The 72089-nt window shown below is 35.0% G+C and overlaps 1 non-coding gene across 1 annotated transcript; it reads left to right on the forward strand.

The window, feature by feature from the left end:
• On the forward strand, positions 28560 to 28631 carry TRNAA-UGC. Its single transcript has one exon. It is a non-coding gene; the product is annotated as a tRNA-Ala (tRNA).

The raw sequence follows: 72089 nt of genomic DNA on the forward strand, positions 1-72089 counted from the left end.
TTGAATATACTTTATTACTTAGCTAAAGATTTTCAAATTTTGAACTTTGTATCAATAGAGCACTGAAGATTAAAAAAAAAATGAAGCCCAACCAATTATATGTTCTGTTTTGATCAGTTTTATGCCCTCATAACATCATGCATGATATATATTTACTCAGAAAGTACTTCATTATAATAACCATATTCTCTCCAAAACCAAGAGAAAATTTAATTAAATCATTTGGATTATTCTACTTGATAATTTTTTTTTAATGGAATAAATATGAACTAGCTACAACAAAGTGTATTTAGTTAACAAGATTATGTTCTAATTAACAACTTTGTTTTACTTTTATTTATATTTTTGCCATAAGATTTTTTTTTACATACTTTCCCTACCTTACATATAATTTTAGAATGACCACAGAAACATGTGCCAGGATATCTGTTTTATCTGTATAATAATCTCTCCAGTTCAGTAGTTTAGATGTAGAGGATTTAAGGTCTATGAGGTAGCTCCATAAAGAGCACTGTTCCTGGGTGGTCTTTAAGAGCAGAAATACAGAACGCACATAAGGAAAAATAAAGGACATATATTTTCCTGACCATTTGGACTGTGAACATACAAGTAACACTGCATCCTTAAAAGAGCTGAGAGGTACCACTGGTTTTCAGTCTGATGCCAGGACCTGTAATAGCACACTAAGTGACATTCTGCACCTCAAAGGTTTTAGTAGATGGCTTAGATATAAGACTCAAGAGCTGAAAATTCAATGGCAAATTGTTTTTCTGATTTCTTAGTTCCAGTGTCTTAATTCCTGCATCACGTTGCATAGACTCAATACCACAACACTGAGTTTTATTTGTTGAGTTTGTATTGTTATTCCAGTTTGTATTGTATTCACCTGATTTCACATATTGATTTTCACATACATTTAGTGTAGTACTAAATGAGACTTTCTTTAATGTAATATGTTGTTTGCCATTCTGGAGCTTAGCAGCAGCCATGCAGCGTATCTATAAAGTATAAACATCCTCTATGTGTAGTTACACTCCCACCCCTGCAGTGCAGTTGAGTTCTCTAGTTGTTACTAATTATTTATATCATTTCTATATCAAGCTATTATCCTATATTAAAATGCTATGAAAGGATGTTGTATGTGCTGTGGTTTATTTATCATTGTGTTCACTCGGTATTTTAACAATCTTTGACAACTTACTTGCATTCTTAGGATTAGTTTATATATTGCTTTGTCTTATGTTAATATTTGCCATCCTTTACGTTGTGTCAATTAACTGCTAGGACATCTATCTAGACACGGTATACTCAAGCATAATAAAGAAAAGAAAAATACTTCAAGATGCTAACAAATTATAACCATGCCCAGATACAAACCAGATGTATGAGTGATAAACACAGAGATACTGTACTGTCACCACTTTTCAAAATCAGAATTTAAAATGTCTCCACCTTTGACCTGTGATAATAAGGTTTGCTAGGGCATACAGAGATGGCAAGCTAGCTCTGCATTTTCTGTCTGAGTTTTGTAAATATTTATTTTTTTCTTTTTTTTTTCCCCATTTTGCTTTCTATAGCAGCAGCATCTCCCGCACTATCCTTGAAAACACTAGCAAGAGTGGGTTAAAAGAAGTGGCTATTGTTTTGGTTGCCAGTTAGCAGAGCTCAATTGCAAACACATACTTCAGGTTACGAAATGGAGAAATGCTCACACTAGAGCATAGTTTTCTTCCTACCCTCACTGTTCAGCAGCTGTGTTTAGTGCTGGAAAATATATGTGCTGATATCAACCAAAAGTAAATAATGGCCAAATACATTTTATACATGCTATTTAGTAGCAGAAAATTTCCTGAACAATCCTCAAAATCTGAAGGGCTCACTATTTTCTAAGGAAAATGTTGTTACCTTAGATTTCACAGTGGTGGAAGCACATTGATCATTCTTTGGCAATGGTAAGAAAATACATACTTAGCGAATTAAAAAGAAACACCATTTTTCTTTTTCATCTCCATGAAACTTCTTATGAAATGTGATGTCAAGAATTTTCATCTGTATTTCAGCTTTCATAACTAAAACAAAAGCAGATTCTCTACCTCACAATGGCTTCATGTTTTGTTGTGTTCTTTCCACTTAGTATGGCCACTTAGTATTGCAGTTTTCAACCTGTAACCTCTGTGTCCCTATTAGTGCAAGGAAAAATTACAAGGAGTTAGCAATGTCAGCTAAAGAGAGTAGAGCCAACTCCCAGAGGGCTTTGCTTCATTTTACTTCTGGTGTAGTTATTGGGATCTTAATCAAAAAAGATGTCAAAGCTTTGGTTCAGGCAGGAATGATAACCAGAAGTCCCGAGGCCTCTGTTGAGCAGGCTGCATTCACTTGCCTTCCTTACGACCTTTCAGGCTGTGAGACTTGGCTGTGCTTCACGCGACCTTGGACCAAATTTCGAACACAGCAGTTCTTACTGCAGCAAGGAAATCAGGACAGATTGACTTTTGTAATATAGTTTTTCTCAAAACTAAAAAATATTTTTTAATTTTTCTTTTTATTATCGTTATATTTTTTTTAATCAGAGCTTAGCAGTGTCTGGTTTTACTTTTGAATACATCTGTGAAGAATCTGCATTATTATGAAGCATGGGAAGAAAAAATAAAAACAAAAACAACTGCACGGCAAGGACACTGGTTAATGTCATTTATCCAGTTGGTGCTATAAATAAATATAGGACAAAATAGTTCTATGAAGGTGTCTATATAGGACTTTTTCATACTATATTTATTTATATAGCTGAGAACAATTTTACTTGACAAAATTAATGTTGGATCTATTTGTTCAATGAGCCTCAATACAGAGAGCCTCAGTTCAGCTCAATACAGTCAAACTAAATCCCAAATTCTGCTTTGAATTTCGAAAGAACTGAGTGAATTCCAGTCTCAGTGGTTGAGTTTTATGTGAAAAACAGAGGAAAAAAAATGATAATTTCAAGGAAAGATCGTATGTACTAGCCAAATGTGAGAGATATTAAGCAGTCACATGTTGAGGAGGTAACTCCCTCAGGCAGCAAGGTAACAAAGGGCCAGAGTCAATTCCAGTCTCCCAGTACTTGGATCATATCGGTGCATTAGTACTTAAATGTAGAAGAGACTAAGAGAAGATTTCAGATTCATGACTCGCTCTAACGTTTCTTATTTAAATATCCCGTTGCTACACAGGCAGGCCTTTGTACTCTGTTTTATTTACTAACACAGAAATCACCATAGTGTCTGGTGCCTATAAGTCTGGCTGGAGTGGCAAATTTAAGCTGGAACTCCTGAGCTGAATCTAGATGCTGTCAGCATGGAGAGGCTGCCAACACAGGCATTGCATATCAAAGACAGGATTAGCTACAATTTAAAAAATCAACAAAAACGCTACAACTTCTAATCCTTTACAGGATGGCTGTATCATTTCACCCAGAGCAGACTGCACAAATCTATTGTTCTGAGGTTATTATGTAAACTGCCAAAGTCCCTGTAATGCTGGGGATAGTTAAATGTGTAAACAGAAATCATTCTATATTTAAACATTATAGTTCTTCTGGTTGTTAAACTATCATTAGAACAGGATGGAAGCTGGTTTACAAGCTTCACTGCAGTATTTCTACACTGTGGGTGGTAGAAGCAAAGCCATTTTAAGACAATAAAATTTCTTTGTCAAATATGCTGTAGATAACTGTTTATACATAGCAAAGGTTGCCTCTCACCTCCTGAACCTTCAGGAAAAAGCATGAATGAAATGGATATATTGGTTTAAGCTGTTGTAGCAGCCTGGAAAGTCAGGACTTGAATCTGCTGACGTGGCTGTGGTTATTTGCCAATTCTTTCTGTTGAAGAATTAGTCCTACTTTCTTCCTGACTATAGAAGACATGCTGAAAGATGTCTCCTTTAGTATACAGAATGAGAAAATAAGAAGTTGGAGCCCTATATGGACACGCAGGTGCTCTTCTGTTTAAAAATAATTGTTGGATACTGAGAAAACAATTTCTGACTATATAAAAACAGTTAAAAACTGCTGAAAATACCATTAGCACAATGACAGTATTTAGCACATTTCTGTGTTCCCGCAATAGATGTGATATTTGCCACAGAATTTGCACTTCAATTAAAAGCACAATTGATTAATATACTTTCTAAGTGAATCTGATTAGTAAGATAGAATTTTGGTCTAAAATCTAAAATATTTCAGCTGTCATGTTTCAGTGCTTAGACTGAGACCTACTAAAGTGCTGGGGTCCCAGATCCATGCAGGGATTCAAGCATCCCATTGTCCTTTCAAACAGATGATTTTTAATATGAATCAAACAGGGGCCCCTGTGGATCTGGGACAAAGTACCCTCAGGGTTACTTTCAGCTGTGCCCGGTTAGCAGGATTGGAATCTCAGACTCACAGAGATGTGCCAGCTTGCTTGAAATGCTCACTTGAGAGAAGAGAACTGCAATGCAATTTTGAAAGAGTAGGCCAAGATGTTTGTATTAAAACACGTTATCAGCCCACCACTTTTTTCCATAGTTCCCTGGTGTTTAGTGCTCTTATCCAGCAAGTAGCACAACAAATTGATACCCTCCTGACAAAGCCCGCAGAAAGTGTGCTGACATTTAAGAGCTGATCTGAACAGGGATGTTCTACTTTGCTGGGTGGGGTACTCTGCAGGGACTACAGGATTTGCAGTGCCAGAACAGCCAGTGGTCACTTATGTGGGAAAAAGCAATCTTGGACACCTGCCTCTGCTCACAGATTTCTCTCTGCTCTTTCCTTCATTCCCCACTCGTCAATAGCTGTGCAGTGTAAAATAACAACAATAATTAACGATAAATGTTTTGGGAAGGTTATAGAATTTCTGCGTCTAGTTGCTGAATCCAATGGAAAAATATGGAAATTCTGAGTTTTTCTTCACAAAAAAAAAAAAATGAAGAATGAGGTTTTATTCTAAGGAATGTTTTAGGAAAAAAATAGCATAATATATCACACATTCTTCTATGAAAGAAATAGCATTTACTGAAAGGTTGACTCATTTCAATACTTCTTTATTTTTGATCGCTTTAAATATACAATTTAGACCCTAGACTAGCAGATTCAATACTTGGGATTGTTCTGTGATGTAGCCAAGTCTGTTTATAAAAGGCAAATATTCATCCTACTGTTATATCTAAGGTAATGCAACAACAACAGCAACAACAAATGTAATAGGATTTGAAGAAAGTAAGTTGGATTACTTCTTATTACAAACACAAGAAGACACACATAATCATGAAATCAAGAAACACTGTTCTTCTTACAAATAATCCTCATCTATTTTTGTGAAGTTTCAGTCTTGATAACATTGATTTTTTTTTCTCAAAAAATCAACTTTTTTTTTGTATGCAGTATACAATCAGGACAAAGTAAGTTTGCATAATGAAATTAAAAACTAATTCAACTATTTATGAACTGATGTAAAAATTAAATGAAGATTTTTATTTGCATTCAGCTTTGTCATGACAAATTTTTAGTTGTCAACAATTTTGTTAACAAGCCATTATTGCAACTTGCATTTATTGAATTCATTATCTCATAAAGTTCAGCATATGTAAGATCAGACTGCTCTCATTTTAGACTGCATTGTTAAAATTTCTAAAAGCATTTGAAGAAAACTAAATGGTATTAAATCATTGAAACATCCTCTTTATCATTTCCATCCTAGCTTCCTATAAGAACTTATAAATTGCATCTAGTCAGACTTCATCTAATGTGCAACAGCAACACTGAGCTACTGAAAACTTTATCAGCAAGTTTTCAGTTACTGAGTATGGAGATGTCATTTTAAGCCTACAGAATGATTTAATTTTTTGGAGGGGGACAAGGGGATGGGGGCAGGTTTGGATTCTGAATGCTTTTATCAAATGAATAACAAGAATGAAAACTGACATCAAATGTTGTCCGATCAACCTGAGTGATATGAATACAACTGATTGATTATACAGCATACAAATTGGACAATTATCTGGATGAAAATATTTATTTCTGTTGTGCCATTAATTTGTACTACATTTGGTACATTCTGAAGTTAACAATGTTATTGGATCAGAATTAGCCTGGGCTAAAAATTTCATATTGAAGGCCACGTAAGACCAGTTATTATTGGAAAAGATCTTCCAGATCAAGTCCTACTATCAACTATTATGTCCTGTCATTAAATCATGTCCCTTAAAGCCACATGACTCTTAAATACCTCCAGCGATCAGGACTCCAGCCTTCCATGGGCAGCCTTTTCCAATACTTGGCCACCCTCTGTATAAGAAATTCTTCCTAATATCTAGTCTAAACCACTCCGAGTCTAAAATGCCCCTGGTGCAACTTGAGTCTGTTTCCTCAAGTCCTATCATTTGTCACCTGAGAAAGGACTAACATCAGAAGTGCTTATGGACCTTTCATAGTTAGCAACGAGAAGTTACTTTTGTGATTTGTTTTCTTTGAGATGAATTGGCAGCTGAACTGGCTTCTTGGAGCAACATGGATTCTGGATTGCTTGTATTTAGGTGCCCACATTCAGTTTTGAGCACAGGTAATGATCATCACACATCCAGCTGAAGTGTTTTTGCCCATCTGGAACAGTGTTACTGGGTATTCATGCTCAGACATTGGCAGTGAGAGTCTAAAAGGGCTGCCGTGAGGAGATACAAAGGCTGTCCATTGCAGTACATAGCCAGTTCCAACCCATTCCAATAGATACCATTACAGTCCCACTGCCTGCAAATGACCCCATTAGCCAAACTTAAACCATTTGTTTTAGGATCATAGAATGCTTGGGGTTGGAAGGAACCTTTAAAGGTCATCTAGTCCAACTTCCCTGCAATGAATAAGGACACCTACAGCTAGATGAGGTTGATCAGAGTCTGGTCCAGCCTGTCCTTGAATGTCTTCAGGGACAGGGGGCTTCCACCACATCACTGAGCAACTTGTTCCAATGCCTCAACCCCCCTCACTGTAAAAGACTTTTTCCTTGTGACAATCCAGATGGAGTAGTAGGTTTCTAACTGCTTCTACCTGAATTGTGAAGGGTTTATTCTGCTCACTCTCCCAGACTTCCAGGTCAGGGAGTGAAATATCCCAAGGATAATTGGTCTGACTTTTAACGACAGATGTAAAGGAGGTGTTGAGAACCTCAGCATTTTCCATATCCTCAGTGGTCACATTCCCCGCCGCATCCAGTAAAGGATGGAGATTCTCCTTAACCCTCCTCTTACTGTTAATATATTTGTTAAAAAGTTTTTTGTTTTCTTTTACCCCAGTGGAGAAGCTGAGTTCAAGCTGGGTTTTTGCCTCTCTAATTTTCTTCCTACACATCATAACAACTTCTTTGTATTCTCCCTGAGTTATCTGTCCCTTCTTCCACAGGAGGGAAAAAGGGGCCTGGGGAAGGGAGGTGGAAAAGTGTTATTTTCACGCTTGACTTTTCAGTGCCCAGGTTTATTTTAATTGTCAATGAAGTTAATTGTCTCCAAGTCAAGTCTGTTTTGCCTGTAATAGTAACTTGTAAGTGAGCCCACCATTATATCTCAACATGTGAGATTCCTCACCTCTTTCCATTCTATTTCCACCTCCATCCCATAACCACATTCCACTGAGGGAGAAAGTGTGTGAGCAGCTGAGATGGAGCTTGGGTCTTTGTCAAGGCTAACCCACCACATACAGAAGCAGAGAAGGCTCATTTTTATGGGCATTCAGCAACTGAGAGAAGAAAATGACACTGATGTAACAGAAAGATGCCTTGAACTGGGAGGGTCTCTGTTAAGATGAGTATCGAGAGTAGAATATCTCACATTAAAAAAAAAGACTTTGCTCCTACAAACATGCATTTGCTTAAGGTTTCAGTGCTTATAACTAAAATACAAATTTGTCAGAGCTTGAAGGAAGCTACTGAATAGAGGTTGAGAGACTTCAGTCCCATTCCCATCTGAGCCAGGCAGCTGCACTAACAACATGGGCAAGTCTCTTGATTCTTCTTTCAAACAAAGTTTGCTGACAGTAGTCAGACTGCTTTAGACCTACACTTAAAAATGCATTAAAAAAACAAGTCACGGTTTCATATATAGAAGTGTAGCAACGTTCTAAGTCAAGTATAGGTTGCTCTGCTGCTTTCTCCGCAAGACATTGTCTGTTTAGTCTATTTAGCTTATATGCCCTTGAGGAGGAGTTGTCTGTATATAGCGTTTAGAACCATGATATTTAATCCAACTACATTACCATGCATAGTTTTAACTATAGGAATGGTCTCAGTGAGGCCATTTGCAAATTCATTTGCAGAATGTTAAGCATGAGTACAAACATTTATGGGATTTGATTCTCCAAATGCCAGAAAAGGCAATGTAAAATGAGCAAAATTTGGAATGAGCTGAGAGTTGGTTCTATGTTGAAACAAAAATGAAAATACTTTTTACCTTGAATCAAAAATCAGATGTATCTTGAATTGCTAGTGATACGAACATTTATCAAGTGATAAATTCATGGTAGTTCAGAATCATATCATAGTTTATAAAAGCATTTGCTTTTCATGCTGCTCAAGCATATAATGGGGCTGTTGAGCACCACTCTTGATATTCAGCTTAAGATAGAACCTGTTAGGATCCAGGCACAAGACTTTTAATTAACATGTCAGTACAGGCTAAGACATCTTTGTTCATATAAGGTATATAACCTTTTTTTTACTTTTCTTTCATGTGCAGTCAGTAATTAGTTGTTGAGAACCTAGCTCAGTTTTATTTTCCTGTCTAACTCAGCTACTATTCTATAATGTTTTGCTGCTGAGGCAAAGGTGATTCTGAAACACAGCATTTACAGGAAAATTGATTTCTGACGCTTGGCTATATACAGATGTATAACAGGAATTGTCCATTGTAGGAAAGTGCTGCTTATAATTTTGGGAATATAAGCCTCCATTTTAGTTAGAATTATGATCTTGCACATTTTCTCATTTCCTAGAATAAAATCCCTTGATATGGCTTTATCAGGAGGGGTGTTTCTGATTTGGCTGTGAGCTGGGCACAAGGCCCTGCAGGCCATAAGTGATTAGAGCACGAAGTGAGAAGTGTGGCACTGCCAGTAACATGGTGCTGGCTTGCACAGATTGTTCAGTGCATGTCAGAGGTGAAAACAAATGCTGTGCTGGGAAATATAAACCAGATTTCCTTTTGTTGGCCTGAGGATGGGAAGTGGAGAGAAGAAGAGAGAGAGGGAACGCTGTAAATTGAGGTGGAGGTGAATTTTCCACAATAAGATCACTATATGAGGTAGCATAAGCTCCCAGAGGGTGAAATTCAGCCTTCTGTACAGGGATAATACATGGCTTAGGCTGAATTTGAAATCTCTTTTGAAGACTTTAGGACATCTACAGCTTGGTTCATAAAATCCACTGGCTAGAAGGTCTCACTTCCCTATCTTTGCTTGATTTAAAGTGTTGAATCCCCATGGATTTGACGGCCACCAGACAAGGTAAGAAGGTCAGTGCATTGAGAAGTAGAAAAAATGTGCTGTGTAGCTTGAGCCAAATACTGAATCTTTATTTGCTGAGCTGTTATAAATCTATATATCCTCTGTGCATCATGGTGGGAGTGGTGCAGAACTTGATTTCTCAGTGAGCTATTGTTAGAGTTTTGAAAGATCAAAAAATTAATGGGAAATGTGCAACTAGAAAACCTAGTAATATGGAAGCAGAGAAAGAGGGAAAAGTGAAATAAACTGTTATCATTCATTAATGCAATGTATTAAACTGTCTCTTGCAGCAGAAAACCCCCTGGAACCAGCTGTGTGGGCTCAGTGTGAAACAGAGAAGAATTTGGTCAAATATTTTTTTGATGTCTATTTTTTTAAATGTAATGAGCCATTAGAGATGTATTTTTTTCTTTTAAAGGAAAAAAATACATTAAAAATATTGCTCAAATAGTGACATTTATGAATACTTTCCCAATGTAGCTGTTTTCTGTGTTTTTTTTTTTTTAACTGCATATTATAGACATTTCCTGTGGCCATGTCTTGAGTGAACATAGCAACTTTATTTAGCATTTGTAACATCTCCATGGTCCTGATTCTGAAAGCATAAATGACAATTCTAAATAGCAGCATAGATTTCAGTGAGGAAATATTACTCAGTCTGAATAAGAAGGACCAAAATCTACATTCTTACTTTCATTTCGGTAAGAATTTACTGAGTGATAAATCTTTAAATTAGCTCAAAAAATGTGCCACACTTGATTTTCCTTCAGTAGCTTCCCTAGCAGTTATAATTCATGACCTAGTCTCCTTATAAAAGGCTAATGGATTCTTTAAATTCCTTTAACACCGAACCTGCAATTTGAGGAATAAATGCTAGTGGATGGATTGATTCTTAATGCTTCCTTCCTCCTCCCAATGTGTTAACATACTTCTACCCAGACAGTCACCTAATGTCTTTATTTCTGTTTTTTTTCTTTTATCTCTTCCTCCTCAGCTGTGCAGCCTGCCATCCACTTGGCATCTCCCTTAATTTATTACATAATTGAAACTAAGTTCTCTTGCTTTATAGCTGCTGTCTGCCCTCCCCCCCTTTTTTTTTTCCGATGATTGCTCAATTCCAGAATGCAGGTGTGTGGTTTTTATTTGCCTTATTTCAATTTTCACAGTAAGATTAATGAAAGAGCCACTTAGTAAGGTTTTCTAGGTAGGAAACTAAAAGGGAATGACAAATATTTTAAATTAATTGCCTTATTATTTAATGTCACAATACCATTCAGCAGCATCGGCTGACATCAAGACATCATTGTTCTAGAAGATCTATGTGTGCTTCAGTGGTGTGAAAGCATCTTTTCTCACAGTGAATCATTGCTATTTTAAACTAAACCATCCAATACTTTTCTACTCTAATGCAAACTAAGGTGTTGGTACAGAATAATATTAACAGATTTGTAGTACTCCTTTATTCCTCATCCTACTGAGATCTTTTTTTCTGTATATGCTCTGCTGTTCTTATCTATGTATTTCTGATTTCTTATGTAGTCTGATTCAAAAAGTTGTATAAACAACACCAAACCAAGATGGTAAGACCTTGAGAACATTACATATATTATATGATCATATTCTTTTTGCTTTACTTTCTTCTAGGCTTTGTTTAGGCTTGTCCCCCTCTCCCTTCCACTCCCTCCTTTTATTTTTATCTTTTTTTCATTTTTTAATACAATGGTTAATATTTAAGAAGAGTTTTCCAGCTAGTACATCCAGCAAACTAAACAAGTAAAGCTTCAGGGTATACCTTTATGGTAAAGGAAATGTAAATTCACCTAAGGGAAGACGAGTACTCAGTTTCCTATGGAATTTACCTAACCTGGTCTTGATAAAAAGAGAGATAAAACTCTCATTACCTTATTCTCTCTGAATGGCTGCAAGGAAAATGATGCTGCTGCTGTGCTTTGCTTTGAGTTCAGTGTTGTTAATGCAGAATAAATTTACTTTGTGCACAGTTATTGGTTTGAACATCTTTGGAAATACTAGTAAGGTGGAATGTCTGAGCAATAACAAAGAATTCTGAGTTCTCCTTTGGTGTGTTCTGGTAACTTGTTCCGGGGAAGGAAAGGTCTCTTTCTTAAATGATTTAAATGCTTTTACAAGACAAGTTACACCTTTGAAGACATCAACTATGGCCCCTCTTCTAAGTAGTTGGTGATCACTTTAATGACAGCATAAAACTTTTGGCATTCAGAAATGTCTCTGTCTGAGAATCTCCATCTTAATGCACTGCCCATAACTTCTACAGAGCCACTGGGCATTTTCTATGACAGTTTCTATGACTGAAATGTTTTTTGTACATGTAACAGTGTTTTAGAAGTTTAACTTAATATCACCACCCCTGCTCAAGTTATACCATATAATCTCTGTCTGTAATTTTAATTTAAAAATGAGTTTGCTATCACTGGTGTAGAATTTCTATTAGCTGCAAAATACTAAATTTTCAACAAGGAAGTTAAACTTTCTGTAAGGAATGAAAGCTCTTGTTCATAGTTCCTCATTTGTCTCATTTTTGTGTAAGTACATTACCTAATTTATCCAAACATTTGTTACTCTTAATCTCATATACATAAAGATTGTTTTGAATGGGAGATATGGCTTTCAGAAGCAGATGGTTTGGGACTACTAAAGGAATGTAAAGAAACCTAAATTATTTTGTGTTTTTTTATATTTTCTGAAAGTGCGTGCATTTTAAATAAGATATCAGACTTATCAGACTTGTTTGCAGGAAATGTTCAAAACACCTGTGCTTGTATTTTGTATGAAAAACATCTAGGTTGTGCACTTGGAATACATGGGATATTTTCCTTCCATTTCCTTTTACTACCTTTCCTTAAATAGTAATTGGAATTTTTTAAAAAAGTTAACAATAGTAGACATTAAAAACTGTTTTAGGGATTGAAATATCAATTAGAGATGGATATCTACTAATTTGAAAAAGCTTCTTAGGTGGACAATAAATCCTGTTTCTCCTTTGCATCCTTTAAGGATTTGCTGGCAAACTTATCTCTGACTCATGAAAACTTTATTCTAATGGGCATTTTATGGTCTAGGCAAATTATTGTGGTAATTAGCTTACAATTTAATACTGAAAGCGGTGTGTTGTTTTTGTGAAGAGCCCAAGAACTAAAATAATTAGATTTAAAATAAGTTGGTTTTCAAACACTGCAGTGCTCTGAGAATGATGCAGGACTCATTTTAACTACGCAGAGAGAATTAAAGCAGAGAACCTTACTCTTTGTGATGTTGATTATTTGAAGCTGGGGAATACAGTTGAAAGGATATAGCTGCAATTTAATGTGATTAGCCTGCCATATCAAGTCATTGGATAATTTTAGACCTTGCAAGACACTGCTCTTATGGTGTTAATATTCACTGGCCTTTGGGAGCTGATTGAAGAGGGATGATGAGAGTAAAATAGATTTGGATAAAATTAGAGACAACTGGGGCAAATACATGCAGATTTTCTCATTTAAACACAAAAGAGACCTAGCTTACATGAAATGGATTCTGGTTGTATTATGCTGAAAGTATACTTATCACAACTCCCTCTGGTATATGCAACAAACATAAAGAAAAAGCTTTAGGCTTAATCGGTCTACTCAACTTCATATGACAGATTCATTATTTTCTGCATTAGAAAGAGAATGTCAAGATCAAAAGCTCAGTTCTGATTAGCTGGCAAATGTGCAGCATTGTATTATAGAGCACACATTCATGTATGACTACTTTGGCATATTTGGAAATCAATTTGTTTCATTCCTGTTGAGGAAGTACTGTAGTATCATTTCTCAAGAATAAAAGACTTCAGTTTAATTACTGTTCATGTGATTCTGAACCCTTGTTCATCACCCATACCTCCTACAAAGCGTATGTCAACTCCTCCACTGTAAATTTCTCTTGTCCAGATATTACTTGTATTTTCACTCACAGATACTGGCACCACATAAACCATTTACCTAAAGATGGAACAATTCAAAGTTCACAAAAATAGCTGGTTAATTTGATAGAGTATGTACAAGCCACTGATCTTGTTACCTGTGTACAGATCCAGTTGAGTTATTATATTGGTTATTTATAACACAATTTTTACAATTATTTATACAACACTATTAAAAACAATATTAATTACCCCTACAGTCCAAGAGATTTAACTTGACTAAATGTTTTGTATTTATGTTAACACATTCAGAATTGTAGCTCATGACCATGAGTCTATATCAGTGACAAGATACAAAGTTCTCAATGGCCAAGAAAAAGAATTACATCCTGTCTTGCTATTTTTTTCATTTTCCAGAATGTACACACAAAGTTTATGAATAGATTGACTATAAAATTTGAAGTACTTGGAAAATATTCTGTTTCACATTAAATCTGCTCATAATTTATTATGCAAAAAATCTGTTTATCTGAAAGACATTCCTGAGAAACTTCTTGGACCTAGCAAAATTGGCGTTCACACATCGTGTTTTCATTTTATTAGGAATTTCATAGGCTTAGTCCAAGCTATTCTCTGTATTTATTATGCTGGATACCTTGTTCCATCATTGTGTAAAATACTTTCAATTTTACTTTTGTATCCGTAATTTTTGCTATCATTAATGCAGTTGAAACAAGTGATCTCCAGACAGTGAAGCTATCTCTGTGTCAGCATATGAAATGTGAACAGATCATTCTCTAGTCCTGACTCCAGGATGCATGAAATGTCATGCAGCTATATTTCTAAAACTAGCTCTCCTAATCAAGGTACCTGACTGCTATAAACTACCAAGGAGGAATAATGTGTTATTTTGCTGTCTTCTGAACTGTGCCCAGAAGTGGAGATAGTGCTAATTGGTCCACTTCTAAAGTTTTAGGAATATGGATGATGAAATTTCTCAGTACTTGGAAACATTCCCTTTAATTTATCAATATAGTTTTAACTTTTGAGAGACTATGTGGGCTGCATCTAAGGTTGATTGAGAAAAATAGATTTTTGAAATGCTGTACAGTAGTATACATATATGGAACTCATAAGAGAAGGAAGCTTACATTTTCCTTCAAAAACATTAATGAGTCCATATATCATAAAATTTGTAAACTTCTGTATTTATTTCATTATCTGGAAGGTTTCTAAACCTCAAAATTCTATGTTTTTCATGAAACATATCTTAATAATTTGCAATACTCTTGTTCCATTTAGGATCAATTTTTTGGTTATGGACTTGTATGAAACAAAGTGTTTCTTACAAGCTGTGTTTCTTCTGGGTTCATTTCAGATCTTCACAAATTATTTTATAGCAGATCAGAAATTAGATCTGTTCTGCTTGAAACTGGACCCTAACACGGTACAAGAGGATGTTCAGACTTCATTACAGTTTACATATTTCTTTCTGCTTTATGGAAAAACATGAGTTGTGCATGATATCTACTGTATATCAAAATGTTATTTTTGTAGAAACTCACTGAAAGCCCAGATCTTAAAATGAACATACCAAATTCACTTTTTGCAATTCTTTCGGATAGCATTATTGTTATTAAAATTTTATGCAGTGCTTTTATTCAATTTTCACTTTATTTATGATACATATAGAAATCTATACAAGTTCTGGTATGAAATTCTTGCCTGTTTGAAGACAATTGCAGAAGTCTGATTTTTACATTTTACCAACTTAAAAAATATACTTTATAAGTTATTATAATTGTTTGTGATGTTCTGCTTCTCTTCACTCTTGTTGCAAAGAAACCTGTAAGGGGAACTCTGTTTATATATGAATGTACACAGGGGAACATTGGTAGTTGAGATAATTAAGGTTAAAAAAAAAAAAAAAGAATACACTCTCCTACAGCAGTTCCCTTCCAGAATAGTTAAGAACTTTGTAATAAGTAGGTTTTTCAGATACAACAAGTATCTTAATTTCTTTAAGAATGGATTTACAATCCATTCTGCATTTTTTCAGAAGATTGCGATAACATTGAAAAAAAAAAGCTTTGTAGAACTAGATATATACATGCTTTTCTGTCAAAGGGCAAAGAAGAATAAAGCTAGAGATATGAACTACGTTAAAATAACTATAATTTAGTTTCTAAGTCCGAAGTCACATTTCTTAATACTAAATTTCACAAAGCAAAATTGTTTTTCATCATTTATTATTATAGTTATGTTTTGCAGTAAATTGGCATTGCCAATAACTTAAATTCAGAACAGGTACAAATAAAGTCTCTCATGTCAACATATATTAAATTTAAATACATACCTACTATAAATGGTACTTAATAAAAGGGTAAACTGTGTTTGAGTTTCACGCTATGCTCATAAATGAAAGACATCTTGATAAAGATAGAAGAGATACTGCACATACTTACACTTGCCATCTTTATCTCTGTGACTTCAAATACCCTTGATTCTTTGTCATGGTTTTGTGATTTTCAGTTATTGGTATTCCACATCATAACATCATGTAGTGGATATACCTGGTTCTCAGAAGAGAAGGACTACTACAGTCCCCACGGCACTTTGCTCCTTTGTTACCATTTTCCAGCCGGAGGGAAAAGATAAAAGCTCACAGTATAAAAACTTGCAGATCACGAGACCTCGTCCCTTTTTCCGCCGTCTCTCGTCTTGGCAGCACCTCGCTCTCCAGCCGTCTTATCGTCGGTAGTAGAGTAAGGCCTACATTGATTTTTGGGACATTCTCTCTGTGTTGGATTTATCAGCTTAAATTGTAATTATATTGTATTATAGTGTGTTGTTTTGCATTCCGATATTTTATTTAGTAAATTAGTTTGTTTCTCCTCAGATTGTTGCCGCTGTTCTTTGCTCTCAGGGCCATCTCCCTACCCTTTTCCCCCTTTCCCCTTTTCCCGGGACGTGGGCCCTTGGGTCCCCTGTCCCCTTCGTCACGGAATCGGGCCTAACGCCTGTAAACCGTTGACATTCTTCCATGTGAACACTGAGAAGCCTCTCCAAATAGAGTACCTTAGTAAAATCTCTTAGAGTCAGTAACCACAACATGAGCACATTAAAAATTGTAAGTAATCTTTCAACATCTTTTATCACAATTAGTAGTGATAACTTAATTCCAAGGTAAATTAAAGTTGAGGATGTGTACTGAATCTTTAATGTCATGGTTAATAAGAAAGTAATTGGTGAAGACCTTTGCATTTTCCCTGTGTTGTAATAGATTACTTCCATAAATCTTTAATGCCACAAGCAAATGCACAAAATAATTATTCTCATGTCTTGCATTCAGAAGAATTTCACTTTGACTTTCCGTTATAGCTGCAATTTATGTTATCTTCATTGTCCCCAAATTGTTACAGTTTTGCTGTTGATGCTTGATTTTTGCTATTCCGAAAAACACTGACATCAATATGATTCAGCATCTTGATGAGGGTCAGTATCATCTACCCTGATATACAAACCAAAGGATCAGTTGCATGTGCAATTACAGTGATGATACTTCCTTCTTATTCCTTCCTGTCATATCTCATCTAACTGCTGAATATATTTGATCTGGAATGCAAGCACTAAATTTGGCCCTTCAAGTCTGATGGATCGAGAAGAATATAACTCCAAAGGGACTTGTTGTGCACAGTAAATTATGAGTATTTTGCAAAAGAGGAGAAATGTGTCAACTTCAGAACAGACATGACTTATGGCACAAGTGTCAAGTCCTCTGTCAATGACAAAAAATTCACATCTATTAATTCTTGTAAGATTCTATCATGTTATTTAGGACCAATGAACAGATTTGCTCTCTTAAATAAAATTTTACATGTAGCATGGTACATGAATAATATATTGAGGTACTCATGTCTGGATAGACTCCATTATATTAACTGAAAAATGTCAAAAGTTAGGCCTAGACAGAATTTAGCTAAATTTTTAACATAACTCCTGCTATCAAAATATGTGATGATCACCAAGAAGATGCTTCACTCTCAGTATCTGTTTAATTTTGAAAAGTATTACTCTCGTGAGACATTATCCCAGGATATGGACTCACATTTCATGAATGCCAGCTCTTTTCCTTTCTTTTAGTCAGTCATTTCTTCATCCATCATCTCATCCCATTCTCAGATGAGGAAATAAAAGGCACAAAATATGTTCTCAAGTGTAAAAAGAGAATCTCAGTCCCTTACAGAAAGCATTCTATCATATCTCCTGGCACACATGTAAACAAACATGGCTCATAACTGAGATTTTTATCAATATATTAAAGATTTGGTGATGATGATTTGTTTTCATTTTGAATAGGTATTCATCCATCTTACCAAACAGAGGACAAATCACTCTAACTATCCAATCTCTCTCCCTTAGAGGGATTAAGAAATCATTTTGGTTAGTTTGATTTATTTTTCTTTGAAAAGTAAAAACTTTTTAAAGATATCCTTTAAACTCATTCTTTCTCTTTGTTCCTTATATGTGCCCTGTTGGTGACATTGCTCTGTTAATTAGCATTTATCACACTCTTAGATTTCTTTTCAACTTAAGCATGGAATAAAAGAATTGCCCATTGAAAAAATAGGAAATAGTTGACTGAAAGAAAGGCTTGAAATTGTTTTCAATAATGATTTTCACACTGGAGTATTCAAATGAATTTCAGGAGATTTAGAACATGTTTTTATTATCCCTTTTTTCAGTCATGTTATTTAGATATATTACAATGTCTCACTTTAGCAGCTGTTGTTTACACCTGAAGCTATTTTAAAAATCTAGGATCTCATTAGATTTTTTTCTCCCATCATTTTCTTGATACTTTTACTTCTGAAAAATGAGGCCTTTATAAATTAACTCAGCTAGTGCACATTTGACCCCAATTTTTGAATGTACTCCCAGGTCAAGTACTTTTGTGAGAATAGGGCCTTTCTTTAAACCCCAAGGCAATCAGAGTACTCATGCTTAGCTTACCATGAACACATCTTTAACCATAAATGTTTTTCTACAAGTTTCATCTAAATAAATGAATCTGGTGCTTAAAACAATTAAAGGCAATTACAGTTAATTTTCTAACCTCTGCTTCCCTAGTGACCAAGTGATAAAGTAAAAGAAAAAATCTGTTACTTCTTAATACATCGTATGTGGGTGTTTTGACAAATTTAAGTGAAAAGATGTTTTGTTCTGAAAAATCCAGCAAATATTACCTTCTGCTTTTTATTATAATTATTAATGTAAGAATGTTATTGTTTTATCTGTATGTGACCATCTCTCTCTCACACTCTATGTCTTATCAGTTTGTTCCATTGCTGGGAGTTTTGCTTCTGCAACCTAAGTGCCAACATATGGTTGCATTCTGTAACTTGAACTCCTAGCTAAATCTATGAAATTCATTCTTTAGTCTCCACCTCTGGGACATCAGTAGGTGGTAATCTTAGCAACCTGGATGTGATATCACCATTGTGGCATTTTCATTGACACAGCTCTGCTACAGAGACCCTCTGCCTCCTGTATAATTCCTGAAAAATTAGCCTCTCATTACAAAACATTAAATCTCTTGTCACTCAATCCTGTAGCTTGATGGAAGTGTTGGATATGTGGTAGGGTAAAAAGACCTCTGAAGGATTAACATTGGCACTTCCCTGTTGGGTGATACGGTCTCTGGATGGGTGGTCTTTCTGGATCTCTTTTCAATAACAGGTTCTCAGGCAGGTACACAACAGCTGTAGAGATAATTAGAAAACCTTAGTTTAGCATGCACAACATTTTATGAGTTTTAAAATGTCAACTTTGTTATTCTTATGCTTAGTTATATTGGCAATGGAAAGGATTGTCTTAGATGAAAGAGTACTTTCTTTATTGGAAAAAAGTATCTCAAAAAAGCTTTCCTCCTGGGTGGTTTTTCACTTCCTGGTTTGACTTGCTAGAGAATGTTCAAGTTACCTGTTCTTTATTCCTTGAGATGATTTAGCTTTTGTGAAATCTAAACAATGTGTTTCATATTTCTTATTTGCCAAGAGAGACTTTAGAGGGAAGAAAGAAAGGAGTGCTTTTGGTTAACATCTCCCATGAAAGCAGTATATCCAAGATAATTGTCCTGGGAAAAGCAAGGCAAAGAAATTTGTTCAGCAGTAGACTGACCAAAGAGATCAGCAGTGTGAATCAGCAATGTGACAAATGGGTTATCTTGTCTGCATGCTGAATACTATCATACTGTATACAGCAGCTTTGAAATTCATCTGAATTGTTATCAGATTTATGTAAAGAGGAAACTACTTTAGGAACTGAAATGCTATAAAAAATATTCCTGCTCCTAACAAAACATTAATAGGTAGAGTTCAATACTCAGAGACAATCATGCATAGTAAGTATGTTCATATAAACTTATTCTGGAATTAAAACTTAAGGAAGAATTTAAGTCATTTTAATGTTTTTGTCTATATTTAAAATAGTAAAGAAACATTAGACAATGAGATAATAAACGTAGTTAATACTTGTTAACATAGAAGTTTACAGAAAGATGACACATAACATTTTGTTTAAGGAAGATGATAATTTGTAACAGCCCTTTTGGCTCTTGCTCATAGACTTTTCATAAAACCAAGTTAATGTCAATGTTCCCATAATTTAAAATATTCATGCATTTTTTTAAGGAAATGAATAACTTAAAAATGGGACCACTGTGTTTGCATTTGAATGGCAAATTTTTATGACAGTTTAACAAATTTGCTTTTCCAGTTTGAAATGAGCTTTACAGGCCTATTTTATTTAAACTATGTGATAAATGTGTAATAAATCTTCACAGAAAATGGAAAGCAGTAAGAACTCCTGTTTAAGTCAAATAATCTGAGTCCAACATCTAAATGATTATGTCATAGCTGGATTGTTTTTGACTAGTGTTGATATTTAGATGCATCATTTATAAGAACAAAAAATATGTTTATTTACTTCAAAGCACATAAAATGCACTGCTGAGCTACATCCGTGGCAAAAACAAACAAAAAAAAACCCACCACCACCACTGAAAACTACTGTCTGTCTGATATCAGTTGTCCATTGGCCAGTTTTGTTTGAAATCGTGCATAGAAGAGATTCATTCCCTAGAGGTACCACAGTCAATTTTCAAGTACAACCTCTGTTCAGTCTCTTTGGAGATGCTTTGATTCACTTTTAGCCTATCAGCTACATATGTGAAGCACCATTTCAAAGTGTGCATCAGTGAAATTCTTCCCCCGGCTTTTCATCTACTAATTGCAAGCAGGGAACTACTCCATTTTCAAACAAGGCCAGAGTTTTTAAATCTTTCCTCAGCTTAACTCAAGTCATAGAGCCATATAGTGCATAAATTGTGATCATGATAATGTGAAGCTTTCATCTTAGCTTGAAACAGCATCTGTCTGTTGCAACATCTTTGAAATCTTGACTGATAAAGGATTTAGATCTGTTTTTAATTATTGTCTAACATACTTGGTAAAAGTTAATATTTTGCATGGAGAAAAAGATCAAGCTATAATTTCTGGATTTAAAGCATGGACTCCAAAATTTTGCTTAACTGTGCCTTCCAATGCTAGAGAAAACACATTTTTGAAACATAGAGATTTACTGCTTGTTTGAGAAATGTGGAAAGCTTTTAATGGCTTGTTTAGTTTATAAACAGAAAGCTTAAAAAAATAAATTCAACAAAAATAGTTTCACATGCATTTTTTTAACTAAATCAAGGGTGTTTTTCTTTTTATAAAACAAAAAGAAGGATCCAGATTAATAAATACAATGTAATTTTTTCTGCTCGGTGTTTCAAATTCATTAACAGTTCATTGCTCCTACAGTTAATCTCTTAAAGGTAAAGTTCTGAGTTTTGCACATTTTTCGGATAAACTTGATGAGATGCAAACATAAATCAGAAAGTTTTGCAAATTCTGTTTTATTTCAACTGCTGCCAATTGTATGGCTCATGTATTTAAATATTATTGTCATACTAAGTCTTAGTTTGACATCATATTCTAAGACATGACCAGCATCAAAAGTCAGGTATCTTTTTTCAATGAGTGATTTTGTTTTTGCTACGAGTATATAAACAAATAACACTATATGTCTGATATTTTAAATTAGTTTTTTAAAAGTATCTTTCTAAAACATAAATTGAGTTTTCATATCATTGTAAAGTCAGTTTTTGAGACGAACTAATACTGTAACCATGAGTATTTAAGAACCATTTTAGAAACAAGACACGATTCCTATAAATTGTAAAAAAATGATTGTCTGTACATTCCACATAGCAAAATAAACTGAAGTATCATTCTTGTGTAAAGATGATCTGTCCTTGTATGAATAGAGAAATTGGGAGAGTTCAATGTGATCAAATTGGAATAATCCTTAAATATATTTTATTAGAAAAAGATAATTGCTAAAATGTGGAGTGGAAGGAAGAATTAATTCATACCCTATTTAGTGTATAATATCATGTCTTTATCCTCAGTCTTCAAAGTGAGTTGTGAGAGACAGTGATACCAGTCACAGAGTGCGAACTGTTCTATTTTTTTACTTGATTATGATAGGAATGTTTGTGAACCATAAAGCAATATATACGCAAATGTTAATTTCTTGTGAACAGTTGAAAAGGCTCTTGAATTCAGCAAACATCTAAGTTTTTCAGAACCTTTTCTTAATTTTCAGAATATATGAAGCAATCTTATGCACTCTGGAAATTGGCCAGTCTTTCTGGTGCTGAACATGGGGTTGAGGCATCAGTTTCCAACTATTTATTTCATTTACTTTTTTTGTATCTAAGGCTACCATAGTGACAAATACACGTACTTCAGTGATCTCACTCTTTTTGCTTTTGATTTTCTCTAATCCTTCATGTGTGATATCACGCAGAACACACCCATAAAATAATTTTTGTTTACTTAAAACGTGTTATGTGTTTTTTATGTTTTCACAGAAGATGTCCTTGGCTGGCTGACAGTTTATTTGAAAACTGCTCTAACTAACTACTGAATTAAGAAACAGTGCTACTTACAGATCGTGACAATATGTTTTGCATTTTCACTCCCCATCTTTGTATTATTCAGACATGTAATGAAAACAGTATATGGGGCTAGCTTTTAATAATTTATTTTTAACTACTGTTTATGTCTCCAAATTCATTCCTGGTGTATGATGTGAATATGGATGAGATTGACCCCTGTTCCTGTATTTTCACAAAATTTCTGCAGAAGACAGTTGTCTGCACTAGTCTCTGTGGGAGAACTGTATCATATGCTAACTTTGAAACAAGATTAAAGGGATGGTATAATAGTTTTTCCTAACTCTAGTTCAATGATTCTTTACGATGTGATTATGAAGTCAGCAGTCAAAAGATAAATAAAAAAAGATGAGCTTCCATACCCAAGGAATTGCAGTTGTTCATGTTTTTGAACAGAAGAAAGAGGAATCAAATCACTTTATATATACACACGTCAAAGAGAAGGCAACAAGCCTTTTCTTATCCACTGGAAGAGTTTGTTGGATTCCGTAATACTTTTCCTTATAGATGAGTTCTTTACTCAAACAGACATTTTAACAACTACTATGGCATGCCAGCCTGCTACAGTGAGGAAATTCTCTCTCTTGCTCTATTACTGTCTCTGTAGTTTCAGAAGAATTTTCTCCTTGTGAGTCATTAAATCTTTCTGCACACAGTACATTCATAAACAACTGAAAATTGGGGGTCTAATTAGAACAAAAACAAACCCCAGGGAATTAGAGGCACAGTTTCATTGTCTCTCACAGTGACTTTTGGACTTCAGTTCTGAGGCACTTTTGAAGATTTCCATCCATACTCCCTCTTAAATGCTGAACCATTGTCCATGAAACATCAGTAATTAGTAAAGGTTCCTCCTAAGGTTAGCTCCTGCCATTCTAAATGTATTCTGCTAATGCAAAGAAAAATGATCATTCTAATTGTGTGGTCTTCTGTAATCTCTGCTGTGAGGGCAATAAACCTGAAAAAATTAGTTTGCAAAAATATGCTGTAAAACATTCCCCAAAGCCATGGCTGCCAGCTAAAAAGCTATTTTTTAGCCTCTCACAGATAAAGAAAAGCACTTAAAGAACGAAAGGTTTCAATAGCTGGTTTTATACTAACTAAAGATTGGTTTTAATGGCACATATTTTAATATTGGCCTGAGAAATAGAAAGACATTTGACAATTAGAGTTCCATGATAGAGCTATTTCAGGGATGAAAAAACGTTGTCTATTACACAGCAGAAAAAATCTTATAGAAATAACTAATAAGGAAATTAACAATAAACCAAATAAGCACGTTATCAGTATTTCTTCAATTTATCATGAAAGTAGAACCACCCAACAATTATCATAGTTTTGCAAAACTCTTAAAAAGTAATGTGTAAATATAATAAAGTCATCTTGTGTGATGATGGCTCGCAATGTGTTGTAATTATAGCTGTCATAAACAAAACGATAGTTAATCTGCACAAAATGTCCAACAGTTCATAGGCCTTGGCTTTAGTTTTACATTCTGAATGTGTAGGAGCTTTCAACAAAGTTCAATCCTGCTGCAGTTCCCTACAGTTATCTTCTACTCCAGGATATACAGAAACCTGCATTCTGTTGTAAAATAGGTTCTGCTGTGGACCCCATGTTTTGAGCCTGTCTTTTATGGGCACATAAGCAAAACATTTTATACAGCTCACGTACAAAAGCAGAATAGAATGTTCCTGCATTGTTTTCACTTCTCTATGGTTTTTCTTTGTTAACTATAGCAAATCAACACCCCAGAGAAGTCATAAATGCCCACAGAGATAGTAACTGTGTGAACTAGGACAATTAATAAAGGTGAAATCTTCCTTAATCACAAATAGAATAAGTAAGCATTTGCAAGAGAAAAGTTGCATTTGAAATACTTTCCCTTCATTTTTCACTTGAGATCCTTTTTATGATTCTTGTAATTTATATATAAATATATGTATGTTCATCTAATAGCTTATTTTGGTCAGACACACAATGGAAAAGCTTGTAAAAGACAAAAAATTAGTATTTTTAATACTATACCTCATCAATGTATTTCATTAGGTAATGAATTTTATTGTGCAGTATTTTAAATTGTTCTAAATTAGTAAAATTCCTTGCTAAACCACTACTTCTACTGGACTAATTAAACTGCAAATAAAGATTTTTGTTTGAAGGCTTGCCATTCCCTCATACTTTGATCATCTCAATCACTAGCAGCTTATTTCTATTAATAGAAATTATTTGGGAAAATCAAGTAGTAATTAGTAACAAATGTGATTTTTTTTTTTTTCAATTCTATCTACACCGTAGTTAGAATCCATTTAAGCCATATATGGTTACAGGCAAACATGCAAGATAATCCATCTTGTTGCTATGTTGGTTCAGAAGACTACTTTGAGAAGATAATAAGCTTAATAATTTCGATGATAGGCAGCTGGTAATATTCACCACCAATACAAGATTGAATATTATGTTTGGAAAAGCAAAAGGGAAAATAAAAAAATGAAAATTAAAGATGAAGGATTTTTTTGTGGATTTTTTTTTTAATGTCAATTCAGTTTATTCTATCTCTGTATGTAATGTGATTTTTATTATGTCTTTGTATCTTATGTGATTTCTCCTCTGGCTATATCAGTATACTACTGTTATCAATATTTAACTGATTCTCTGGTTTCTTTTGAAATTTGTTTGTTGTTACTACTGAGATCTATTTTTTTTTTTTTTACTCTGACATCAATAGCTGCAAGTTTATACGTAAAGATACTCTGTCTAGTTATGTTCTTTTGCAATTTAATTGTTCATCATCGTATGATTTTGTTATCATTGGATGTTATGCTCCCTAACAGAAAAAGCAATTGTAAATAAATTAATAAATAAGGTCATCAAAGCCTTAAAAAAGAGAAAAAAAAAGGGGACTAACTTACAGCCAAAATAGTAAATAAATAATTTTCAGCTGTTTGTAGAAGGAACTGTTAAATACAAGGAGGTACATAAAATATTGATCCTTAAGAGGAGAAAAAGTAATTTCTCACAGAAGTTCCACATTTTTAATGGCTGTGCACTGATGTGGGTTAAATAAGTTATCCAAAAATTATGTACATTGCAGACTGCGTAAGATAGCAGACAGAGGCAGCTGAAAGAAACTGCTGTTGCAAATATTAAGAGGTAATAAAATTATAGCAAAATACATACGATAAAATTCAGCTTTATTTTTATTTATTTAAGTACTGGCCACTGAAGTAATACTTTATACTCAATAGTAGATCGCTTGAGACAATATTAAATAATGAAAAGTAATATTCTTCGATTTTAATGTACTTCATTTTTGTTCTTTTATCCTAATTTAAGAGAATGATCTAGAAAAAGAATAAGCTCCCTTAGGAACTGATGCTGTTTTGCAAACCTACTGATCAGATCCTGAGTAGAAAAATAGGTCGTAATCCTATAATTATACATGAACACAGATTCTTTTTGTGTGCAGTGGGAATCCCACTTTATTTTAGCAATTTAAAATTTATCTCCTGGTAGCACCTTGGGAACTTCTTACGGTCAGTGATGTAGCCAAAATACAAATTCTCCTAGTCCTCACTCTACTGTATTCTTGTTAGTGTTCATGATTCATGCTGACCATATTTTACAGCAGAGAGAAACTGAGGGCACCATTAACAAAAATAATAAATATTTGTTTTTTTCCTTGTCATTCATCTTTTAAATGAACAACATGATGCTTTTCTCCATGTGTAAAGAGGATATGAAAGCTAAAGAGGTTACAACTTAGAACAAAAAACAGTACTTATTTAATTTAAAGAGTGAGAGTGAAATGGAAAACTACAGTAAACATAATTCAAAAATTCATAACAAACTGAGTAGTTTAATGATTTTGTGTTTTCAGTACATGATGTTCTGTCTGGCAAAAACCTTTGTCAAAATAAAGCTGTTACCACATCACTTGTGGAAATGCCTTTCAACCAGTCTTCATTATTTCCTGGTTTCAAAGGTTTTATGAATTATATTCAAACGGCTGATGTCTGTCTACCAGAAAATAAGGACGGTATAACCATCTCTGAATCTTATGTTGGCTTCAATTACGAGTTAGTTTAGATCTCACTGAGTTCACAGAAGTTTGTAGACTGACCATGATGGATGCTGAAGAGCTTGGTTTGACCAAAATTTAGATGTAGCACGAATACTGCCCTTACTCATCTGCTGGAGAGATAACAAAATGAAGAGGGCCACTTTCCCAGGTTGTGACTTTTCTACACTCTGGTCACACTGACATTCTCATTTCCCCACCTGAAAGAAACTTGACTACATGCTTCTGCTAGGAGAGGAAGAGTTAGAAATGGTCAACTTTTATTCGTAGAATTTTTCATTTAAGATTTCGGGCAGCTACAAAATTGCAGAACTTGACAGACAAACTTCTGACCTATAATGCTCAGTTTCTGATGAACGAGAATTAATTGTAGAGAGATTTTAAGAGACAGAGGTAGGATTTATTATTTGCTTACCCTTAACTTCCAATAAAATTGGTTTTATGAAAAACTAAGAAAGTCCTTATTTCCACCTCACCAGAGCCCAGTGCAGTGTTTACTCCCAGGTGTCTCAGAGAAAAATAGCAGCATTTCTATATGCTGTCCTTCACAAAGTCAATCATGATTATTTTGAAGAATTGCCATAGCAGATGACTAAATGCTGAGAGTCTGAATCCTGGTTTCTAATGCTTTTATATCTCGTGTTAGTACTGTTCTAATAATTCAAAATGATGATTAATATAAGAAGATGCTTACCATATGGCTGTTTTCTGAATAATCATGAATGTTGTGGTACTCACTTTATTTTAACAGAGTTTTGAGATCTACAACCTGCATGGTGCAACCTGGGTCACGTTTTAAACTCTGTGAATTTGAAAGTCAAGGGTACGTGTAGGAGACAAAGAAAAGTAAAATGAACCCTGTAATCAAACAAACATTTAAAACATTTAAAACATTGAGGGGAAAATAATTACTAGCTGCATTTAAGACTTCTCCTTCCAAAACTATCTATTAACAGCACGACAGGCAGAATTAATATTTCTATTCTCATTTTATTGTATAAATGCTATTTGGTGTATGCTCTGTTAGAAGAAATACTGGCAAAGAAGAGGGAGAATGATTACCTTTGGTCTCAAGAGCCACCCTCTGGATCAAGTGAGCCCCGTAGAAGAAGAATGAATTTACTTATTTTCCAAGATCAATCAAGATCAGGATAAAAACATCCCTTAGTCCAACAGGAACATCTTGCACCTGTTACGAGAGCTCGAGGACAAAAGGCAAGTGATGGCATGAGCCAGTAAGCCCACAGCTTTCAGATGAAGGGCAGAGGTAAGAGGGCCCTGAGCTAACAGCAGAGTTGCACATGGAGAAATGAAGATCTCTACAATTCAGCTTCAGCAGTGATGGGAGATAGAAGAATTTCCCTGTGGTCCTAGGGAGGGAATGGGACTTAATGGCTTTTAGCCAGCCCACTGAATAGAATTGGAGTAGAAAAAGCAAAGGAGAAATCACATATTCCCAACGCTCAAATGGTAGCTTCCTTTTTAGCCTTTATGTTTCACCTGAACTCATCCTGCATAGGTGATTTTTTTTCCCTAATTACTAAGCTATCTTGCTCCATTGTAATGCACTGTAAAAGATGTTACTCTAGGTATTAGAGGATGTCTGTGTATTTGCTCTTCAAGGAAAGGGGGAGCAATTCTACCCCTTGGTTTGGAATCCCATCACATAGCATTATGACATTTTCATTAAAATATTTTTAATAATCCTTTTTTTGCTACTGTTTCTTTAGATTTGGTAATACATGTAAGTCTTCATAAGCACCTGTGAAGTAACTATACATATAAATACAAGATTTTGTAAAATCGTTCTCCTGTCTGAAGTACAACACCTCCATAAGCAATTGTATCCAGACTAAAAATATAATTTTATTTCAACGTATGATATGTTACAAATAGAATTATTAAATTCACATCAAACATATATGGTACCCTTGATTAAAACATGCATTTCATCAATCACCATCATTATCCTCATCACCATCCAGGGGATGTAGCTCAGCGGTAGAGCACCTGCTTTGCATGCAGGAGGCCCTGGGTTCAACCCCCAGCATCTCCATACTTTCCAGTCACGAGTGGTGTTCCCCAGGGGTTCGTTGCTCGGGCCTGTCCTTTTCAATATCTTTATTGATGACCTGGATGAGGGCATTGAGAGCACCCTTGGTAAGTTTGCAGACAACACCAAGCTGGCAGGAAGTGTCGATCTGCCTGGGGGTAGCAAGGCCCTACAGAGAGATCTGGACTGGCTGGATCTCTGGGCCAAAGCCAGTGGGATGAGGTTCAACAAGACCAGGTGCCGGGTCCTGCACTTTGGCCACAACAACCCTAGGCAGCGCTACAGGCTTGGGGCAGAGTGGCTGGAAGAGTGTGTGGAGGAAACGGACCTGGGGGTGTTGGTTGACGCTAGCCTGAGCATGAGCCAGCACTGTGCCCAGGTGGCCAAGAAGGCCAATGGCATCCAGGCTTGTATCAGAAATAGTGTTGCCAGTAGGAGTAGGGAGGTAATTGTCCCTCTGTACTCAGCACTGGTGAGACCGCACCTTGAGTACTGTGTCCAGTTTTGGGCCTCTCACTGCAAGAATGACATTGAGGCCCTGGACCATGTTCAGTGGAGGGCGATGAAGCTGGTGAGGGGTCTGGAGCACAGGCCTTATGAGGAGCGGCTGAGGGAGCTGGGATAGTTCAGTCTGGAGAAGAGGAGGCTCAGGGGAGACCTTATCACTCTCTATAACTACCTGAAGGGAGGTTGTAGTGAGCTGGGGGTCGGCCTCTTCTCTCTTGTAACTAGTGACAGGACGAGAGGGAGTGGCTTCAAGTTGCCCCAGGGGAGATTTAGGCTGGACATTAGGAAGTACTGCTTTTCTGAAAGAGTGGTCAGGCGCTGGAATGGGCTGCCCAGGGAGGTGATTGAGTCACTGTCCCTGGAGGTGTTCAAGAAACATTTAGATACAGTGTTGAGAGACATGGTTTAGTGGGGTTTAGTGGGGTTATTGGTAGTGGATGGTTGGACTAGGTGATCTTGTATCTAATTCTATGATTCTATGATTCTATGATCAATGAATTCAATAGGATTCAGCTGAGGAATCAGATTGATTTATTTGGACTATTTAAACTAAGTTGTAACCTATAGGTTTGGGACAGTTGTAGTAGGCGGCAACCGAAAGTACGGGATGTGACGCGATAGGACCTCCCCTGCCTAGTGCGCTTGGGCGTAGATGAAGCTAACGAGGTGATAAGGGAACGTATATAAGACAATGTAACGATGCAATAAATGCCGTTTTGCCACTCATCATATTGATGTGTAAATGCGGTGGGTGGCTGGGGACAGGAAGAAGTCCTTGCGGGCAGGGCGACAAGTTACAAACGGAATATCAGATGTGGTGAAGACCACAGACAATCTCCAAAATGTGAACATTTCTCATACATAGGTGGTCTGGATGCTACTGCTTGCTACTAAGAATGAGTGAAGGAGGTTATATTTTGCCCAGTATATAGGCATAATAGTGACTGATTCATTATACAGTCATTACTACAAAAAAGGCAAATAAAAGCATTCACTTATATATCTCAAATTAGAAGTGTAGACTCCTTTGTACTACAGGCGTTAGCAAGGACATTTACTTTTTTTCTACTGATGATTGAAAACTATTTCATTTGCGGAAGTAAAATGAAACCTGGGAGATGTGGCAGTATTTGTCTTCTCATTATTAGTCAGGAGTGTAGGCACAAAGCTAATAACTTCTGTTATAACAAAAGACCTGTACTTGCATGAATAATCCTGTTGGTTTCATTGTGTTACGTGTACAGGAGGAGATACGCATGATCAAAGCCAGGGATCATTAACTTGCTCTGAGTTATTTACATTCTTTGAATCAAGATGTTGTGCTTCAGATAGTTTGTTTTTTTTTTAAAGTCATTCTTAAAGTAGGTAGTAAAGGGATAATTTTTCTTTCTTAACTTACCATTAATGTCCTTTTACTCTCTTCAAATACTAGAGAGATAACGTGAGCCTTGAATGTTGATGATTAGAACAGAAAATCTCAGTTAAATTTAAGTTACCAAACACAAACTTTGAGAATAAATCTACCTATGGATGACAGTTAAAAAGAATCCAATTTTTCTTCACTTCAGAAGGTGTCAGTAATATTTTAACAAAGCTAGAGTGCATGGTGACATACAGTTTAGCTATAGATTAACTTAGACTTTAGGATTGAAAGATTAATTATATGTTTTTTTACTGATCTGAACCCAGGAAGAGAACACACGTACCAGGCATACTGAGCTATTTACTATATTCCTAACATGAAATTGATTTCTTTTCCTATGTACTTTTATGGTGCTCTTTTTCCACAATTAAATATACTTCTGAATAACCTACAGCAACACACTAATATAATAATTTCATTTCACTGTTGGAAGTTTTGTTAGATTAAATCCATAAATGAATAGGTGGAGTTCGAGTTGCAGCATGTACTCAACAAATTTCTGAGTGCCAGCTGGTATGTACTTTGGTTCTTCACAATGGAGGTTGTAGCTCTTAAGCATTTTCCAGGTTGTAATTTATATAGCTCCAATGGATTCAGCCTAGAGCAGAACTTGATGTCTACATTTTAAATCAGTAAAAGTTTACTTCCATATTTCTTCAAAGCATCTGTAACAATCAAGTATTATGACTTTGTGACTTTAACAACAAATGAAATATGAAAAGCTTTTGTTTTAAGGACACATCTCTAAAACATTAGTTTAGAATGTTTTTAGAACATTGCTTCCATTCTGCTGTGGTGTACTTTTCTTTCTGTTCCCGTTTGCACTGAGAATTGCAACTCTGGAAAGAAAAGAAAGCCACACATATATGACATACTAAATAAAACTTTTCAGTTGTATTGTATGGGAATGCTACAAAAATGCTAAGTTTTCTACTTTTGTCAATGTACATGATAGATAATAACTGTTAAATGGATTAATGGCAGTTCTGCATATATTTCAAGGGAAAAATGTAGGGTCTAGGCTTGAAAAATGGCTCTTAACTTATTCCAGTTAAGGAAGATGTGGTAAAGTGCGTGTTTATTTACTCACTGAATGGGATTGGTATTGAAAATACAAAATAAGCTGACTAGTATCAAACTAATTTAAAAACAGCAAGCAAAGCACCAAACAGTCCAAAGGCAAGGAGCCCTTGACATCAATTTAATGCTCACCAGGGTAGGTAGATAAACTGTTCTGAAGAAAATATGCTTTTGAGTTTGGAGAAAATGAATTTGAAAAAAAATATTGTAGCATATCATTGTGATTCATTATGGCAGAAGTCAGAGTGAGAGCTGGAGAAGAGGATGAGGAAAGTGATTTTCTCTATTGCTTTTAATGGCCTTTAGAAATCTACTGGGAATAATTCTGTTTTCTTAAACTAGCTGCTCTAAACTGCCTGACTACAATCCTGACCTATCTTCATAGCAACAGATAATGTCATAACACATATCCATCACAATTTATTATCAAAATGTATTACATATCTTTTTCTCTCTTTCTCTCTTTTCTCTCCGTGTTCTCAGCAGTCTGAAGCTGCTTTTGATGACAGTTATGGAAAATGAAAAAGGGGTGGAATGTGTGGGAACCAAGAGTCTGGGACACTACTGAACTGTCATAACTTGAAAACTGTGTCATCCATGAAATAACACATGCGCCAGTTTATATTGTACTGTTTAGATTAGAACATAAACTGTAGCACATGGAAACTTTTCCATATGCACTGTGCCAGTGCCTAGGATTAAAGCTGGAGGCTTAAGTCTCTGAGTTTAGGACTGAAAACCTCAAAACCCTGCTCAGACATCCCCTATCTCTCCTCTACATTTTGTAGGAGACTTGACTTTTTTACACTGAGGTTCTCCTGTAGACTGAAGTTTAATGTCTGAGATTATCCAGAAACTGGATACCTCACAGTGCTGAAATGTTTTTAGTTGAATTATTTCTGTTGTCTTTGGCTAAATAAATTGCAGGTTCAAGACCATAGAGTTATGAATAGGAATTCAGAGTCTATAGTACATGTGAATACTACAATGCACATATAATGAAGCAAGTGGTAATTACTACGTATGTGTTAGTAGCAGGGAGCTCTAGTGGTGACTTGAACAGTGATTGGAAGTCAGGTGATCAGTTTTGTATTTTTGAGCACCAGCCACCATTTAATTTATGACTTTGGATAAGCCACAAAGGCCCAAATTTTTTTAGGAGCCGATTTAGATCTTTGTGAGTCCCTTCCAACTCAGAATATTCTATGAGAAAATGCAGATTAGGGTACACACTCACTTTTGAGACATTGTGAGGTCTCATGGTTGAAAAGCATAGAAAACTTATAAGAAATTCAGAAAGTGACAGTGCAGGTCAGGATTGTGCATCATGAGGATATATCCTTAGTCTTCGAAAGCTGCCTGATTTTAACTACTTGAAATTTTCATTGCCAGACCTCAGGTTGAAGTTTTCAACAGATAATTATAGTAGAAATTGCCCAAGTACTTCTTTTTCTGAGACTGAGAATTAAAATCACGTGGGGGTCAGAAGTTACCTTCAGGGAAGGATTTCGAGGCTTTAAAATACATATCATTGGAGATCAGAATCATCCCACAGAAATGTTGGTATTGTTTGGGAAGAATAATAAGGGATTACTGTCATTAATGTTTCCTAGTTGAGAAGTTCTCTGTTATCAGATTTCATCAGGAAAGTATGTTTATTCACCAATCATGTCACTTCTTAACCCTCAATTTTGGAAACTAAATTATTCTTCCGATTTTTTTTTAATTTTTCCTATAAAACATATTCTCCAGTCCTTTAATCATTTCCATTGACTTCTCTGAAACTTTTAAAATTTTTCATCATATTTCTTCGAACACATAATTAGATGCAGTAATCTAGTTCTGATGGCTTTAGTGTCAGTACATATATAATATAACCTCTTTGATCACACTTGGCATTTTCTTGCTAAAACTTTCAAGGACTATAGTATTTCACAATGAAAACTCATGTTCAAGTAATTATACATACTAACCTCTAAGTCACTCAGTATTTCTGTCATTTCTTAGAATTCCCAATCCTGAAGAATGACTTACATTCCTTGCTGATAATTATGTTCTTCATGTTTGGCAAAATTGAAACGCACATCATTTTCCCACAATGTGTTTACCAAGAAACTGAGGTCATTCTTCATTCTTGACATAACCTTCCTACTACTGATTCTCCTGATCTCTGTGTAACTGGCAAACCTTATAATAATGTATTTACATTGTCTTTCCTCAATTAAAGAAAACTCTAAGTAGTAAATCTTTGTGTACATACACTGAAAATATGAGGCTTATGATACAGCCGCCTGAATGTGCCCAAAGTGTTTAATAGTTTGGAAAAAAAGTTTGAAACTGTCAGTCACACATATATATTCATCATATTTTTTTCTTCCCTTTTAGATCTTTTATATCTACTGTCTTTTATGTTTATAGCTAAGAGCTCCTCCACTTTTCTATGTTAATTATTATTTAGTTGACTGATGCTTTCACATCCCTTCTACGTCTATTTTTGCTAGCATAGCCTTCTTCATCAGCAGAAATTCTGGGCATTTAGAGAATTCCCAGTATCTGTTGCATTTAATTACTTTCTCCCAATAGATTTTACTCATAATTGTTATCAACTTCACGAAGGTAGCCTATAAAATTTAAACGAACAGTAAATATGGTGGAACAATGCATCTTTTACCATCTAGGTTGATATAGTGGTGCTTAGAAAATTGATCATCCTGCTGTCTACTCTGATTCGATAATCTGGAGCTCTCTATATAGTGCTTTATTTGTAGCTCTTAGCAAGGTTTATTTGTTTAACAATGTTGATAATGTAGAAAAAGTTGACATTATTTGTAACATATTCCACCATCCTCCTTCCTTTTTTTCCCCACTGAATTTTTCCTAAATAGGTTATAATTATCAACTGAAAGATTCTGGTAACGTGAGTCTTATAAAACAATTTCATTTAGGAATTACTGAAATATTTCAACCCCAATTCAGTAATACCTAACTAGGTCAAACTCATCACAGACATAAGAAATTCCAGTTTCATTTGTTTACTACTTAAACTTCTCACAGTGTATAGTTTCTTCTCTGTGTCCATCCATAACTTGTTTTTATATGACTTCATGGTTTAGTATGAACTGTATATGTCTATTTTTCACTTCCCTCACATGTTTATCCCTCCTGGCTACTTTAGCCATTCTGATCATGGAAGATTGATTCCAGAAAGCTCTGAAAAGAGCACATCCTTCTTTTGCCGTACAAGAAGGTTAGGACTTCTTTTGACCCCTGACTGCTCTTTCTCACGGCATGGGATGAATCTCTTGGAAATGCTTTAAAGTTCTGCTTCTTCAGCACCCCTTAGAGATCTCCAGAGTAATTTATAATTAGTCATATATAGTGCTACTCGTTATATCCACAACCATGCTCTTAGTGCCACTTTGAACCAGAAGATCAGTTCTGACTACCTACAAAGCAAATTAGAGTAATTTGGTCTTATGTTTGCCTCTCTTGTTTAGGCTCCAAGGGGAAAGGAGAGCAACTTTTTGTTGACCTGCTTATAAGAGAATTCTTATTACGTTCTTTGTAGCATAAGATAGCAAAGTGGTTTGTTTTCTTTTCTTGGATCATTGAAGACCCTCCTGTGTTCTTTTAAAATAGCTTCATTTCCATTTGTAAATCCAAAATTCCAACACTGTTGAATGTCTACAGAGATCTACCTTCAATGTAAAATGTAGTGTATTGTTTGAATTGGTTGTTTTAACGAGGCACAGGGAGACAAAAGAATGAAGTGAAAATGTTAACTGAGCAATGCCTATTCCATGCAAAAAATGAGATATTTCTGGTGGAAACAATAGAATGTAACAGGAAATCCACACATATGTATATGTGACCAAAAGTCGGAAAAACATGGATTATATTAAAGACTTTGACATATGTATACATGAATAAGCACTAAATTGAAGGATCAAATTAAGTAAAGCTTATTTCTGCAATTTTAATTTTTCAATGCTTATTTTAACAGTACTATGGGCACTAAATTGTAATTATTAAATATATTATGCATATCTATTGAAATACAGTTGACAGTGTTAGAATAGTTTAAATAATGATTATGCATAGTCATTTTTCTTCTAGAATCATTTTTCATTTCTGCATACCAAGTCAAAACTATAAAAAGTACAAACTACTCACCTTGGAGGTTATTAAAAGAAGAGAGGGAAGAAGAGAGACAGATAGAAATTAAATATTTTCATACATGAACAATTCTCTATAGATTTAAGAACTTCCTTTCACTATACAGATTCTCTGAGGCCTAGCATTTCATATTCTTTTCTTTCATTTTATATGACTAAAACAGTGCATTGCACTAGAGAATACTCTGATTTATCATTGCTGGTTTAATCAGAACCTGTTCTTTCAGAGAAGCTGTTTGCTTGAAATGCTGTCTCTGTTGGACTATTTAGTTAAACTGGAAAAACAGTGGCAGATCCTGTGGCTCTTCTTCAGATTAAAACCCTGATAATTTACTCTTTCCTTGTAAGTCCTGTATTAATAAATTTCTGTGTCTCAAATTATTATACTGCTTAGCATCTTGTCCTAGAAATTGGCAAAATTGACTGATGAGCTAAAGAGTTGTATAGACTCCTATACTTGTAAGTATTAAATGTTGTTCTACCCACATACATTTTTACAGTCAAATCTGGAGTGCTCTCTCATTGATTTGCCAGGTCTAATCTTTCCTGAGATAAGGAGTAGGTGTTGAGACTTAAGGGTACGGGTTTTGAAATTTTGATTTAGTTTTGTAGATGAAGAACATCTTGCAGGCTTGACTCTTCCCAGCTTGGCTTGGGAATGGAAATAGGAGTGTGACTGCCCACTCTTGAATGTTTTTATAAATGTCATATTTTGTTTGGCGTGCCAACTGTTCCATAAGACTCACAATGATGATTCTGAAGGAAGATCAGTGGGAGGACATTTGTGAATAAGATACCTTCACAAGTTACGCTTATCTGAGTGCATCTTAGTAGATGCTTGTGGTTTCTTTACTTATGCTACTTTTAACTGGAATATCTCAAGCCTACATGTGAGACTATATTATTTCCGTCTTGGAGTAGACTCTGTCCTCTTAGCCAGATTGTGTAAAATAACAGAAATTCAAGTTTTGTTGTCTGACGTTGTTTTTCCTTACGTCCAAATTTATCTGCTGATACATACTCACTGAATTCTACTATTGAACATTGGTCTGTTTTTTTTTCCTCAAGCTACTAAAAAGTGAGCGAGTCTGCCTATATAGTTTTAGTTGCTTTGAGTTCAAAGATCCATTACACATACAATTTTCTATTTTAACTCATTTAAATACTTCCAGAATTTCAGTTAAATGTCTCATTAAGCTCTGGCCCTAAAAGGTTTCTTTAAGTGGATGAGATTTTTGGCTTGTTTTGCTTGGATAAGGCTCTGGGGAGACCTCATTGCAGCCTTCCAGTACTTGAGGGGAGATTGTAAGTAGGAGGGGGACCAATTACACAATCTGATGTTGGTAGGACATGGGGGAATGACGTCAAAGTAAAAGGGGATATTTTGGTTAGATGTTAGGAAAAAAAAAATTAACTCAGAGAATTATGAAGCACTGGAACGTGTTGCCCAGTGAAGTTGTGGATGCCCCATCCTGGAGGTGTTTAAGGCCAGGCTGGATGCGATCCTGGGCAGCCTGATCTTCTGGGTGACAATCCTGTCCATGGCAGGGGGTTGGAACAAAATGATCTTTAAGGTCCCCTCCAACTAAAGCCATTTTGTGATTTTACTCTATGATTAATGATTGATGAGTTACATAGCATAAATGAGAGCTTTAAAAATTTCCCATACTGCTTGAGCTTCATGCTGGCTGTGAAAGCTGGCTCACTAAAAAGGTGCCCTTCCAGGTAAGGAAGTTTTTAAGCAAAATTGTACCTACTGAAGTCTGGAAAACTATTTGCAAAGCCAAATAAACCCAGCTGGCTTCAGAATGTCCACTCATATATTCATTTTCACTGAGGCTGACTTTGGTGTTAGAATTTAAATGAGTCCTACTTTTCTTGCTCAGCTTTTTTAAAAAAAGTTCTTCCAAATTGGTACAAGTCCCCTATGTGGATATTTTTGTAAGGTTTAACTCTTAATTAAATTGGTTTAGTCTGAAGCAGTAAATTAAGAAATTCTATTACAGTGCATAAAGGGAAGAAAAACTCTTTTTAAATGTATTTTCATATGGAATTCCACTATGTAGTTTAGAAATGTAATGTAGTTTAGAAATTGTGTCATCTCTTCTAAAAAGGACAATAGCTAAACTAAATGCAGCTTTGTGGCACCTAGATTTTGTCACATATGCGACTGGTTTATGATCGTGATGAAAAACACTTGAACTTACTGCTATTTTCAGTTTGGAAATTCGAGAAAATATATTAAAAAAATAATCTGCCTCAAGTCAGAAGCATAAAACATGTGCCAGATCTGTCATGCTGTCTTGCATAGAAAGCAAGCACTAATATTAGACAGTGCGGCTTTTCCTAAAACTCCAGTAGCATGTCTGCCACCTAAATTGAAAAAGTGTGTGTTTTGATATCATTCTAGACAGTGATGCTTTTGTCTGTGGAGTGTTACTGTCTGGGAGTTAATTTCAGTGATGTGAACAGAAGGAACTTTAGCATTAAATGTAGGTTTATGTATTTTTTTTTTAAAGGAACCAGCTCTCTAAGAGAAAATCTTGTGTGTCTCTAGTGTCATCTCATGTACTAATGTTCAGTAAAATAGCTCATCTGAGATGATCTTGAAGATAAATTACTCTTGTCAGTAAATTGTTACTAAGAAATGGCAAAGGTGCACAGAAGGGAATGCAAAACCAAGTAAATAAGGCCTCTGCCTTCTGTCCTTGAAGGAGTTGGTTGAAGTTGCTCAAAAGTAAAGTAAGTTTGATGATAAATGGGTCAGAAAATGTGGGTGGATGTTGCATTGAAATTTTGCATGGAAACTGGAGGTGGAAGATAGTTTGTAGGACTAAGTGCAGATAGAGATGGTATTGATATTATGCAAGAAAAAAAAGACAATTGACCTGAACAGAATTAGAATTATAGCACTTGTCAAACTGCTTTGAAAACACAATAGTAATGTAATCAACAACTAGTGATTTTACATTTCTATAGGTAACACTGCTAAAAAGTAAACTCTCATGAAATACTGATAGAAAAAATAACGGTGTTATAGCAGTGTCCTATATACAGTTCTGCTTTTTCTCAGAAAAAGTCCTTTCCATAAGCCCTCTCAGCTGGCTTTGTTAGCATCTCTCTCCTTTACCTGGAGGCTGTGTGGAAGCTGCTGACCTCTGTTTTCTGCTGAGGAGCTTGGTACACCCTGCTCTCCATTTGGCTTCCATTGACTAGATTGCCAAGTTTCCTATGTCTCAGAGTGGCACTTCAACAACAACAACAAAATAAAAAATAATAGTAATTAAAAAAAAAATCAAATCTACTAAGAAGAACATTCTAATGCAGTGGTAACATTCATATACTTCTTTTCTCTAGTACAAAAGCTCACTAATTCAAATGCTGACGGATATTGGATGACTCAGACTCCAGGGAGCTATGCATGAGTTTCAGCCCTCTTCTTTAAAGCATCAAAGTAAAAGTTATTTTGTTGCCCCATATTCCCATCTCTCTTTATTTCATCTCTCATTTTCCTTTTATTTTTTATCTTTATCTTTTATGTGGCTTTACTAATCAGGAAGTATACATGAGCATCGGGCATTAGGAACCTGAATGCATTGGTCACTGCAAGTCAGTAAACATAATTCACTTCTGGAAGTGAATAAAATCTTTACACAGCACATATGCAATAATAGTAACATTTTTAAAAGAGCTTTTTCACATTGATAGAAACATTAAAATGTACCCAAACCATATTTCAATGAGGAATATATATTGTTCTATAGACTTAAAGTAATAATACAGTATCAACTTCTGTTCTTTTATTGTGGCTGAGTTCAATTTTGCAATTTCTGCTAATGTTTTGTAGTTATGTGTTGTTAATTTTTAGTGTGCTTCCAGCTGTAATCACTCTCACATAAAAAGTCAACTGCTACAAAATTGGCATGCTTCTGCTGTTAACATTTTGCATCCTAACAGGCTCCGCATGGGCTACTCCCATGCCATTGTCAAATATTTGTTCACAAAAGAACTGTGTGATTAATTATTTTTCCAGGACATCCATAAAACTTGAAAAGGAATTTTTTGCATAACTGAAGTGTGAATTTGTCATTATTATCAGTAAAACAAACTACTTCTCCTTCAGATTCTGTACTTGGCCAAATGAACTATTATTTTTTTTCCATTTTGAAAGACAAAGAAAAAATATTTAAGTATATTTAACAACAGAGAATTAGTGGATTTACACAGCTCTCACAAAATAACAATGGCTTCCATATTATGAAAGAACACGGATACATAACGTTCCTCTATGAATAAGGCTGAACATAAGTTCATGATCTGAGTATGAGAATATTCTCATTCATTGTGTTTTATATCCATGATAGATAGGTCTTTTCTGCTGAAATTATTTAATTTTATAGAAACTACTTGGATTTCTCTAGATCAGAGATTCGTATCACATCTGTAGGATAAATAACTTAAAAACTGTGCATCAGATGAGTTATTTCACACTGCTTTAGTGAATATCTGAATGTTCTGTACAGAGTGGAAAAACTCTCAAATGATCAAACTGAGAAAAACAGTTTATGCATGCTTTAAGAACTAAGAGTACAAATGACTGCTCTTACATAAGTAATTCGTTTTGAATTTGATGTTTTTGCAACCTATTGCAGCACTTTCAAACCAATTTCTCATGTTAAAAATATATCCAGAGCATGTATAACAATCTGCTGATTTTGGTGTTCATCTGAAATTTAGGAGATCAAGTTTCCTCTCTGCTATCCATGCCAGCAGAACAAGTGGAATCTGCATTTTTGCATCCAGTGTAGATCCCATAACTCAACTATAGATACATCCTCTTTCTTTCTCCTCATATGGTCACAGTGTTGTACAGCAGTGTCATGGAGAACAGCCAGCACAAAAGCTCCGTTCTTGCTCATGAATCCTGTGAAACTTTTGAAACAAACATAAAATGATTTTTTGTCAAGATTAGAGACAAAACCCTGAAAGTTGATACTGTCTTCCTCCACATTCTCACTGCAGAAATCCATATGGACTTAATCTTATCTGTCCGTGGAGATGAAGGAGATGATACAGTTTACTTTATCTCCTTTTTTATAGGTCTCCATAAAAGTAAGTGCTGTGTCAAATGTTTAAAAATGTTGGGATCCAGTCCTGCTGTAACCTATATTGGTATAGATTTGGAACAAGTTTGCTGCAGTTTCACTGACAGAACTATGCCTATAAATTTCTGTAAGTGACTGAAAAATGAGGCCTTTGTCTGGAAAAGTGTGTTGCTTAACAAAGAAAAATAGTCAACTTATCCCCCACTGTTAACTCTTCTAAAAGATTTTTTTTACTGTTATATTAGTAATTTAAATAATATGCAGAAACATTCTCTGGTAGTTGAATGTGACTGTCTCTATTAGCAAGTGGTTAGATTATTCACTGAGATGATTTTGGAAGGTGGCAATTGCCAGCTCAGAGAATTTCCAGCGATGTTCAAGATCTGGAACTTCATACAGACTAGTCTCAAAGTTTAAATAGAGCCAATGTTATTCGTTTCAGATAGGTATATGAACACAGATGCAGGCTGCTCCTTGTCACTCAGTTTCTTTGTCCAAAAGATATTCTTCAGTTCTACAGAAACACATGGGCAGTTTATTATTCTTTTATCAGTTCAACTCTTCCCTTTAGCTTTGTTTCTGTCAATCATAAGAGGAAGCTGATATGCTTGTAGGAGTAAAGTTGTTGGGTTTTCTGATTCCTACTAGATGAATACAAAATATCTTTCTGGAAATTAAACTTCTAACTTACAAGGATATGATGGAAAGAGAACTCATGATTCATTGAAGGTGTGGGTCTTTTTCTGTTGAGTCAAGGGATGTAAGCAATCTTCAGAATCTGTCTGGCTATGTGTTCCCACACAGATTTTGTAGCTATGTGGAAAGGTCATTTTGTATATTCAAGGCTCCATTTTCTTTCCCTTCCGAAAACAATCCTGTTTAAAATCTTCTTGCTATCTTGTGGAAAGATTCTTACTTGACCAAGGGAAACAGTGCCCTGTTTTCTGTACGCTAGACTCTTGCATGATCACTGCATTAAGCCAATCTGTTCACATCAGAAGATGTAGCAGAGATGCGTTTAAAATACGTTGAGAATTTAACCTACAACATTGAAACAGACTACTGTAAGTAAATTTATGTTTAGAAATCTCCTTGACATCTGCAAATAAAATATTGATACAAAAACTGTTTTTCTGAAATCTATGTAAGAAAGTAATAGAAATGAAATCAAATCAGTGTTTACTTGCTCTTTTATTGCTACGGTTATATTTCTGTAAACTCTATGGTAATTTACAGCATAGTTCAAGGTGCTTGTCCATTGCTGGTATTTGTGGAGGAGGAGGAAAAATGTTGATAAGACATTAAACTGATTTTTCTAGCAGTAAAGAAGATTGCATACTAAACTTTATATTCGCTCTTTTTGAACTGCTTTGTGAGTCTTTCTGACCTACACTAAAGTAATGCATAATGCAGTAGCTGCTGGCTTACTTGAACTCAGAATGATTGAAGTTACACATGCCATTTATAGAGAAGGAAAGGTTTTTCTACAAGACCTTTTTCAATCTTGATGTTACTGCAGGTAACTTTTAAAGTTGGTGCAGTAGTAAGATAATAGTGTCTTTTTGATATACAACACCACTGTGTTTGAAATATGCTTTTGTTCTTTCTTGTGGTATCCAAGTCCAGGACAAAAGGCAAATATCTGAATAACAAATATTGAGGATTGATTCAAAAAGATTGAAAATTCTGTCTATGTAATTATAATTAACTTAACTGGGAACTTAATCTTAAGCCCATTCATATTGTATTGGTTTTGTTATCTTTAAAAGACAAAGAGGCAGTAAACGAGCAAACAAAAAACACAGAAAAAATACAAACCTCAAACCTCAGCCAATTAACAAAAGAAACTGTACACAAAATATTGGAATAGGGATAGCTTTCTCTATTGCAAGATAGCTTTTGTTTTTGGTAGACATCTTTAACAAAATGTAAAATGCTGTTAAGCACTTGCTAAAATTAATAAACCTGTAAATTTAAAGAAAGATTTAAATGTGCTGAGAGACTTTTGGTGTTTTTCATTTTAAGTTCTTTATAACCATTCAATTTTCAAAGCTATGCTGTAATGCCAAACATGAACTGAACTGTTTCCTTCATAGACTCTACTTTAGTTCCACTTGTATTTTCATGCAGTATTTTTTTTTTCCCCAGAAGGCCAAAAGATTCCAGAGGAGAGACAGAAGACAAGCATTAATGTAGATCATTCCTAAGACAACTGATCGGAGTATTTTTTAAACAGTCCTAATGAAAGCCACAGCAGCTGAAAACAGAGATCTACATTTATACAATAATATATGTTTCTAATAATGCCATTTATATGAATAACATGTTTCTTTTAAACTGGATAATAAACTATATGCTAAGACCATAGCAAGCCAATGGCACATTAGTCTCTGCATTTTTAATCAAATGTGGCTCTAGAGGCTAGGCATTACCGTCCTGATTTTACATCACATCATTGTTGTTCAGGGGCAGGAACACAGGGTGGGAAGTCACCTGAAATCATAAAGGGAACCTGTAAAGCAATATGGCTTAGCCTGTTAGCTCATTGAATCTCATTTTTATGTCTTTGCATTATATGGAAGGAAAATATAAAGAAACTGTCATTTGGAAATGAATGACCTTTGCACTGACGCAATCAAAGCAAAGCCCTTTGGAATCGCTCCAGATGAAAGATGCTATATGAAAGTTTGATTGTTATTAGTGTTTTTCAGTTACAATGACACCACCTTGGAGTTATGGAAAAACTGAAAGAACTAGAATATTTGTGGACTAGGCTTGTAAAATCATGTTAGGACTATTATTATTTTGAAGATTTAAGCTTGATGAGACAGTGGATGTAGTCTTAGAAGAATCCCTATGCTCCTTTGTATATGAGGAAAGGAAATGATGAATCATTTTGATATTGAATACATGCTTTGTTGAAGTTTTCATATATATAAAAAAAAATTACATTGTCCTGTCTCACTGCTCTGAAGTTCCCTTCTAATTCTATGCCTGAAACGCAATTTCACAAAGTTACAGTGGCACAAATCTTTCATCTGTAGAGGTTAGTTTCTCTTTTTATTTTCAGATTTTATAGTACATGTATAAATATATCCTCAATTAATCTGGTTGGTTTTATTTGACAGAACTGATTGAAACTTGTCTGTCTGGGCATGAGAAAACTTTTCAGAAGCTTCAATTCTGATTAAATTTTATTTAAAAATGAAAGAAAAAAAATATTGATTTTGAAATACTACACTTGGTGTTTCTGTAAGTAAGATATTCAGTTTTTAATTTCACAACCAGTGAGGCAAGTAAGGTCTTGAAAATAGTTAAGTTTATGTAATTAAACTGAAGGTGTTAGCTAAAGCTGATGCAAATGTATAATCCACAGAGGTACATCCCATTCAGACAAAGAGTAATATAGATAAGTAAAGTAAGCGCCTTTTATAAGTACAGTAAAAACAAGTTTGTTGTAATGTCTGAGGATAGTACATAGTTGAAGGACTAGAATAAAGGGAAAGAAATGAGACTTCAGTGCATGCTACTTCAAGAAATGTCCTCCGTGACCTAATGTTTCATTGAAGTTCATAGGAGCTCACAATCTGTGCAAGGGATATGGTACCCCTGGAAAAGTCACAAACTGACCTACCTTTTCCTTCTAGGAATGGAAACAGCATCATTCTGTGTTCTACCTGTTCTGTTGTTAGTTTTTGGTTTTTTTCCTCCCCAGCTTTTTATTGAAAAAATAGAAAAAAGCTTTTTTTAATTAAAGATCCGTTTGTGACTGTGTAAGAATTCTTTCTAAACCACTGTTGGCAGTCATTCATCTAAATAGCCTAAAATCTTATTAGTATATGAGCTAAGCATATGAGTACACAAATCTCAAAATTTTACACCAGAACAAACAACACCAGTTTTAAAGTTTTAAATTTAGCTGCTACCCAGTTGCATTATTCAGTCTTTCCTGGCCAGCAACCATTTGTACAGTTCTGTACAGAGTTATCTACTAAGTTCCCATACCAGACACAAACATAATTCAGTTCACTTTTATTTCTTTCCAGCTAGATTCCTGCTGTTCTTTCCTAACAGTTCTTTTCTGCTTTGTTACCCAAGCAATACTTTGAAATCTGCTTAGAGAAAATAAAGTCAATTGGTCTGAAAATGATTCTTAGTTTGCTTTGTGCTGCAGGTAAGACCAGGAAGTTTAATTACTGGATTGTCAAACTGCCAAATCAGAAGTCTGGTAGAGTACACAACGGGAAAATATGTTTTACAGTTCTAAACTTACAGCCTCAAATTTTATCATTTTGACTTCCACCACCTCCTCATTGCTCTTCACCTAGAACATTACAACCTATTTATTCATGGCAGTTTCAGAAAATTTCACAAGAGTAAATAGCACCTCTATATCTGGGCTAATGATGTCAGCAATTGACATGTATTATTACACCAGTTATCAAAGATGATTTATGGGAAATACAAATAAAGGAAGTTCAGAAATGAAGTGACTTTCTGTTTCAGCAGGATGTTTTCCACTTTTAAATAGGTTACAGTATGCAAAGTAAAGAGGACCAAACACATGGTTTTTGATTGAATTCATGCACTAATAATCATCATCCTATGTTACTGAAAATTACCCATGACTGGAGATAACCATAACTTTTTCATTATTTTCCCCCCTCTTCTGTGGGTGACACTTCATTACTGGAAGCTTATTCCCTTTTTTCTCTTTGCTTCATAATTCAGATTCTTGGCACACCATGTTGAATTTTATGGTCAAGGGTAGAGAAAATCATTAACAGCTGTCTGTTGTTTAGGTGTGTGTTGTACTTAAAAAACAGTAATCTTGGTGTTGCTTCAACTCAAAATCAAATGTTCCCAAGGCTATGGACTAAATATGCCAATTATCTTAACCAATTTTCTTCTTCCTTTACTATTTTGAATGTGTGCTTGACACTTCACAGATGGTGTTGTCCAAACACTGATGCCTGGAGCCAAAATGAATCTGAATTAGAAGTCAACAGATACTGCCCCAATGGGAGCATTAGTTTAATTTTCCATCATTGTACTCTTTCTTCAGTAATATAGACTTTAATTTCCAATCAAGGTAATATCCATTGGAAAGAATTTGAATTAATGGTAATAAACATCTGGACTGGCAAGCTTGGAATGGTTAGATATAAATCCTTTGAGCTTACATTTTGAAATTAACTGAGCTCCACCAACAGCACATTTTTAGAGAGACTTTCTTGGGTTGGCAAATTGCAGCCTCTGTTTCTAAGCAGGGATAAAGCAGAACTTCTACCTACTTTCTATAAATCACCATTTAGACACTTGAATGGTTGCTGAAAATTCCATTTCGGTTTACATATCCACGATTTATCTATTTTATTGTTCAACTTTATTAAAGGTATTCCAGCTTGTCTTTTCTCCTGTATTCAGTGGAGTTGTCAGGTTCAGAGTTCCCCATTTCTCTGCCCCAGAGTGGACATTAGGAAGAAGTAAAGCTTCTGCTGCCTTAACACGATTCAGGAAGTGCAAAGGGAATGCACAAAACCAGAAAATGGCTTTCTCAGTCAATGAAATGGGGCCTCGTGTTCATTTTTTTCCTGGTGTCTCCTGGTAAAGCTTGCTTAGAATAAAAGTTAAAGGATGGACTGTCTGGTTTTACTTGAAATTATTAGTTCTGCCACAGTGATCTGTGATGTAGAAGTGAACTTGTAGTCTCTGTGGTTCTCGTATCATCTAAAGTTGTGAAGATTATTCATCTGAAGATGTGCTGATTGAGGTACATGATCCAGAAAAAAAATTTGAGTCATACACTTCTTTTAGGGTATCTCTGAAAAGTTAAAATTCTAGGAGGCTTTTAAACAACTAAGAATGGTGAAATATCTTCTCTTTTGAACATGTTGACTCCCCATTAACCTGAATGGATGATGATCCTTACAAGCATCTTACATATATATAAGAGAGTGTAGTGTACAATGTCTAACGAGCTCATATAGTCTGTGAAGAAACTTACACAGAAACTGTCTTAGTAACTGATAGTAAATGTATTGCTAAGCTCTTTTACTGATTTAAAACAAACTGCTGAAGTGTCATGGTTTTTGATTTTTGTTATCGGTATTCCACATCATAACATCATGTAGTGCACTGGGAGTTAATGAGTTAATGTTCCAGTTCCATGGATTGTCAGTATTTCCAGGTACATCCTTCTCAGAAGAGAAGAACTACAAATCCCAGAAGACTTCACTGTTCTGTTTCTGTTTTCCATTTAGAGGGAAAGAAATGTTAAGGCTCTTGTTTCGGAATTTAGCCAAAATTAATGTAGATGTTAAAGCTTACGTTTTCATAAGTCCTAATAACAATTTATAATTTTTATACTAAACAAATATAATTTATAAGATACCAGTGCAATCACCAAGTAAGGGAAAAAAAATCATGACAAATTATGTTGGGGCCTACTTCTTCAGAGCATGCTGGCCTAGGCCTCAGCAGATTCACAGCATTTTACGGCTGTCATAAATATGGTGGTACAAAACATACAAAAGTTCAAAGAACAGCTGCATGTTTGTGATCAGATCCAGCAATGTGATAAAGGCAGTTAACAATCAAAGCAAATGAAGGATGGTTAGTATATTCTGGAGGACTTCCTCACACTCTTGAAGCATCAGACTCCAAGTAAATAACTGTGATAAACTTGCTATTATAAGGAATTTCCATAACAATTAGATTTTTGTAAACAGCAGAGTGGATGGAAGAGCATAAAGTCAACAAATGTTCTATATTAAAGCTTCAGGATCAATACCATTTTTAAGATATTATCAAACAAAGCATTCAGTGTTGAAAATATCAGCCTCAGCTAGTGTATTTATACATAAATGCCATTGCAGATCCAAAGTTTCTATTTTTTCTTAATGTTTATATTGGACTGTAATGAGAAGATGGTCTGTAGAAACTAAAATTAGTTGCAGATGAACATAGAAGGAATAGAAGTTATTCACTGGTCCAGTAATACTCCTTTTCTGTTTTGTCATGTGAAGTAGTCTTCAAAGTGCAAAACACGGTCTTCCTACTTAGCTCTCTTAAGGAAAAAGGGACATACTCCCTTGTAAATGTTGCATGGCTCTTATTGAAAAGCTGAAGTGTAGGTGACACATGTCCTCACTGGCTACCAGCTGCAAAGATCTGATATTGGCAGATTACTAAAGTATTACTGCTTCAGATCTCAGAAAGGAAACCCTTTCCAGCTGTTGAAAAGAGCTGATGGAATAAGATTAATTAGAAGCAGAGAATAGTGTCAGATTCCTGGGACAAAGAGTGATGAAAAGATCACAATAAGAGGTTATTTCCACATCTGTATGAATTAGAACACTACCTGGAAACACTGCCTATAAAATATTAACCTTGTGCATTGTACAGAGTCAAACCGATAAACTATGTGTGGAATCATTTGCAGTGGAATTTGGTTCCAGATTTAGGCATGTGGTGTCTCTTGTAGATATCTCCATATATGACCAAGATGTTTAAGCTCCCCTTACAGTCAATTCAGACCTTGTGATATAGTTAGAGAAGCCTAAATAGCAATAAAATTGTGAAGATTCATTGTCCAACCTTATGTTCAACATTTCTTCTGTATTTAATTCCAAAAGCTTACTAGCTGATATGAGATATTAATGGTATTTATTGTCCAAAAGCTATGGCACAAGAAAAAGGGCAAGAGGCAGTAACTGAGAAAGAAACATGTTCTAACAAATTGGATAGCTTAGACTATATAAATGCATATTTCTCCATGAAACCTTGTTTAAAATTTTTGAATGATAAACCTTTTGATTAATTAATATTAGTATTTCTAAGATTCCAACAATACTGTTTTTCTGTTCTTCTCAGGTTTCTCAACTCTAATGCTTATGCCATTTAATCAAAGAATGGATAAATAGAGAAAGGAAAATTCATAATTGAAGTTATGTTGATTCATCTTCATTCCTCTCCATTTTTATGTAGATGATATCACTAACTTCAGATCAGTGAGTAGGCACTTACTGTTTCTCATTACAAAGGAATATAACTTTTTCACCAGGATGAAGAATGAGGTTCAGAAAATTGCTATGTCTAAAAAATCTGTGTTAATTTCCTTAATTAAATTCTGTCTGGCTTTAAAAGGTTACAGTATCTCTTTATTTACAAAGTAGGTTGTTCATTCAGCTTTTTTTTTATCCCTTAAGCTTGTCAGAAGCTGTTAATATTGATACAGTTTGACATTTTGCCCAGACTGCATCAAACCACAAACCTGAGAGTAGAATGTGTCCATTAATAATGTAATAACCTGTTGCAATACTTATTTTTTTTTCTACATCAGCACTGTCACTGTTGATAGTGGTGTGATTTTTACCTTTACTCAATGAGACGAGAATTTTTACTTTACAAGCCATAGTTTCTAAAATGCCTCAGAACCATAATTAGTCAGAAGTTCCATTTTTAAATTCTGGCTATTTGAAAATGTCAGAATCCATAAGTGTACCTGAGCTGAGATTTGGCTAAAAGGCACAAGTTTTGTCTGAGGAGCAGACATGAATGCCTTGATTCAGTACAGTATATAAACACATGCTTAATCTGAAGAATATGAAAGCCATTTACATCAGTTGAAATGCTTTCACAAAAACTAGGTATATAAAATACTTTCGTGACTAAATCTTAGGTTTCTATTTATGCTGTGGTCTTGATAAAAGCCAGTAAGGCCATTAAACCCATTTCATTGACTCCAACAAATTTTGACTCTTGCACTGTAGCTGAAATATGAAAACTTTATGTGGAACATGGTTTCTAGAACAGTTTCAATATCACTGTGCAGAATTTTGGATAGAATGAGAAATATCTTATACATATATGGCTAAGATGCAGTACAGATAATTTCTAATAGTAAAATTCTCAACAAAAACAAGCAAACAAACAAACCACAACAATGATATTAATATTCTCCAAAAAACTAGCACTCCAAGAGTGTTATGTTGGAGAAAAATATTAGTGCTTAATATGGTCGTGCCGTAGTAGGCAGCTGTGTGGGTTTTTTCCGTCCCCTGCCTAAGAGTGTATTTTCTTCCCTGGTGATACATATTGGAAACTTGCATAGACCATTGGTAATCTGCTACGTTCTGTGGTACTCAAACCTAATTCAATGCTCAAAAAACTGTTTTTTTTTTTAAACAAAACAAAGCAAAACAAAATAATTGCTGTAGTCTGGAGGAATTCATCTCTCTATGTTATTTGTTTCAATTTCCACAGACTTTCATCTGATCTTGGTTATACTCATACATCTATAAATTTACATTAAATTATTCATAAATTATTTTAGTGAAATTCCTCCCAGTGTTTCTCTTGTCTGAAAGCACAATCTGGCCACATTGGAAAAAAATCTAAAATTAGGTAACTCATCCTGTAGTATGGAAAATGACTTAAATACTTTTGTTTTAGCTACACTTCCAAAATTTTATTTTACACTGTCTCTCAGTGTATATCCCTCAGACTGTATAGCTACACCTTTGTTAATTTTCTCTATAGATATTACTCAGGCTGGCTGGTAATGTACTTCTTGGAGTTTCTTTTTACATCAATATAAAAATATGTTCAATTTTTTTTTTTTTTCTGGCTTCTGCTGACTGAGCATGTGTCTCATACAAATAAGTATAACTAACTTCTTTAAAAATCTAGCAAAGTACTAATATATATTTGGGAAAGTAAGAGTTTTCTTTCTTCTACAAACTGTGGCTTTTCATATAGATTTATAATTTAGACTCTCTAGAAGAAATTAGAGATATACTTAAGTGTATATAGAAATACTTGATTTACCATTCAAAGCTGAAGCATTTGTTTAAAATTTTTTGATTTGTTTTTACAATGCTACTTGCATTCAATCCATGCATTTTTTGACATATTCCTGAGCTAATTTTTAGTAGAAATTGCTTTATTCAAACTTTGCTGTGAGGTGTTATTGCCAGGCATGTTAGTGAAAGATGCATCAGGACATATTTGTTTCAAAATTTCATTGCCTGCTTCCATAGGCTGAGAAATAGAATATACAAAGTACCAGATCAGAATTAGATTAAATCAGAAGCATATAGGGTAGACCAGCTCAGCTGAGAGATCTGTGAAGCCTCAATTTAAAGATCTTTGTTTATTTCTTTGCCTTTTTTGTTGTTGTTTTGTTTTAAATCCAATGTGATTTGATCTTAATTTCTATTGAAAAAATTGAACAAATATAATTCAGCATGTATATACTGTAAACATGTGGATAACGTGCCTGTAAAAGTCAATCAAGAAAATCCATTGCAATTATGTCATTTTAGGGATAATTACATTGCTGGTTCACTATGAACCCAATGAGTGTAATATTATGAGTTCAGTAACTACACAAATCTGAACCTTGTTTTACAACTACATTTTGCGTAAAAGCCAGTACATGACATTCAAGAGCACTGCGAAATTGATGCTCCTGCAGGATCAATAAAATACAATGTGTTTTTTAAATGTGTTTGTTGTTGTTGTTGTTGTTGTTGTTGTTGTTTTTCTGTCAGTACATTCCATCAAGACTTAGAAAATTTGATCTCATTTTACCACTCAGTTTTGTATTACAGCCAGGATGTTCTGAGTACTCTCAGCCTACTCTTTGGATTTGTACAACTCTGTCTTCATAGTACTTTGATAAGATTACAGAGAGGCTGTACTCTGATGTCAAGGGGAATTTGCATATTAGCTAAGAAACAGCAACACCTCAATAGTCTGAACAGAAATAGACACTATGATGTATCTCCTCTTGTATAAACAGTGACATCTCAAGTTGCCATTAGTATTCCATAATATGCAACTAAGCTAAAGGTTATCTTCTGCTGCAGATTTAATGGATTGCATTAGAATTACAGCAAATGACCCCTGCAGCTCCTTTAAACTTGATCGATCGCAATGTAATTGTCAAGGCGGGCTAGCAATTAATTTTCATTAGTCAGGGAAGTCATTAATGCTTGCTGCTAGGGAAAATGACTATTAGATTGAAGGAGAAGGGACTCTATCATCTTTTACAAAAAAAGTTGGCATAAATTGTTAGTTCCATATGTGCAGAAAAACATTACTGCAGCTCCATGTGCTATTCCTGCTGTGATGCACTGGCTTGAATGAAGAGTAGAATATGGCCCTCTTCATATTGAAAGAGATGGCATTTATTACAAAACTTCTATTGGGAATATTATTTTTTGACTGGTTCATCCTTTTTTTTTTTTTCCTATTGCCTTTAAGGTTATGCTGGAATTTAATGCTATGGTGAAAGACATATTTCCTTATGTCAAAGTGCTGTTTGTTTTTCCTTCAACACACAGTGTCTTTCACCAAATAAGAAAGAGGAACTGACAGATGCAGGATCATTCAGCTGCCTTAGTAAACAATAAATTGCCCAGCAATTACAACTAGATGTAATACTGCTGCTTGACATCACAGTTGATATAGCATTGTTCTTCATTCATTCATCACATTTCATCTGAGAATTTTAAAACACTTTTTCAAATGACTTCACCTCAAAAGGTCCTTGTCAAGTACAGAAATCAAACTGAAGAACAAAACCAAATACCTTAGACTCCAATGTATCTAGTTTTGTTCAATTTCTATCCCCATTTGATTCATTGGTATTATTATCCTATACCCTTGGTGTTGGGATACACTTTGCTGAGATACCTTTTCTTAACCTAAGAGAATACATCACAACATCATCTTTAATATCTCTGTAATGTGCTTTTAATGAATTTGAGTAGAAGAATACAAAATAACCTCCTTCTTATTCAGTCTCCTTGTAAAACTAATTTTCACCTGTGTTTTAGGTACCTAAGAAACTACTTTGTTTCAGTACATAGAGCCATTCTTTCTAAAGTGAATGCTAGAAAGAAGTGGCCTTTGTTTTCACATTATCTTAGTTTAGGTTAATAAATTAGGTAGCTATGAAGCAGCACTGTTTTCATAAACAATTTATGTTTTTCTTTGGCTAAAGGAATTTCATAGAATTATAGAATCATTAAGGTTGGAAAAGACCTCTAAGATCACCAAGTCCAATCATCCACCTACCACCAATATTGCCTATTACACCATGTCCCTAAGTACTGCATCTAAACATTTCTTTAACACCTCCAGGGACCACCCTCAACCACTTACTTAGATACCCTATTCCAATGCCTCATCACTCTTTCGGATAAAAGTCTTCCTAATATACAACATAAATTTCCCCCGGGGCAACTTGAGGCCATTCCCTCTTGTCCTATCACTGTTTCCTGGGAGAAGAGGCTAATTCCCATCTCATCACAACCTGCTTTCAGGTAGTTGTAGAGAGAGATAAGGTCGATCCCTGAGCCTTCTCCAGACTGAACAATCCCAGTTCCCTCAGACACTCCTTGTAAGATTTGTGCTCCAGATCCCTCACCAGCTTTGTTGCCCTTCTCTGGACATGTTCCAGGGCCTCAATATCTTTATAATAGTGATGGGCCCAAAACTGAACAGAGTACTCAAGGCATGGCGTCACCAGAGCTGAGTGCAGAGGTACAATCACTATCCTGCTCCTGCTGGCAACACTATTTCTGTTACAAGCCAGGATGCCATTGGCCTTCTTGGTCACCTGGGCATACTACTGACTCCTGTTCAGCTGAGCATCTACCAACATTGCCAGATCCTTTTCGTCCATGCAGCTTTCCAGCCACTCTGCCCCCAGCCTGTAGTGTTGCCTGGGGTTGCTGTGACCGAAGTGCAGCATTCAACATTTGGTCTTACTGAACTTCATCCAACTGGCCTCAACCCATTTATCCAACCAGTCCAGGTCCTTCTGTAGGGCCTTCCTACCATCAGGCAGATTGACTCTTCCCCCCACCTTGTTGTCATCTGAAAATTTACTGAGGGTGCACTCAATACCAAAAAAGTTTACAAAATATCCCAGAATATTGGCAGTCCTCCTGGACTTTTCAAGGTCACGTTTACAGTTACACCACCTGCAGTACTGATAACGAAGCTCTCCGAGAGCAGAGAGAGATTCGTTCTAAAGCTAAAAAGCAGTCATTGCCTGCATTCTCCACCAAGAAATGTCAAGAGTTTACAGGCAGGTTCAGCCCAGTTCCATGACGAATGGGGCGGGGGACCCACAGACCCACACCCTGGGAAAGGGAAAAGGGAAAAGGGTAGGGAGATGGGCCTGAGAACAAAACAGAGGCAACAATCTGAGGAGAAACAAACTAATTTACTAAATAAGATATCAGAATGCAAAATAACACACTATAATACAATATAATTACAATTTAAGCTAATAAATACAATAAAAATGAGAGAGTGTCCAAAATTAAGGTAGGCCTTACTCTAGTACTGACGGTGAGACGACTGGGGAGTGAGGTGCTGCCGGGACGAGAGATGAGATGAGAAGAAGGCAGGTCTTGTGATATGTGAGTTTTTATCTTTCTCTGTGACCAGAAAACAGTAACACGGCAGCAAAGTCCCCTGGGGAATGTAATAGTTCTTCTCTTCTGAGAACCAGGTACATACACTACACGATGTTATGATGTGGAATACCAATAACCAAAAATCATAAAACCATGACAAGAAGTTAACCTAGGTAGTCTTTTTCTGTTTGTTTTAGGAGTGTTAATGGGAATTATGAATGTAGGTGCTTTTATAAATGCCTACCGCCACCTTATTTTCATCTTTATCTCTCTAGAATAAATTTCATATTATTTAGCTTGACATGCATATTGGTTTCCATATAGTCAATGACAGCAAAGAGATACTCAGGAGGTGAAATTCATCTGATCTATTTTGATCGTGATATCATGATGAGATGAGTCATATCCTAACCAATGTTCTAGTGGCATCCTATCAGTATTCCAACTCATTTTCATCCCTTTATGTATGGCACTTATTCTCCTTCTACATGGCACAAGTTCCTCAAATATTGTGTTCAGTTTTGGGCTCCTCACTACTAGAAGGATGCTGAGTTGCTGGAGCACGCACAGAGAAGAGGGTGGTGAAGGAACTAGAAGACAAGATACATGAGGAGCTACTGAAGGAATTGAGGTCATTTAGTCTGAAGGAGGCAGAGGGAGGGACCTCATCACTCTCTGAAACTGCCTGAAAGGAGTTTGCAGCAGTGAGGGTACCAGCCTCTATTCTCCGATGACAAGTGATAAGACACAAGCTGAGAATCTATTGTTGTTCCAGGGTAGGTTTAGATTGGATATTAGGAAGAATTTCTTCACGGAGAAGGTAGCCTAGTATTGGACTGGAATGTCAAGGGACATGATTGAGACTTCATCCCTGGAGGTATTTAAGAGATGTACAAATGTGACACTAAGGGACATGTGGTACTCAGTAGGTCAGGCTGGTGATTGGACTTGATGGGCTTGAAAGTCTTTTCCAACCTAACTGATTCTATGACTATTCTATGATTCTAACATTGTCTTTTGATCTCTGATTTTAAGGGAAACTGGGGTGACTAGCTCAAACCTAGATGTTTGAATCTGGAGTATTTAAATCTATACAAACAGCACTTCTAGTGGAGTTTATAAATTTCATCTGGGCCTGAAACTAAATTTCAAGAGCTACGAAACACTCAGATGCCTAAAAGTCATTGAAATGATTTACTAGATCCAAGCTTGGAAGACATTTTGAAAATGTTACCCTTTGATAAAAAAATATTTACTTTCTCACTTGGAAGATTTCCAGTAGCACTTTCATCACATAAGATATATTGTTCTGCATTTTGATGAATTGCCTCCTTTATGAAATGAAAATATGTTCAAGATGTTTGTGTGATAGTCTAACCCTATTTTCAGGTACGTGACTATCTAGATGTTCCACTTTCAGAAGTATATTAGTTTGGATTTAAATCAAAATCCTCTGTAATACTGAAGTGGTCAACATTCAGTACTTCCCTCAGACAGTGAAGTTCAGCAGTTCTGAAATTTCAATATTTAAGAATCCAAGCCTTCTTAAGTTATTAAATGCTCAATTCATACATTATGTGACCAAACATTTAAGTTATTTGAAAAAGCTACATTTTCACTCTATTAGCTGATGTTTTAATGACAGTTGCCAAGTAGAAACAGAGAGTTACTAAGATGAGTAGATTTGTATTCTTTGGAATTGCTGGGTTGTTCAAATGGGCTCTTGTTTCGCACTTTGTTATATTCTTCAGTTTGAGTATGTTTCTGTTACAAGATTGACCAGTTAGATTTCCTCTTGCCTTTCATCTTTCTCTCAGAACTGAATCCTCAAACCATTATGCACATTTTGAGTCCAAAGGCTTGTGGCTTTTTAAATAAATGTCAGAGTATGAAATCTGGCATTTTCATGCAAAGTATTATATGGTATACATTAATGTTAAAGTAGTAGGCTGTAATCAAAAGATTCTGTGGGAGCTGGTGTAGGCATATTTTTGACTGAATAAGTCCTTCTCTGTTAAAATAAATGAATTTATGTTGGGGTGGGTTTTTTGGATTTTTTATTTAATGAAGCACTTTATAAGCTGTCATATTTCATAGAAAAAAAAATGAAAGAACAAAACCCGCCTTTTTACCTCACTTATTTACTGTTACTGCTCTTATTTTATTTTAAAATAAAACTTTTATTTTTAAGAAAACTGTAGTCTAGCACTGTTGAAGTACTCAGTGACTTTACAGAAGTATTCATAAGAACAGATCTTTGCTGTTGTTGCTCTGACTTAAAGTACTATTTAATTCTCTTTGAATTGTGATGATATTTGAAATGAAATACCCTGGAAACTTGTTACAAGGAAAAAAAAATCTCAGAAAAAGCCTACTGTAACTCTCTTTTACTTTCTAAAGGTATAAAAGCCTAGGAATCTAGAAATAGATCTATGACTAGGACACTGGTGTTTGTCAGAAGACTGCTACACTCCATTCTCATGTATTAGACACAGAAATCAGGGACAAAAGCTGAGTATCATTGACAAGATGCTGTATGCTATTATGAGTTAGATGTCTAATTTTACCAATATTATGTAAAATTAGCAGAAAAACTACACCAAAAATGCTAGAAAGCTGTATTAATCTTGTGTAAATGAGGGTTTAGAGGTACAAAAAGGGGCTACAACAAAAACCTAGACTTTCAGGGATCAGTAACGTCCTCCAAGCACATGCTCTGGCATCTGGAGAACTGTAGATTCTTTTCCTCATCAGTCTCAAAATTCCTTAAGTTTCAAAACTGCACTCAGATCCTTCTACACCAACAGAAGCTCAAAAATTCCTGTATCTTTATTCTATACTGAGATTGTACATTCAGTGACAAGCCATTGCTAGTAAGTGCTCTTACTGGCTTTTTTAATATTGTGTAGTGTACTGTTTGACATTACATAATAAGTACTAGATTATGGTAAGTTATGAATTCTGTTCTGTCAATGGAAGCACTTACACAACAGTGTGAAGAGTCAGAAAATCATGTGGGTTTTTTTTTGTTGTTGTTGTTAAATATTCAAGAAAAATAAAGATAGAAAAGTTATGAAAAGCGTTAACTTCTCTTTGTGTTCTTATATGCCATTGCATGAATTCCTTGGTAGTGTTTTCGATGATGGTACATATCTCCACAATTGTCACATATAAAATTCATTTAGGCCATTCTGAATTGAATCAAGAGGAGAACAAATTTTGAATTACAAAGACAAAGAAACATTTAAGTTGGAAAAGATTTTTGAGATCACGTCAAGAAGTTTAATGACGTTTTGTATCCATTTTTGGCACCTACACTAATAAGAGAAAGATGCATTTACTTGTTCATCTAGATGTCTCCCTCTTGCCTTGAGATATACCATTATTAAATCATAAGCAAGTTAAAAAATGGGATATATTTCTTAAATACAGCAGAATATCTTGAGTTTGAAGGGACAAGGATCATCGTGTCCAACTCTTGGCTCCACAAGGGACTACTTAAAAATTAAATTGTCTATTTTTGTCCAAATGCTCCCTGAGCTTCAACAGGTTTGGTACCATGACCACACCTCAGCACTATTCCAGTGCTCAGTAAAAACTGAATCAGAAATGTTTATTTTTTGAGCATTAACTTTTCTTCCATGGTCAGTAGAAACCACCTTTGTCATTTTCTTTTCTCACTGAAATCCTAGGATTCAATGAGAATTCCTAGGAAAAGGAATGAAGTATCAGGATTTTAATTACTCTGCATCACAAGTTTTATTCAAAAACAGCTGATTATGCCTTCCATTACTGCATGATTTCGATATTAATTTGTCATTGATATTCAAAAGAAGTAAAATAAGTTACTATGATTCTACTACTCAAAACTGAGCATTGATGAGATCATATTTTGAGTCACTCTCTTTTTATAAAGTTTCAATTCAGCAACATTTTGTTTTACTGTTCAGATCTTGCAGAGGACATACATTACAAGGTCAGTTTTCAACTTACTGAAGGAGAAGTCTATACTTTCACAAATCTGCTACACTGAAATTATCTTCCATTCCTTGTGTGCTATACAGGTCTTGATTCCTGGGATGCCAGTATTTTCTCTTCTGAATGTGTCCATATAAATGTTGTTTAAAAAATACTGTGCAAACAGTTGAAAAACATAATTGCATCTGTATAACTTTAATTTCTTCCCCTTTTTGCATATATATTTTTAGTCATTACTTTTTTTTCACTATTTTTTCCATGTAGCTGAGTAGTGCTCATTAATGTTAAGCTCCACTTATATAACTCCTTTTCTTCTTCATTACTCTTGTTACAAAAAGTATGCAGCTTTTTCCAGAGGCTCACGTATGATACTTATTTCTGTCATTTTCATATGCTTCTCAAATAATAATTTCCTTTGAAATTCTTTGAGCTAAAAAAAAATGCTATTTGCCATATGTTTCAGATCAGAAGAGCAAGTATGGAAAGACTAAAGGTCAAACAAATTTGCTAGCATAAAAAGAACAATTTGAGACACACATGGCCTATTTTTTCCTAATTTTATATTAGAGTATGGATTAAAAAATTTACATCTCCTCACTTTACATTGTAATTCTGAATCTTAGCACTTCTGCAAATTCCTGTCCCTCATCTTTCAGTAAATGGAGACTACAGTGTTAGGGAAAACCAGCTCCAAGTTTGAGGCAAAGGATTTACGTCTATACACTTCTATGGCGGAAGGAAGGACACCTTGAAGATAGTAACATCCCACTTTGTTATCTCTCTGGCTACTCTTCTCTTTGTATATGTAGTTGAAATCGTAGTTCACCAAACATCTCTCCCAAGTAAATGTATTATAAGATATCATCTTGATAAGAAGTATTTCCAGTCTCTTCCTTTGAGAAACTTAGGAATTTAATATATTAATTTCTTTATATATTTACATATACATACATATATATATTTATGTTACTTAAGGCAGATTTGATAAATTCACCCAAAAGGATGTAAAATGTGCATATGCAGGCAAGGAGGATGTTAGACTGACAAAACCATCATCTCCTACACAGGTGCATACCAAACTCTGAAACAGCCCCAAAACACGTGTGCCATTTTGCATGATGAGAGCTACTTCTTCCAGCAGATACAAATTCTTCTAAACATTCGATACTTCTTTCCTGATCATATGGTGGATTTCTTAAGTTCACACAGATTTTTTCAGACAGACATAAATGGTCCCTGCTTGCTTTTTGCATTAACTACTGTTATACAGATCCACAGTGTATTTAACACAGACTTCAGTTTCTTTTTATACTAAGAACAGCTTTTCTTACCTTTGAGCCCAGTTTTGCATCTAGTGTAATTCCACATCTAAAGATCGCAATGATCTTTATATATGTATCTCATTCACATATGAAATTCATAGAATACTGGATATATAATATATACTGCTAGCTCATGTAGATGTAGTTTTCTGTAATTTCAGGTTGTCAGTACTATCTTCCTTATATAAAAGATTTTCCTTGCAAATTTCTGTTCCTTCTTGTAGCAAGAAGAGAAGGCTATACAGTAACAAACCAACTTAGCCTAGAAATCATCTAGTCCAGCCCATACTCCAACCAGAGCTAACATCTCAGTTAATCAAGTCATTCTAGCCCTCATCCAACTGAGTTTTGAGTATCTCCAAAGATGGGCATTTCTCAGACCATCCGAGCAACCTCTCTTCCCAGATGAATCAAAAGATTAGCTTTTTTTAAGAATGACTTGACTTAGTTTTTAAAGAAACTGATTTCAGTTCCAGATAAAATGTATTCAATTTTAGCAATTAAAAAATAAGGAGGAAATAATCCCTTATATCCTCTTTTTAATTGTTTTTCAGGGGAAAAAATGTTCAATTTCATACTGTTAAAAAAACCAGACAACAACAACAAAACAGCTTTCCTTGCAGTAAGCTACTGGCACAGCCTTGAATAAAATTGTGGTGAATTTTTTTAAACCGCAAGACAGTGAGCCATGGCATTTAAAGGATTAAGTTAGAGTAGAGACTGGCGCTAAGAAGGAATGTTACCCAGATGCTTTACTTCTCATTCATCCTGAATTAAAAGCCATTCTTTGGTCCATCAGATTTGAAGGGCTAGCCAAACAGGTCTGAAAATATTCTTTTTTTTCTATCTTAAATATTGAAAGCCTACATGCTTTCCTGATTAGTAAAAGTATTTTGACAGACAACTCATTTAGTTTTATGATTTCAACATGTACTTTCATAAAGTATTTAGTATTTACACGTCCTATTTACCAACTAAAATTTTGTTAAAACATAAAACTTGGCAGCTTATTTCCAAAATCTGTTCATTTCCCAAGGTTGTACATCTTAGAACATGAAGCGGCCTCTGTTTGTTCCTAAATCTGAAACTCGTGCATTAATATCTTATATTTTCCAGTTGTATTTAGAGACAATTTCTAGTGTATACACTAGTGTATTTCAAGTGTATAGAAAGAAGTTTATACTTTTCTTTCAACTAAAGCATTTAAATGTTATTATGACTATATGTGGTATACTTAATAGTTTAAAAATTATAAGGATTGTGCAAAAGAACTTTGCCTAAGGATTAATCACATCTGTGACCCGGAGGATAAAGGAGCCCCACCTGCCAATATGGCTTATAACTACTTATCCCAGCTGAGCTAGATAATTTAAGTAACTTGCTGTGAAAGTGACTTTTACTTGGGAGCTGAAATGAGAATTTTGCTGGCTATCAAAGTTATATTTTACAATGAAGCTTGCATAGAGATCAGTAATTTTCTTACTCTTTCCACCTGCTAAATCACATTTTATGTAAAATATAAAGTAGATTCTCCTGTGATGCTATTTTTCATCATGAACTATCGCTGTCATTGCTACTGCAGTATTGCAGGATGATGAATGAGACAAGGAATTGATTCATGTGCTCTGGCTGGGAGAGAACACTGTCTTTTGGTTTAAAACCCACTTTTTCTATTAAAGTGTCATCTATTCTAGAACCGTAGCTTAAGTTCACGGCATAAATCAGAGACTCCTTGTATCATTTCACCTCCACTCCCTTTCCATTTTTAACTATATACCACTCTCAAATCCCTTCTGCTTTCAAGGATACTTTCTTTACTCCCTATTTCCATCCAAACTTCATTTTCTTTCTTTCTTAAGTCGGAATGACTTTTTACCCTCCCATCAGGTCATGACTTAATTTTTGTCTACAAGAGAGGCTCTGGGAGAACTTCTGGGCTCTTTGGCTCCAAGACTTCATGCTGTCTTCATGCGCCTGCAGGTCTGCCCAAGGAAGCACTTCTACTTGCTTCCTTGGGCAGACCTGCAGGAGCTCCTGATCTAGAGGTCCCTTGATCAGAATGCATCTGAAATGATGGAGGCAAAATATCTTCCATTTCCTCCTGCCCCAAAGGTTGGGAAGGGGGAGACTCTCACACCTGCCTGAAAGCCCTCAGCTCTGATTCATCTCTTTGGGAGATAAGGTGTTGAAGTTGTGATAATTTCCAGACTATCTAAAAAGAAGTCATGATTTTTTTACTAATGGCCTTCTTCAAGGCTTTAGGGTAAAAAATCACAGAGGCAGCTGAAGCTGCTGGCATGGCCTATCCAAAGTAAATTATTTTGGAATCTCTTATGTTGTCTGATCTAGAGAAATGCTAATTTGAATGAGAACCACTGTTTCTCTTAGTGTTCACTCAGTAAACATTTTAATTCCTTTTGTTAAAAGCACTGGAATTTCTGTCCTTATAGGTTAACAGAGTAGCATTCTTAGATGAATTTTTAGATTGCTGCAGAATAACTTCTGCTTTCTTCTCTATCAAATAAGCAGCACACACTAATGCTCTCAAATGAGGTTATTTAATATTGTAGTGGTGTAAATGAGGGCAAGATTTTGCCTATAAGCAATAAAAGAGGAGCAGAGCATGTAATTCTTCACGCCATTGTGAAGAGAATTCTGTCCAGCAACAGTAAATTATCTGAAATTCTTTCAGGATGTATGAATGACTCCATAGTTAGAGAAAGCTTGTGAGGTTTAAAGCAAAAAATGACAACCATAAATAAAGGTATAAACCCCTGATCCCCACTGAAATGAAATAACATAACATTCCTGAGGCACTGGTGTCTTTGGAAAATACATTGCCTGTCTGACTAAGAGAAAGGGTAGGAGGAGAGTAAACCTATCATCCTCTTCAGTGCCTTGACTTCCAAAAGTAAAATTTAATGCTCTTGATTAAAAGTTTTCTTTATGAAGATCAATCAAGGATACAGGTTAGTTCCAAAGACTTTTAAAGATCCTTAAAACAACAAACATATGTATATATACTTTAATAACAAGGTTTACCAAAATAATTTTACAAAATGGGGAAAATACAGATAATAGCCATAAAGTTTAATCTGTAGCGGGTAAAGCAGCAACAAAGGATATAAAGTATTTTCATAGCAGAGGTGGAGATGTCCATGGCTTATCCTGGTAGATTTAAGCTTCCTATAAAAATATTTGCTGTAATCTGTGCATGGTCAATATCTTAACACTGTTAATTTACTGACACCAATGTTACCCCATTTCATTGGCGTAGTAACACTCTCTGTAGATAACCTGGTTAGACAGCTCCTCAGTATATCTGCCCTAAAAAGGAAAAATCTGTGACATCTCTTTTGATGTGTCATATTCCAAAAGCTTCAGCATCTTCACGCCAGCAATTTAGAGGCTGGAATCAAAATCCACAAACGCTGGTTTAAATTTTCCATGATATCAATATGCATCAATTTACTAATGCTGTCTTGGGTTTTAAATGCATTATGATACTACGGGTATGTCTCCCCTTAACATCTAGTTAAGTCAAAACGAAATTTTAACTTTATAGTGAATTATATTCAATATCAAACTAATCACATCGAAAAAAAAAAAAGTCATTTCTCACTGTGATAGTAACAAGTGAAATAAAAGGTTTCACATCAAACCAAAGGCACCAAAAAAGTCAAAAGTATGAAGGACAATATTCAGAGATTCATTCCCAGAGAAACCTAGCCTATCTAGATTGGTTGTAAATAGTCAAAGCTAAAAGAATCAGTAGTCAAACTCTACCTGCAATGGATCACAAAGATTTTTGATCAGCACCTTTTGAAAACACGCAACTCACTTGTTTTAAAGCTCTGAACAATAGATGTTCCTATGCAATGTCAGCATAACTTTTGACCCCTTACACAACCACTAAATCTGGTCCACTGAGTCTATGATAGCCTATGATGATAGCTTCTTTGATGAAGGTCAGATGTTACAGAACTAATAAAATGGCACATCAGGTTTGTATTAATCTAGTCCTTATTTCAACATAAATCTTCTTTCAGCTGTGTGGCATGTACTTTGTCTCAATATAGATTTTACATAAAGTTGTGTACCTTCCTTCCTAAATATCTTGGCCCTTTCTGAGACATAACTTTTACTTCCCTAACATCCTGTGAGAACTGCTTAGCAAGTACAAATGATACGCTTTGAATTTTGAAGTCCCTGGAGAAATCTGCTTTGTCAGTGTAAAGCAAAGTTAGTAGTGACAATTAATGTTGTCTATGTTTCTCTTAAAACTGAATGCAGTAAAAGTATCATATTGCTGGAGTTCTTTTTATTTCACAGAAAATCTTCCAGATATATTTTTTTTAGATGAACATATACATTCACTAAGTTAATTTATACTTTTTTAATTTCTAGTTAAACTTGATCCCGATCTTATGAGTCATCTGCACTGTGAACATTTATGAACTTGCCTCCTTAATTAATGCATGTCTAATATAGCATTCAATCTTTATTTGCATTGCTCCATTTCTCTATTTTTATCTCCTCACTTCAAAAGGTTGGCCTAAGAAATGATGGCTGCTTTCCCAGGGAAATGGCAAATGCTCAGCATTGCATGGGGTGGACACTTGAATGGGAGTGGTTACAGCCGAGAGCAACTTTTAAAACAACAGGTCTGTTCAGATGCGGAGTTATTAAAAGATATGAAAGAGTGCAAAGTTGTGATCTTTAAATGTTTTATCTTTAGATAAAGCTGTGAATGAAATTGACTTTGAGTAAAATATTTGGCCGCTGAACGTTATCTTTTTCTGTTACTTATACCCAGTGACTATGAGCTATGCATCTGAAGTCGTACAAAAATACAGTCAGGGAGAGCTCTTCCCACATCATTTACATACACAAGAGAAAGAGCTGAAATGCTTTCCTTTAGGTTATAAAGTGGTTCAGTGGTACAGCGGGGATTCAAAACCATGTCTGCAGTCTGGCTGAGTCTACATACTCAGTTCCCACTTAAGAAGTCACAGGATAGAACTGCTTGATGGGCAGTGATTCAGGGAGCAGTTGAAAGAAAAGTTCATTACCTGAACAGTATTTTATGCATGTATAGCGTAACTCTTCACAAGCCAGGTGTAGTTTCATCTCCTATGCACCTGGTAAATGTCACGATGATTTACATCTCAAGATTCCAATACCAGCATCAACCATAATGATCAGTTGTGGTTTATGAACTCATACCTCCATGTTATAGGTAGGAAAATTCTTTTGCCTCCATTAAGCAGCAGTTAAAGTTCTAGGTTTCTGTATCACTTCTGTAAGTTTTTTGAGATCTATATTTGCATTAATGTTTTATCCAAATTGTCAGTAACATGTATATTGATACACATACATGGAAAATTACGCTTAACATTTATTTTCATTGCAATTTTCTATGGCTGGAGATTTAAGTAAAACTTTAAAAATATTATTCTTTAAGACAACAAAGCGTAAATTGTAAAGACTGAATGACTCTTAAAATATGGGATATTTATTCCTCTTTTCTAGGTAGAAGCAGAAAATGACATCAAGCCCATGTACTGTCAGTCAACTGCAGAATAACCTGAAACAAATGATTTTTTGTTCACTTTTTCCCAAATATAAGAATTATTTTTGTGTCTTTCTAGTTACACATTTGTACCAGCAGATTTTAAAAAGCTCTGAAAAGCGACACAGTGTTATAAATGCTGTAGACAAAACTATACAGTCAACGAGTTTGAACATTAAAATAACTTCTAATTTTACATAATTCTTTATTTGCTTTATAATGTAAACACAGACAAGATACAACAACTTCTACTTGCAATATTATGGCAATAACTGTTTTGCCAGCTGCATGCATATGCAAACAAGCAAACAAAAAAAAAATAAATTATTTGAAGAAAATGCTCAAAATTTGAAAGATAAATTTCAGTGATGCACTAAAAAAGTAAAATTATATATAAAAGTTACTTTTGTGAAATTCGATGTGATGTCAAGTTAGGTTGCAAAATCCTACCCAATCCAATATGAGACTTTCAGTGACATGGTAGATCTACAAATAAGATCCAAAGCAACTCCCTTGACTTCTAACAGAAACTTCTAGGGACTTTGTTTCATCTATCAGAATGCCACAAATAGTGCCTTACTAGCACAAGCACACAGTACATTTGCATGAGACAGAAAACTAGTGTGTTTTTTTTGCTGTGAATGCTCAGGTTTACAATGAAGGCTAACTTTTGTTAGATGGCTAAATGTCCAAACAGATGATAAGCCTCTTAATCACAGAATCAGACTTTCAAATGGTGCTACTTGTGCACATACAGGGATTGAACCTGGTCCCCTTCTAATTTCTTGGGGATGTTGGCTGATAATATGATATCTGTCACTTTCTATGATTAGACAGGCTTTCCTCTTTAAACATCTCGAATTCAGGAGCTAAGTACATTATCTGCTAAACTTCTTTTTTAAAAATACCTATTTTAAAAGGATGGGTTAGGATGGAAATAGGAAGATGCCTTCGATAGGAGGTCTGAAGCCCTGGCTTCTAAGCCAAGCATTAACCTAATTTTTTTTTTAAGTGCATCATTTTTGAAGACCTTATATCAAATAAAGTGTCTTCCACACACGGTTGCCTAAGTTTATGGCTCAAGAGAAACCATCCCCAGGCTGTAACACAGTCCATATGGCTCACTGTTTGAAGTGTGCTTAGTACTCCATTAGGGATTCTCGATTTGTACTTCTCAGTCTGATTTCGATAAGACACAGGTTTCCTTTAGTGGCCTGACCTGGTGCAAACACGTAATAGATTAATTCTATAATAAATTATACTGGCAGTAAAGCTTTCTGGACCATTTTGCCTTTTAAGTAGCTTATTTTTTATATATGTACCTTTATAAAGCTGAACCAATGTTTCATTTGTAAGTCACTTTATGTATATACAGAACTACTTGAAGTTTGGGAATGTAATTTTGCACTATGTGCTTTATTTCTGAGTGTTTTCCATTTTATTGTGTTTCTAGAGCTACTGACATATTCTGAGGAATACTAAGAGCTTTTTTGAAACATTATGCTTAGAAATATGCTGTGCTGCTATTCAAGAAGCTTTGGCTGTTTTGTATCTTAACAGTGATGGAAATATATTATTTTTAAATGCAAAACTGCATTTTCATAAAATTCATTATTACCTTCTAATTTTATGCATTATTTTTACATGCTATGGTTACTTTTATTAATTTTATATTAATTATATTATCACTTTAAGTAGTTCTTCTGTCATTTCTAAATATTGTTGGTAAAGAAGTAGCAAGCCATGCCAGCTCTAGGTATTACTGCTACTCATAGTTGAGGACTCCAATTGTCAGGCACTGTGCAAACACAAAGCCAACATCTTATGTGAAATACAAAGCAGAAGATGACAGATTTGAGTGGAAAAACAGGGGACGTCAAAACAAAACAAAGAAAATTTTAAAAATGAGACAAAATCCACCAACAAGGCAAGAAAATCACTGGGAATCTAATATTATTGAAGAATGATTTCTTTTTTTAAAGAACAGTTTTAAGGCAAGCAACACAGGAACATTAATTCCAGTGAATGTTTGTAGGCATAAGGGACACTATAGGAGAAACTCAATTCAGTGTTTGCCACTAGCCAATTGAGTGACTAAAAGTGCTAATCTCCTTCTCCTAAGCTTCTCTTGCTTTTGCTTTTCAGGCTCATGAGCTCTGTGATTTTTCTCTTAGACACACAAGGCCCATCTCCTTCCTCTCAGGCCTTTTCACAACTAAGTAAGATGGTATAGTGCAAAAGAAAAAATTGCTTTCTGACAGCAGGATTGCTCAGCTAAAAAATAAAAACAAAAAGTTCACACAAATTATGCAACAAGATACGATATTTTGGTTAGCTTAGTTTAGTTTTATTTTCTTACACCTGTGAAAATACATCTCTGTAGTTAAGACTGTTCCAGAAATATACTCAAAGAACACTGATCATTAAATTGTCATGTTAAAATATATAGTGGACTTGGTAGCAAGAAAATACTCGACAAACTCATCTGAGCTTCTACTGTTTCATAAGCTGTCTACCAGGATATGTCTCAACTTTACATGAAATGATGGAAGAAGAGGAGAAAGCATGGATGAATGAAATGGATAAGGGACACAGTGTTTCCCGTGGAAGGACACAAAAATGCAGTTGCAGAAGAATGTGATATGCAAAGGAGAAGGATGTGAACTATGGACAGAGAATTTCAGGTGCAGATGGCAAACTTCAGTCACATAGACATAAGTGAGGATGTAACAGAGAATGAGGGTGAAAAGTGAAAGATACGTAAATTAAAAAAAAAAAGAGGTAGGGATGAAAATAAGAAAAGTAGAGAACAACATAAGAATACAATATACAATAGGAGGAATAAAATCTGCAAGATAAGAACAAAGATCTGGCAGAATTAATAGGAAAATAATGACACAACAGTGTACAAATTCTTAGATTATTTATAATGAGCAGAAAAAAAGAAAGGATTTCCTTAAATGCACATAAATATTTTATTATTAGAAAGGAATAACATTACATAAATCAAAGGGCACGACTTTCCAGTTTCTAACAGCAAACGCTGTTATAGAGCGAAGCAAAATGTTGCTATATTAAATAAAATTAGTATTTTAATTTACCTTTAATGCCAAGATAAGTTAGTCTCTTTATAATCAACCGCAATGGTCTCTTCCCCAGACGGATGTTTTTTTTTATTTTCCACAATCTAAAGAAACAAACAGAATCAAAATTTAAAAAAGAAATTGAAAGTGCTACTATAAATGGCAGCTGTCTGATATACATTATTATTACTTATATTGTTTGGATTTAATCAATGTACCTTTCAGAGCAACTAAAAAAATATTTTTCCAAATTTTTAGGTATTTATGCATACCTTGGCAATTAGTTCCAAGCTTCAACAGACTCGTTTGATGATTCAGAAGATATGTGGGCAGTAGGCTATGTGTGAAAAATCATTTTTCTGTCCTTCATCATCAATATTCTCAGCTTTGTTCATCCCTTTGAAATGACTTTGCATTGCGCTTGGAAAGTCATCAAATGAAGGAAGAGAACAGTCACTCCCAGAGGACAGTAAGAAATAGAAATTCTTTTATTACTGAGATTTTATGTGGTTAGACATTAAGATTCACAAAGCAGATAAGCACTTTCAAAAATCCAGTTTAATCTTCTTGAATGCATACGGTCAAGGAAATACCATTAGAGACTTCTAACAAAAATAAAGTTGTATTGAAATATGTGGGATAGTTAAAATCTAAACGAGCCAAGGAATTCAGCCACTGGAAAAGTTCATAATTAGCATTACAATGGACTTTGTGACATAATGTTGGAGACAGGAGATTTTGTGAAATAATTCTTACCTCCTAGATGCAAGTTAAATATTTCTATATGTCTAAGAAACCACAATCTGATTTAATTCTGCCTAGAGTGAGCTCCTAAAGAAGTCAGAGAATAGCATATTAGCTATTATCCCCCTCCATGGAGAGGACAGTGACTGTCTCCATTGACACTGGGACTTGGGACAGCTAAGGAAACTACCTCAAAGCCTCGCAGTTATATCAAACAGAGTATAAAGTTATGATACCAGTATCATCCACAGAAGGGGAAAAAGATAAATATTGCCAGTGACTTGTTTTTTTTCCATGCTTTCACACCTATGGAGATAAAACAAATTTTTGACATAAAAGTCAAAACTGTAAATTTAGTTTGAAGGGATCCAAAACTCAAAGCCTCTTTCAGTTCATATATGTTGTCAACACTGATGTATTGCCACTTTCCTTTCTTTTATTTTTTTCTTTTCATTTTGGCTTTCCAAAACACTTATTGATTGGTGTCACACTGGATCCTTCTGCTTTTCATTACCTATCTGCACACGTTTTGCACAAAATTTGGTCTACAGTTTCCTTCCTCCCTAAAGGATAAATAATGTAAAATGAGTCTGAAGTAGGAGGTCTTTTATTGTCTCAGTAGGTTAAAATATTCATAAGGGCCTCTATTCTTTGGAGCCTTTCTGTTTAGAAAAGGTTTGAGGCATGGTCAGTTCTTCCTTGAATACGCTGCTTCTTTGTAGGGACAAGCTCTCGGAATGGAACTGAGAGAAATTTGTATTTTGCTTTCCTTCAGAACAGTGTAGAAAGCTAAACTGAGACTCAGATTTTGAGCCATAACACACTATGGATCAGGCTTCAGGATTGCTATGATCTCTAAATTGGCTCCAAGCAAACTCAGAAATAGCTTCAGTCATCTGAACTGGCATGCATACTAGAAAGCTAACGTAATTATAGTGGACCTGGTCAAGTATACTGCTGGAGATAGCAATGTCACATAGGACAGTACACCTAACTGTTGACTGAGAAAATGAGTAGAAAAATGGCTACATATACTCTGAATTTCATTGGACAAGGAAATTAAAATTAATTATTGTTCCTATGTAATTATTTGTATTTCTTATTCTAATTTTAGTGGATTTATTGGTAATTACAGTTTTAACAGCATAAATATATTCCTTCTTAATGTCCTAGGCTAAAAACCTCTATAAGAGAAACAGAGCAAGTTAGAATCTTTTCATTCTTGTGCACCATACAGTCATTCTTACTATACTGCCGAATCCACAGATGAAAGGAGCCTGTTTGCTTTTACTTAAATTTCTCAGCAGGCAGCAATTACAATTATATGTCAGAATTCACTAGACAAAATTAGGAATCGGTTTTAATAGAGCTATGAATGCTGACTGGTCTGGAATTCCTATGATAATTTAAAGCCAATTGCAATCCCATGACTCCTGGCAAAATCATTTATTTATTTATTTATTTATGTGAGCTCAAATGACTGATTGGGACACAGCATAATGTAAAATTAGAAATAGACAGTTTTGTTCATACAGCTTCAAAAAACTGGAAAAATATTGATTGGTAACAGAATCTGAATACATGCAGTTATTATATGGATGTTATATATTGTATAACTCAAATATGTAAAGGATGTTTCAATGAAAAAGAAGCTGAATCACAAAGACATGTACCTGATTTCAAGGGAAATTCCCACATACTAAGAAATGTGAGCACAGGTAAGGTTTTTAAATATATGTGTTTGAAAATCAACATAAACATTATCCATGCATTTAAACTGAGCTATGTTGAAATTTGAAACTTTCCTGAAAATGTTGCTATAATATTATCATTATTTTAGTTGGCCAAAAGTTTGGTCTGCTTTACATCCAAGTTGAGATCCGTAGAAAGACTTGCTCATAGTAGTATTACAGAGGGCAGAGTTTATTCTATTCTGTACTTCAGTAAGCAATTTAAAGCACCAGGTAATGATGAGAGAAATATGGAAAATAACTTTTGCATTATCATATTTATTTGCATAATTTACCTGGAGTCAAGATTTCTTTGAGGGTGTTACACATAATTAAAGAAGTGCTAAAGAATCACTGAGCAGAAGGTTGTATATGAGTTCCAAGTAAGAACATTTAGTGGAAAAGTGAACAGAGTGAAGATTAAATTTAAAGAAAATGAAGAGAACCAGTAGTTCAGACTAGAATCTCCATGTTAAACTGATGACCTACTGGGAGAAGTAGTCACTAGCATCAGCGGTGACTGACTTCAGTAATGACTGGGAGTTTCCATCACTTCTTCAAAATCAAGACCACAAGTATGTACACCCAAAGCTAAATTCTGAAATTCAACCTAGGTAGTTCTCTCCTCGGCTAGCCTCTAGACGATCACAGAAGCATGTCGAGAATACAGTTATGATGAACTTCTGTATTTTTTCCCACAGAGTCTGTTCCTAATGAAAGAGAGAGACAGGTAGACAAATTTTGGAGTATATTTGCAATGAACCTATGAGATTTATAATCAAAAATGTCTGCTTTGTATGTAATCTAGCATGAAGAAGTATATCAGGACACAAGAATGAGCAAAATCAGAAGAGACAAACTGTTCAGGTCAGTACCTGTCTTCTGTAATGGCTAAATCACAGAGATCTACAGGAGAATATAGTAACAAGGAGAAAATTTCTCCAGAAAGGTTACACAGCTTTAAAGAGGCCTTGTATCAGAGACTTCTTTAGCCATTCTTTGGATGGGTAAAAAGCTGTCTTATGTTTGTTTTCATGCAATGAACAGTGACTACAGAACTACCTTTTCTTTTTCACTCACAATTTTATGGACTACAATCATACATTTTTGTTTATTTCTCATATTTTATTCTAATTCTTCTTTGTATATAACTCCATAATCTTTCTTGGAGCATCACATGAATTCATATTCAGGTTTTCTGTGTTTTGTTCTTTATTCGTTAAAAATTTCCAGGCTTTTTGCCTACTTCTGATCACTGTGATCATGTTTTCATAGGAATACCTACCATACTTCCAAGATCTTG

Source organism: Numida meleagris, chromosome 1 (genome assembly GCF_002078875.1).
Source record: "Numida meleagris isolate 19003 breed g44 Domestic line chromosome 1, NumMel1.0, whole genome shotgun sequence".
Taxonomy (NCBI): domain Eukaryota; kingdom Metazoa; phylum Chordata; class Aves; order Galliformes; family Numididae; genus Numida; species Numida meleagris.